Source organism: Colobus angolensis, unplaced genomic scaffold (genome assembly GCF_000951035.1).
Source record: "Colobus angolensis palliatus isolate OR3802 unplaced genomic scaffold, Cang.pa_1.0 Scaffold341, whole genome shotgun sequence".
Classification (NCBI taxonomy): Eukaryota; Metazoa; Chordata; class Mammalia; order Primates; family Cercopithecidae; genus Colobus; species Colobus angolensis.
The window spans coordinates 3,134,863-3,206,951 of NW_012116722.1; the positions used below are offsets into that span (position 1 = coordinate 3,134,863).

At 40.8% G+C, this 72,089-nt stretch overlaps 2 protein-coding genes across 3 annotated transcripts in view; both read right to left on the reverse strand.

Moving 5' to 3' along the window:
• AMACR (alpha-methylacyl-CoA racemase) overlaps positions 1 to 13,121 on the reverse strand; it is a 23,856-nt gene extending 10,735 nt beyond the window's left edge. Inside the window, 4 exon segments of the mRNA XM_011952579.1 lie at positions 3,404 to 3,590; positions 9,685 to 9,845; positions 10,852 to 10,995; positions 12,733 to 13,121. Coding sequence (XP_011807969.1) covers positions 3,404 to 3,590; positions 9,685 to 9,845; positions 10,852 to 10,995; positions 12,733 to 12,979 — 739 coding nt within the window. The 5' untranslated portion in view covers positions 12,980 to 13,121.
• Positions 13,122 to 25,664: 12,543 nt separating this feature from the next.
• Positions 25,665 to 49,611, reverse strand: C1QTNF3 (C1q and tumor necrosis factor related protein 3). 2 transcript variants are annotated; one of them, XM_011952577.1, is made up of 6 exons: positions 48,608 to 49,611; positions 41,412 to 41,523; positions 39,035 to 39,189; positions 34,823 to 34,952; positions 30,137 to 30,236; positions 25,665 to 26,959 (listed from the first exon to the last, which is right to left on the reverse strand). In XM_011952577.1, exons 1-6 carry the CDS (start codon positions 49,241 to 49,243, stop codon positions 26,800 to 26,802), a joined length of 1,293 nt encoding a protein of 430 aa, XP_011807967.1. In that variant the 5' UTR covers positions 49,244 to 49,611; the 3' UTR covers positions 25,665 to 26,799. The 2 variants fall into 2 exon arrangements, with proteins under 2 accessions (XP_011807967.1, XP_011807968.1); XM_011952578.1 differs by having other exon boundaries at positions 48,827 to 48,992.
• Positions 49,612 to 72,089: the final 22,478 nt, after the last annotated feature.

Sequence of the window (72,089 nt, forward strand, 5' to 3'; positions counted from 1 at the left end):
TTATTTTACTTCCTAAGGTCCGCAAAGGTTGTAGGTGAAGGTGATGCTGGCAATGTGGATATGCCAAAGAGAAGCCTAAAGCGCTTCCCTTAGGTGAAAAGGTGAAAGCTCTCAGCTTAAGGGAAGAATAAAACTCGTAAGCTGAGGTTGCTAAAATTGACGGTTAAGAATGAATCTTATATTCATGAGATTATGAAGAAGGGGAGAAGGAAAAATAAATTCATGCTAGTTTTGCTGTCACAACTCAAACTGAAAAGTTACAGCTATAGTACATGGTAAGTGCTTAATAAAGATGGAAAATGCATTAACTTCGTGGGTGGAAGACATAAATAGAAACAACTTCCAATTGACAGCAATCAGATTCAGTACTATCTGCAGTTTCAGGCATCCACTGGGGGTCTTGCAATGCATCCCCCAAAGATAAGAGAGGACTACCCTATGTTTCAAAATAACAGGATACATCAAGGAAGGGAGTTAACTTCCAGAGTGGCAGAATAAGAACCTTCAAAAATCTGTGTTAAAGCAATGAGAACACTAACAACAATTGTCAGAATTAACTTTTTCATAATTCTGGAAATTAAAAGCTTGCAGCAATCCAAGGCGCATTTACTCAAGAAAAACAGCTGAATCTCAGTAAGACCAGTGAGCTTTGTGGTGTTAGAACTTGTGCCAGTTTCATCCCTCTCCCTGTGGTAGCCTTGAAAAGTAACTTCCCCTCAACTCTGGTCAGTTCTGAAAACCAGCAGGAGAATAGATCCGAGAGGAGGAAAAGAAGTTTGGAGCTTCCCCCAAAACCCCATCCCCAGAGAAGTGTCATTATTTAGCCTGTCGGGCAGGTCCCTGAAAGGCTCCATTCTCAGGGCTTGTCTTTCTGTGATCTAACTTAGAGCTCACTTTGCTCTAGCCCTAAAATGCTGATTAAAAAAAAAAAAAAAGGCAATATTTTATCGCAGCTGTCTTAGGTGGTGTTACTTATTGCAGCTAATGAGATGCTGACCAAAAAACTTAAAAGAAAAAAACTGGGGAATGGTATATCCATAGGGGGCTTTGAGAAGCTCCAACATGTTCCTGAGAATTTTTTTTACACCTCCTGAGAAGGCCACACACACGCACACGTGCAGGACAGTGCGAATGCCCGGGAGAGATCTGAAAAGGCCCTCCTCTCTCACCTGTGGCTGACCTTGAGGCTCTTCACAAGCAAGAAGTTAAGGCACGTAGCGCTTCATAAAAAGATGGGAGATTTATTGGTTCAAGGCATTTAAGGGCCACAGTGGCTCATGCCTGAAATCCCAGTACTTTGGGAGGCTGAGGCAGGAGGATTGCTTGAGATCAGGAGTTCAAGATCAGCCTGAGCAAAATAGCAAGATTCTGTTTCTACAAATAATAAAACATTAGCCAGGTGTGGTCACGTGTGCCTGTAGTCCCAGCTACTTGGGAGACTGAAGCAGGAGGATCGCTTGCACCCCGGAGTTCAAGGCTGCAGTTGGCTATGATCACACCACTGCACTCCAGCCTGGGCAACAAAGCGAGATCCTGTCCCCTAGATTAAAACAAACAAGCAAACAAAAAAGGCATTTAAGGACATTTCTGTCCAATCATTAGCTGAAGCTAACTCAGTTGACTTCGGTGGCTACACATGCCAAAGAATACAGATTTAATTTAAGAAAATCATTAAACAAACAGCAACAATAACAAGTCCAGGACTGGGGTCCTGAGGAGTCCTGGGAGGTTGTCATATTGAATTATTTAAAATGTCCAGTACTGTTTTAAAATTTTACACATTTATTTTCATTAAAACTTATTTAAGTCACTTTGGACCCAGCATGTCTTTAGGTTTTACCCATTCATTCAACTGCTCTGCTGTGAGACAGCCAAGTTCAATGGCAGTTTCCTTTAAGGTCGATCCATTTCGGGGTGTTGGCTTAGCAGTCTCTGCTGCTTTGTCATACTCTATATGAGGGTTGAGAGCTGTCACCAACATTAGCGACTTGTTCATTAGCTTCTTGATCCTTTCTGTATTGGTCTGGATTCCTTCTATGCAAATTTCTGTGAAGGAAACTGAAGCATCCCCCAGCAGCCTGAGTGTAACACTAAGTTTTTAATCATCATTGGCTTGAAAACATCCAACTCAATATGGCCATTGCTACCTCCAACGGTTACAGCCACACAATACCCCATGACTTGAGCTGCAAGGATGGTCATCGCTTCACACTGAGTAGGGTTTACCTTGCCTGGCACGATACTGCTTCCTGTTGCATTTTCAGCAAGGTCAGTTCTCCCAGACCTGGCCAAGGACCAGAACTCAGAAAATGAGTATCATTTGCTATCTTCGTCAGACTGCAGGTGGTAGTGTTCATGGCTCCACAGAGCTCCGCCAGAGCATCATGAGCAGCCAGAGCTTCCAATTTATTTGGAGCAGTGACAAAAGGCAAGCTTTTTAATTTCTGGACAGAGAGGTACCCTTTTTGATCTAGATAAACCATTCTGTTCTTCTATAGTTTTTCCAACTATATTCGAATAGGTGAAGTTAGCATGTTTAATCATAAAATGCTTTCAGTTGCTTGCAAACACAAGTATTCCATCAGATGAGAAGACATCAAAAATTTGAAATATTAAAAAAAATCATTCCAGCTATATGCAAATAACTTTTAATATATGCATCTGAAAAGCTACCAAACATAACAATGAAACCCGAAACTTGTAGTAGAAAGGTAAATGCACTGTGATCAGCTTTCACATCACTTCAGAGTATATTCTGAAACTTCTTAGATTCTACATTATTTATAGAGTGAATTTTAAATTCAAACATTTCTCAGGAACAAAATGACTCCCATCCAATTATTTAATTAGAGAAGAAGAGATCCCAAATTTTCTTGCTAATTTATGGCAACTTGCCAAGAAGGCAATAATCTGCAAGACAGGTAATCTGCAAAGGCATAGTGATATAGTAACATATTCTAACAGAATCTCATTTGCCAAAATCTTTCCATGCTCTGGTGACTTCTGACATTGAAGTGCCATAAGGCACATCTGCCAAGGAATAGCAGCTGGTAGAACATTGAATGGAAAGCGACCAATGTGGGCAGATCATTTCTAGGGAAGAGTAAGATCTGGGCACACAGGGGCAAGATTATCCAACACAAGGAGTGAAATTAAAGCACTGAACATCCTACAAAAGGAGTTATTATTTTTAAAACCCTCAGCTATTTTATAGACTAGTAAGACTGCTGGTCAATTTAAAAGCCATGGAAAATGCCCCACATTATACTGACGGCTATAATTAGGTTAATTAGAAAGTGGCTATATAATAAAAGACATCATAGATTCCAAAAGTCTTTAAAATAGAACCAAAGAACATCCACAGCAAAAGGGGAGCTGAGGGAGACACATGAAGTTTATTTACCTTTGATCAGCAGCTCGTAGAACTGGGGTTCTATTGCTCCAACAGCCATGAATTCCCCATCTGCTGTCCTGTAAGTCGTATAGAAAGGTGCACCACCATCCAACATGTTCTGTCCTCGAGGTGCTTCCCACAGACTTGATTTCTGAGTTTTCCACAAAAAAGAACTTAAATAAGCTGTTCCTTCCACCTTTGAGAAAACAGAATACAAAACAAATCCAGATAACTCAAGTGTCAAAGCACGAATAATTTCTCCTATTCAAGTTAAAAAATACTTGCATAAAAATTCTTATCTTAGGGTATACAAAGATTCTATCTAATTATACAACTTCTCTGGTATTTCCAGAAAGTGAGTTAGAGCAGTTTGTATTAGAATAGCAATTGGCTGCACTATTCAGTTCTGAAAATACTGTAAGACCTAGAAGGAATGACTTTTGTTCTCCATTTCGAATAAGATTGGCAAAATGCTGGTGATTTTTAGCTAGGTGAGGGTACATGGAAGATCACTGTACTATTCTCTCTACTTTTTATAATGTTAAAAACTGCCAAGATAAAAAATTAAAAAATGAAAAGAGCTTTCAAAAATGCATCTCCTGATCTCCATACCTATAAACACACACAGATGTAAGAACCATAGCACATTTTAAAGGTAAATCTCATAATAGTAAAATTTGACTTGTTCTAGCTCGATTCCAATCCCAAGAAAACTGTATTTGAGTATTTAATATATGTTATATTTCGTAATCACTAGAAAGTTATAAAATAAACTAACAATACAGATGGCAGGTATGTGCATTTTCTGAGTCCAGGCAAACTGGTTTGGGAATGCCACCTTCCCACTGAATTCTGAAGCAATTACACGATAAAGTACAATTACCACGAGGCTCAAACTCAAAGGCTGGAGGCACTGATTTATTTGAAGAAGATCATGTTCTGATCTTTATGTCTTTTATATGCCTAATGTCTCCAGCATCCAAGGGAGAAGGCCCTCAAAACATCCTTGTCTCAAAAGTTACCAATGGAGGAGACCTCGTTCCAGCTGCTAGCAATTTCTCAGTTACTGGCTGTGAAACAACCACAAAATGTATCTTTGGATATATCCAATTTTCCCTTTTAACTTGAAACTTCATACACAACTGAATTTATGGCTATGACACTTACTATCACCAAATAGCTGAGTTCATGTAAGTGGCCTACGGCAGTGCCTTTTTTTGAGGCTGGATTACAGAGATGTTAGAGTTCCACGTGTATACACACACACACACACACACACACACACACACATATACACATATGCCTATATATGTGCACTATTTTAAATATATTTTATGTTTATGTTATTTAAGCACATATTTAAATGTATCCTATACCAAATTCTGACTCATCAGAGCCTCAACTCATTAACATTTGTTGCTAGACTTTAAAATACAGCTTTTCCTTCCAATTTTGCATAAATGTTACCTTGTATTTGAGACACTATTAAGGAAAACTTTTGTTCTGCATGGTTCTCCTCCCCTCTTAATCTGTGCTTACTCATACAAAACCAACAAGTTAGCACCTTCAATAAGCAAGTGCCTGCTTTCCGCTCAAGCTTTGTTTCTCTCAGAGCCTAATGCCAAATCAGTTGGGCAATAACAGATGAACTGGAAGCCAGCTAGCTTGTCACACAGTGCAAGCGAGAGTTTTCACAGAGAGTTCTGCATATTGTTTATCTGACTTTCATGTTCAGGCCAAAGAATGTGAGAAGTTTGTAGACACTGTAGTGAGTTGACCTTGAAAGAAAACATTTTTGTTCTGCTTCATCATAAATGAAATGCTATCTGAAATTTTAAGCAAGTTTTTAAAAATATGTTTTTTTTTTTTTAAATGGAGTGTCGCTCTTTTGCCCAGGTTGAAGTGCAGTGGCACAATCTCAGCTCACTGCAATCTCCGCCTCCAGGGTTCAAGTGATTCTCCTGCCTCAGACTCCCGGTCAAAACGAAATATAGTAATAAACTAAATACGGAAAGTGATGAGACAATCACCCATAAACTCTAACTTCTAGTGTTTGTGTTCAGAACAGCTTCACTGGTCTGACAAAATAATATATAAATATTGACTATGTAAACATAAAATGTTTTATGCTAATAAAATACCCTTTTAATCTCTTTTATACGTTGAATGTCCTAATGAGATTGCTGAAAAATAGACATGTTAACAGTTACAGGTCCAGTTGGGCCCACTCAGGACAAAAACAAGCTCTGGTCCAATCCTTAGCATCAGAGTGGGGTACAGGCCAAGAAATACAGCAGGAACCCTCCTCGTCTCATCCTAAGGCCTGGCAGTGGCTACCCTGGCACACGGCTTCTCTTGCCCCATTACTCATACACCATGCATGTCACAGTCGAGAGCCCCCTGACACGGAGAAACCGCAGCCTCCATTTGCCACCAACCTTTGATACTGTTAAAAGAAAAACTTTAGACAAATTAATTTAAGAGTTTGAGCAAAGTATGACTCACGAATTGGGCAGTCTGTGGAACCAGACTAGGTTCAGAGTGACTAGTGTAGTCCTGTGGCCAGAGAGGACTTATGGACAGAAAACGGAAAGCAATGTACAGAAAACAGAAGAGAGGTACAGAAACAGCCAGACTGGTTACAACTGGGCCTTTGCCTTGTTTGAACACGGTTTGAACAGCTGGCCGCCTGGGATTGGTTGAAGTACGGCAGCTGTGATTGGCTGAGACTTGCTGCTTATTACAAAAGTAGGTTACAGTCTGTTTACACATCCAGTTAGGTCACAGCTCACTATGTAAGAGAAACCTTTAGGTGGAACTTAAAATACGTAAGGGGGCAGCTTTACGCTACAGTTAATTTAACAACAGTGTGCTCATCATGTGAGCCCAGATTGAGTATAAAATACAGCAAAACACACTCCATATTCCAGAGTTATCTTAACCACGGTTTCCAAGGAAGCAGCACTACAATAAGGCAGACTGCAGCTCTTCACAGGCAGGCCCAGGTCTGGAATTGTGCTGCTAAACAATGTGAAAACTTTCGGCCCATTAGAAGGCATCTGCCTCCCCCTAATCAGCTTCTACAATTGCCTGTACCACAAGGGTTCCTAGTGATGAAGTAATGACTATGATTTACTGATTCTTTTAGCCTTAAGTAATTAGCAAATACTTACTATCCCCTAATGGAAATATGAGCCCAGAAGAAAGATGACAACATTTTCACATACCCTAAAACCTTACTAACTTCTTTATATTATTTATTTATTTTGAGACAGGGTCTTGCTCTGTTACCCAGGCTGGAGTGCAGTGATGTAATCTTGGCTCACTGCAACCTCTGCCTCCTGGGTTCAAGCAATTCTCATGCCTCAGCCTTCCAGGTAGTGTGTTGGGATCCGCGTGTTTCCTAAACAAAGGAATGAACACACAAGACAACACAGGACAAGACATACATGGCGGCCGCGCCGAACGGCACACTCTGCTTTATTTTATACAGCCGTTTGTGGAATGTTACCAAGTCATGGGGCATGTGTTGCTTCTCTGACCTTTCCTTGACTCCCAAGATCAGTAAACATTGACCAGTTCCCAGAGCCCACTGTTTACAGCTGGCTCCTTTGTCCTTTCTGTTTGCAGAGAAGGACCGTCCTGCTTTGTCTGCAAGAGCAGGGCTTATCGGGAACGTCTCGTTTGCGAGCACGCAGTCCTCTACATAGTGGGACTACAGACACGTACCACCAAGCCCAGCTAATTTTTTGCATTTTAATAGAGATGGGGTTTCACCATGTTGGCCAGGCTGGTCTGGAACTCCTGACCTCAGGTGATCCACCCACCTCGGCCTCCCAAAGTGCTGGGATTACAGGCGTGAGCCACCATGCCCAGCCAAACTTACTATCTTCTAATCATTATATAATTCTGATTAGCTACATTCTGCTGAAAGCAGCAATAACTTTTTATTTATATTTGATGATAATCAATTGCACCGCTTCAGTAAATTATTCAAATTATTACTAGAGAAGTATCTAGCCTCAAATTCTCCTTAACACTCCCCAGGTCCCATTTCTGCTCTTAGTTCATTCCTTTTGGACCCCAGGGACCATGACCAAGGGGCAGCAGGGGAAGTTGTTGAAAGCAGTGGCTTTAGGGTCCAACTGCCTCGGGCAGTGCTTTGGACCCTTTCCCGTCATCTGCTTTAGAGGAAGGCAGTTAACCTCTCCAAGCCTTCAAGTTTTCAATGCCAATGACAGTAGCATGTCCCCCTCAGGAAGTTGTGTGGATCACAGAAGCCCTGTGGAAGGTACCGGTCTTGAGTTTGGCGAGTACGGTATAAAGCCGGTGCTGCTATCTCATGCAGCAACTATGCCATGACCATGCCAAGAGCTGGCCCACAAAAGATAAACCACACTCCCCTGCCGCGGGTACACACTTCAGAGAGGGCACACCGGAAAGTGTGAGATGTGCCCTGATGACAGTGTCCCAGAGGTACACATTCAGTACAGGGCGGGTCATGATTCACCATGAAGAGAAGGAAGCGCAGGCTGAAGCTCTGGAGATGAGGAGTTTCTGGTAGAAAACGGATTCTGTGAAGATCATCAAGGACCCAATCCAGCTGACACTCTCAGTCTCTAAACTCTTGAGGTATCCACCAACATTTGACCCTCTGACCATTCCTTTCTTTGGTTTCCATGACAATACTCCATTCTGCTTCTCTCCTTAGCTGTCCTCAGCCCTTGCTTCTCTTCTCTGCCTATGCATTCCTTAAATGCCAGTGTTCTATCCTCTTTCCTAGTGGATCACATAGTCCCATATGGCTCCCAAATGACTCTGAAATCTGTTTCCAGTCCCTAACCTCAAGTATCCCACCTGGATATCTCAAAGGCACTTCAAAATTGAAATGACCAAAACTGAGTTCCTTTTCTTCTAGTAAAAATAATCACAATGACAAACTTTAACAGAGGGCCCACTGTACACCAAGCACTGTTCCCACACTGAACAATGGATGAACTCATTGAATTCTCATAGCATCTAACAATGCTATGAGGAGGATGTCATTATTATCTCCATTTTACAAAGGAAACTACAGCACAGAGAGGTTAAATAACTTGCCCAAGATCACAGAGCTAGTAAATGGCAGAGCTAGGATGGAGGTAGTCAGCTGCCACTCTATGCTCTGATCACAGTGTCCAGCAGTCCTCCTTCAGGACACTAGCAGGTCATCCAAGCCAGAAACCTGGGAGCCAGCCTTAACTTCTCCCTCTTCACTCCCTGTCAGTCCACTATCAATTCCCAGCAATTTTACATCTCAAATGTCCCTTCAATGCAAACCAAGTCTACTATTAACTGCTTTAGTACTTGCCCTGATCTCTTCAGCAATTGGTCTCTCTACCTCCAGTCTTGTCTCCTCAAATCTATTCTCCATCCTACCTCCAAATGTCTGTGAAAATGCAAACATGCAGTGGTGGTGCTGGAGTGCGCTCTCTTACCCACTAGCTGTGAGATCTTGAGCAAATGGCTACGCTTCCGTTCCCTTCTCTTTAAAACAACAATGTATTACAAATGCAGTTTTGAGAATAAGAAGAAATCACACAGGGAATGTGCTCAGCAGAACATGAGGCAAGCACTCAGTGGATGACAGTGAACAAACAGAAGCGTTATGATATCAGAGCATCCCCTATAAAACGCAGCAGGAAGGTTTAGATAGGGAGGTCCATTTCACCTCAGCATCCCTAAGAATTTTCTCTATCTGCCGAGGGAGACTTCTTGAACTTTGTTTGAATGATGACTGCTTGAAAATGATATACTAAGCACAAGAGATACTTGGGGAAAATCGCTGAAATATTTAGGTTGATAGGGAGGTCCATTTCACCTCAGCATCCCTAAGAATTTTCTCTATCTGCCGAGGGAGACTTCTTGAACTTTGTTTGAATGATGACTGCTTGAAAATGATATACTAAGCACAAGAGATACTTGGGGAAAATCGCTGAAATATTTAGGTTGGCAAATATTTGGCAAAACCTGCAAGTACTTTTGCACCAACCTAAAACAACATAGGAATCAGATGAGTCACAGAAAGTTTACAGAACTGACTCCAAGAATAGATGATCAAAATATGACATTCTAACAGATATATAAAGGACATGAGGCTATTTTAAAAAGAAAAGGGTATCTTGGTAACCTGGATTGAAATTTCAAATGTCATTTATCTCTTGTCTTCTTAAAAAAAAAAAAAAGATTTTAAGCAGCCATATCTTAAACTTAGGGACAAGTGGCAGGCATCTACCCCAATTAATACTTACCATATTTGCATCAATGACCTGACCCTTGCCAGAGCGTGTGCGTTCAAAAAGAGCCATCATGATGCCAAACACACACATAAGACCACCACCAGCAAAATCAGCCAGGAGATTCAGCGGGGCATACGGATTCTCACCATTTCTGCCAATTTTTGAGAGAACACCTACATCATTAAAAACAAATTTAATGTCTCTTTTAAATTTAATATCTTCTTAAAATAAATATGTGAGCATCTTAGAGGAATAATCAATCTCTCCAGTAGATAATCTAAGTGAAAGCTAGTATACATCACTTTTCCAAGAGCTTAGTCAGTAAACTTATAAACAGGCTTTCCCTCAAGACGGGATCCTTGTTTTGCTGTTTTCCTTTCTAAAACCTCTTCCAACCAAAATTTTCAAATATTGCTAAGTTTTTACTCACTCACTTTTGGAAAAGAAAATGATTATTTATTTTGTGGTTTTAAACCAGTAAATGCACTTTCATTCTTATTAGAAAGAAATGCAAGAAAGTACTTGTACACAAGAAAAGAAAGGAATTTAATTTTTAAATAGATGTGAAAAGCCAATTCTATTACCCATTTCTTTCCTCAATTTTTAAATGTGGACTCACAGAAAGTCTGAAACGTCCTGTAGTCAACAACACACAGTTCTTAGAATTCTGGAATCAGGCCTATCTCACATGTTTTCATAGGCAAAAACGCTAATAAAGTGATATTAGGACCTGAAAACCATGGGCTTTTTCTAGCACTCATAGAAGTCTGAAACAATGACTCAGGCAATGATTCTCAAAATGGTGGGTAGAGATTTTGGGGTGGGGCGAAGTAGCTGTCAGAATCAAACTATGTCAACATTTTCAAACTACAGAGCAACCATCCCTAGTACCCAGTAAGCCTCTTAATTCCTAGCCGGGGCTTGTCTGAGAATTGACTCAACAAATGTAGTAAATAAATGATGGTAGCAGGCATGTATTATCCTTCGAACGTGTTAAGGGGTGGAGTGAGGGAAGGTTGAGAATGATTGTTTCAAGCCCCAAACCAATCCATTTTAAACACCCATGCTCTCCTGATTCTGATAAATATTTAAATCTTCACCTTTAAGAATTATTGTTAATCAACATACCTGTAGATCTTGATGGAATAAAAGTATAGACTAAATTTTTTTTCAACATACCTGACAAAGCCAAATAGTTGATATCATGGCCAGCTAACCGGGAGAAGCTTCCTGACTGGCCAAATCCAGTCAGCCTGGCATAAATAAGCCTTGGATTATCCCGCTGCAGAATCTCTGGGCCAAGTTGGAGTTTCTCCATGACACCTTAAGAGAAAAGTAACAATCTTCTTAAGAGAGTATGAATTGAGGATGGAGATAATCCTTCTCTGAGACAAACATAAAATAGCACTATTGCAAGTAATATTAATAACATTTGCTCTGGGCTAATGGCATGTTTACAGCAGTTAAGGCCCCAAAGAGTGAAGCCACCATTTCTGGAATGTGTGGCTTCTTTCCAGGATGTAATTTCTCCTGGTACATCCCTGTTTCCCTCTAGGTTTATCCAAGCCTATTTATTCAATCCTCAGAGCAGGATCCCATGCCTTTAGTAAATCCCTTTTCTTTCTATACCGCATCAGTGTTTACCACATCCCACCTCAGCTGCACTTGCTTGTACATCCATACACTTATCTTCCCTATCAGCTCACCAGCTCCTCCTGCAGAATTCACACCTGATCTGTTTCCACAGGCGCTAAAGTTCCTAGCATTAGTACCTTCACGAAAAAGTTTAGCACCTATCTGTAGAAAGAGAGGTTAGTGACAATAGGACCTGAGAGTTTTTAAGCTATCAAGTATAATATTTATAGCACAAACCCCAGGTAACCTGCACCTGAAGTTTCCTGGAATTAAAAGTAATCAAAATTACATAATAAACTCACTGTCTTTACCCTCCTAAGGCTAAAATAAATCACAGAAAACCTCTAGTCATCTACCTAGATAAACACCAGTCACAATCCCTCACCCAGAGGCTATATCCATATTCCCAGCCAACCTTCCTCCTAATAACAAGACCTTGGACAAGCCTCCTTCATCTTAAATGGAGCATTCTTAAATTATTACATAATCTTAATTATTAAATAATCTTAATTATTAAATCATTATTGCTACAAGCCTCAAATATGGCTCTGAGGGTTAAATGAGTTAACGCATTTAAATAAGCCTGGTGTCCCGTATGTCAACGCAGTTGCTGCAGGGATGGAGAGAAATAGTCCGAGTGGGCTAAAGAACAAAATGACTGTATCGATAATCATTGAAATTGGATGTGGTGAAAGGAAGACTGGAGTCCATGATGAAGTACAAGTTTCGGATTCAGGCATTCACTGAAATAAATAATACAGAAGGTAGAGATGCTGTTTTAGAAGGAAGGAAAGGCTCAGTTTGAGATTTGTAGAAGCTGCCTGGCGGACAGCCTTGACGGCGATGCCCAGGACCTGTGTATGCCAGCGTCTGCGGTTCTGAAAGGGGAAGTCTACAAAAAGGTGAAAATGATGGGCATGGGTAACGGGGCTCCAGGGAGCAGATGCTGCGACTTAGAACACCAGCGTTTCAGGCAGGGAGCGTAAGCCTGGGTCCGTGGAAGGCTTGAGGGTACAGTACTCCAAAACTGTAGCCGAATAACCGCCTATATGCAGTTTTCCAGGACGGGAATCCTATGGCTTTCATTAGATTCTTCCAGGGTTCAAGACCCTCAATTAATTAAGAAAGGCAAATACAGAACGTTTCTTAGAAAAAAAAAAAAGAGGAACTTGGGAAGGAGTCAGAGACGCCAAAGGAGAAATCGGGCAACAGCACTATCTCAGAACCCAAGTTTTGGACAATCAAGTTTGGGATGAATGATCACTAACAATACCCTAGGAGGCAAAAACATCTAGCAGGCTGAGGCGGACAAGGGTTCCTGCGGCAACAGGGCAAAGGTGTGGCGGGTGCAGCCTGGATCGAATGGCCAGACCCTCTCCCCTCCGCGAGAACTTCCAGAGAGCAGCCCGCGGGGCCCGGGCTCACCGCTGCGGAAGGGCTCCAGCAGCACGTCCGACTGCGCGCACAGACGCCGCAGCACGGCTGCTCCCCGCGGCTGCTTCAGGTCCAGCACCAGCGAGCGCTTGCCTCGGCCCAAGCGGCTCATGTCGTAGTGGGAGCCCGGCCGCTCGACGCGCACCACCCGCGCCCCGAAGTCCGCCAGGACCATAGCACAGAACGGGCCCGGGGCCAGGCCAGCCAACTCCACGACCGAGATGCCCCGCAGTGCCATGGCACTCCCCAGTGCGCCCTGAATGAGACTGAGCAGCCCTTTGCCCCAGGCCAGCAGCCTACAGGAAGCTGTCCCCAGGCCGGGCGCTCCGCCCCTAGCCCCGGCGCCGCGCCCCAAATGCGCCACCCCTGCCCCTCTTTTGTGCGCCTGTGTGAGCCCGCGGAGTCTGCGCACTGGCGCGCTTCCCGCCCAGTCTCCCGGTACTGCCAGTGGCAAATTCGTTAGGTTGCTTTCCTTTTTCTGCAACCTAAATTGCTGAGTGCTAAATTGCGGGGACTGACCTACGGAGCTCCTGCCTGTTACCGTCCTCTCTGGACGCTTTTATTGCCACCGTGGCGATACCCAGCAGTTGTACCATTTGAGCCCCAAGTCCTGCCGTGCTCTAGGGAAATAAAATAACAGAAACACATAAGAACAAGGCAAAAGCGTTTTCTTCCCTAGGCTGCAGATTGTCTTTTTCACCGCCCCTGCTTAGCTAGCTAGCCAGCTGGCAATTTAATCCAGAAACGGCTTGCGATCCCTCGTAGATACACTCGTTTTGAGTTACAAACTCTGGATTACGTGTCTTTTTTAAAAAGTTTAGACTACACTAGGAAAATTATTCTAGTATCAGAAGAACATCAGGGGTGTGGTGCTCATCAGAGCTAAATGAGAACGCTTTAAAAATGTTAGTTTGTCTTCTGCCATTTCTACAGAAAGCTGCAATTGCAGGTTTTCAACCTAATACGTGATATTTAAGAAAAAAAAAAGCAATTGCAAATAGCCCCACTGCTTTTACAAATCATTTTCTCTCTTCTAGATACAGCCTGTCAGGTGGCCTAACATAATTTTTGACATCTCTAGGAATTTGAATAGAACCAGAAATAGGTGCCAGAAACATGCCTGCACTAATCTTGAGTGTGGGTTTATGTATTTCTCAAGCAAATGATTAAATCAAAAGCAAAACTTGGCACGATTGTAATCAAGATCTTTTAGGCAAGAAAGTCATGATGAGTTTCAGAATTATTTTAGGACTCTGTGGCTTTCTCTTCATAGAAATAGAAGAAAAAATCCTGAAATTTTTATAAAACCACAAAAGATCCTCAATAGCCAAAGCAACACTGAACAAAAAGAACAGAGCAGGAAGCAATACACTATCGGAATTCAAATTATGCTACCAAGGTGTAGTAACCAAAACAGCATACTATTGGCATAAAACAGATGCAAAGACCAATGGAACAGAATAAAGAACCCCAGCATGTATTTACAGCCAGCTGATTATCAGCAAAAACACCAAGAACATACGTTAAGGAAAGGACATTCTATTCAATAAGTAGTGCTGGAAAAACTGGAAATCCGTATGCAGAAGAATGAAACCAGACCCCTATCCTGCACCACATACAAAAATCAACTCAGAATGGATTAAAAGACTTAGATGCACAACCCAAAACTGTAAAACTACTATAAGAAAACAGATAAAATACTTCAGGACATTGACCTAGGCACAGATTTCATGACTAAGATTTCAAAAGCATAGGCAACAAAAACAGAAAATAGACAAATAGGACTACGTTAAACCAAAAAGTTTCTGCACAACAGAGGAAACAACAGAATAAAGAAGCAACTTACTGAATAGGAGAAAATATTTTGCAAATTATTCATCCAACAAGTGACTAATATGCAGGATATACAAAAAACTCGAACAACTCAACAGCAAAAAATCAAATAATCTCATTAAAAAGTGGGCAAAGGATCTGAACAGACATTTCTCAAAAGACATACAAATGGCCAACAGGTATATGGAAAAATGCTCAACATCACTAATCATCAGAGAAATGCACATCAAAACCACAATGAGGTATCATCTTACTTCAGTTAGACTGGCTATTATCGAAAAGACAAAAAATAACAAATGCTGGCAAAGATGCAGAGAAGAAGAACTTACATACACTGTTGGTGGGAATGTAAATTAGTTTAGCTATTATGGAAAACAATGTGGAGGTTTGTGAGGAAACTAAAAATAGAACTACTATCTGATCCAGCAATCCCACTACTGGATATATATCCAAAAGTATCAGGGGAACCTGCCCCCAATATTTCAACATAGGTTCTTTCTGTTTTCCCTAAGTGTCGGCCAGTCTGAAAAATAAAGGGAAAGAGTACAAAGAGAGGAATTTTACAACTGGGCTACCGGAGGTGACATCACATATCGGTAGGTCCGTGATGTCCACCTGAGCCGCAAAACCAGCAAGTTTTTATTAAGGATTTCAAAAGGGGTGAGGGGTGTAAGAACAGGGAGTAGGTCACAAAGATCACATGCTTCAAAGGGCAAAAAAGAAGAACAAAGATCACATGTTTCTGAGGCCAATAAAGATCACAAGGCAAAGGGCAAAAGCAAAGATCACAAGGCAAAACGCAAAATCAAAAACTCCTGATAAGGGTCTATGTTCGGCTGTGCATGTATTGTCTTGATAAACATCTTAACAGAAAACAGGATTCGAGAGCAGAGAACCAGTCTGATAAAAATTTACCAGGCTGGAATTTCCTAATCCTAGTAAGCCTGAGGGTACTGCAGGAGACCAGGGCCTATCAGTCCTTAACTGCATAAGACGAACACTCTCAGAATGGCCATTTATAGACCTCCCCCGAGGAATGCATTCCTTTCCCAGGGTCTTAATTATTAATATTGCTTGCTAGGAAAAGAATTCAGCGATATCTTCCATACTTGTATGTCCGTTTATAGGCTGTCTGCAAGAAGAAAAATATGGCTCTCTTCTGCTCAACCCCGTGGGCAGTCAGACCTTATCGTTGTCTTCCCTTGTTCCCTGAAAATCACTGTTATTCTGTTCTTTTTCAAGGTGCACTGATTTCATATTGTTCAAACAGACGTTTTACAATCAATTTGTACAGTAGTGGTCCTGAGGTGACATACATTCTCAGCTTACGAAGATAACAGGATTAAGAGATTAAAGTAAAGACAGCATAAGAAATTATGAGTATTATTTGGGAACTGATAAATGTCCATGAAATCTTCACAATTTACATTCAGAGACTGCAGTAAAGACAGACGTAAGAAATTATAAAAGTATTAATTTTGGGAACAAATAAATGTCCACGAAATCTTCACAATTTATGTTCCTCTGCTGCGCTCCAGCCAGTCCCTCCATTCAGGGTCCCTGGCTTCCCGCAACACAAAAGAAATGAAATTAATATGTCAAAGGAACACCTGTACCCACATGTTTATTGCGGCACTATTCACAATAACCAAAATATGGAATCAACTTGAGTGTCCATTACTGGATGAAGGGACAAAGAAAATGTGTACATATACACAATAAAATACTGTTTGGTCATAAAAAAAAGGATGAAATCCTGTCATCTGCAGCAACATGGATGGAACTCGAGGTCATTATGTCAAGTGAAATAAATTAGACACAGAAAGAAAAGTATCACACGTTCTCACTCAGATGTGGGAGCTAAAAATTTGGTCTCATAAAGAGTAGAATGATAGGGGGCAGAAATGAAGAGAGATTGGGTATGAACATGTAGTTAGATAGAAGGAATAAATAATAGCTAAATAATAATATTTGATAGCACAGTTGAGTGACTATAGTTAACAACAGTATATCATATATTTCAAAATAGTGGCCAGATGCAGTGGCTCACACCTGTGATTCCAGCACTTTGTGGGGTTGATGCAGCAGGATCACTTGAGGCCAGAAGTTCAAAACCATCCTGGGCAACATAGTGAGACCCCATCTCTACAAAAACTTGAAAAATTGGTGAAACCCCGTCTCTACTGAAAATACAAAAATTGGCCGAGCATGGTGGCTTGCATCTGTAATCCCAACTACCAGGGAGGCTGAGACAGGAGAATCACTTGAACCAGGAAGATGGAGGTTGCAGTGAGCTGAGATCGCACCACTGCACTCCAGCCTGGGAGACAGAGCAAGACTCTGTCTTGGAAAAAAAAAAAAAAAAACTTGAAAAATTATCTGGATGTGGTGTACACCTATAAAGCTACATACCCATGAGGTTGAGGTCTGAGGATCACTTGGGCCCATGAGTTTGAGGCTTCAGTGAGCTATAATCACACCACTGCATTCTAGCTTGGGAGACAGAGTGAGATCCTATTCCAAAACAAAAAACAAAAAACAAAACAAAACAAAAAAACAAAAACAAACAAACAAAAAGCTAGAAGAGAAGATTTGAAATGTTTCCAACACAAAACAATCATAAATATTCTGGGTGATGAATATCCTAAAAACCCCGATTTGATCATTACACATTGTATGCATGTATCAAAATATCACCTGTACTCCATAAATATGTACGAATATTATATATTAATAATAAATCAATAAAAGTTTATATGTTGAAGCCCTAACTGTCAGTACCTCAGAATGTGACTGTATTTGGAGACAGGGCCAAAATGAAATCATATGGGCAAGCCCTTATCCAATATGACTAATATTCAATCCTGGTATCCGTAGAAGAGGAGATTAGGACCAAAAAAACACAGATCTAGGGGAACCATGTGAGGACACAGTGAGATCAAGTGAGGACACTTGCTGTCTTCAAGCCAAGGAGAGAGGCTTCAGAAGAAACTAAACCTGCCAACATCTTGATCTTGCACTTTTATCCTCCAGAACTGTGATAAATTAAACTATTGTTTAAGCCAACCAGTCTGCGGTATTTCGTCATGGCAGCCTTAGTAAACAAATACACCCTCTGCCCCACAATTACAGATGAAGTCTCTAACCGGGGTCTCAGGTCACCCAATAGACTTCATTTTATAACTCAGATAATTGCTGTAGCTATGGAACCATGCTTCCTAGATTATGGGTTTATTTACAATAAATAATCCTTTGGCCAGGGATATCTTGTAAGTGCATTCAGTCTTTCAATTCTCTTCCTCCTAGACAGTATCATGCATCTATTTACACAAAATCCAGTTAATATGGATATTCACTTGCCTTTTTCTTTCTCCTACAGGGCATCCCTGTAGTAAAGGGGTAAATGCATCATAATGCAAGCTGCTTTTAACGCCTTCCATAGCTAAAGTCTTTAACTTCCACCTGTAGCTAGATTTCTTTGCCTTCCCACCATCGCATTCAAGAGATAAACACGGCCGGGTGCGGTGGCTCATGCCTGAAATCCCAGTAATGTGGATGGCCAAGGTGAGTGGATCACTTAATGTCAGGAGTTTGAGACCAGCCTGGCCAACACGGTGGAACCCCATCTCTACTAAAAATACAAAAATTAGCTGGGCATGGTGGCCCCTGTAATCTACTCCAGAGGCTGAGGCAGGAGAATTGCTTGAAACCGGGAGGTGGAAGTTGCAGTGAGCTGAGATCATGCCACTGTACTCCAGCCTGGGTGACAGAGTGAGACTCAGTTTTCAAAAAAAAAAAAAAAAAAAGATAGAGACAAACACTCCCATGATTTTGATGTCCTAGAGTCCATTATATCTATCTGCAGACATAACTGTACTATTTATATACTGTATTTTTTGTCAAAATATTATTTTGTTTTTTGTTTGATAAAGTATAGCATATTGCATTTATTTTTCTGAACTACCTTACCACTCAATTTTATGTTAACTGGCTTCCCATTTCTACTACTTCCTCTTAGATCTGTCAGGATTCTTGGCATAAATACAAAAAAAAGTTCACTGGAAGGCTACCAAGTAGCTTATATAATTGCTGGGAAAGCTAGAATTCAGGCAATTGGCAGGGCACAGAATAGTCTGGGCTGCTAGAGTCACATTCAAGGTTGCAGCATGAATGTCTGGTTAGGATAGACAGTCTGCACGGAGACTCCAGTCACCCCTGCCCTGCTGAACTCCTGCCTGCTGTGCAGGATCGACACCAGCCTAAATCTGACCCAAAAGGGCAGAGGGACTAACTTGAAGGGCCTCCCGCTGACAATTAAGATGGAGCCGTTAAGCTGGAATAATGACTGTGATGGATTAAAATACATCAAATATTATGAACATTCATGAGTTCACAATAATGGTTTTTAAAGCCTTCATTAATCCCTGTTGGAGGTTGTTAGGGCACCAACTTTTTACTGTAAAAGTTGAATATTTGTCTTGCCCTCCATATGAATGGTATTTCAGGATAACCAAATAGCTAATGAAAGACTATCTGTCTTTAAAACTTTCACTATTTTGCAACCCCAAATGAAATAGCAGATTTAAGCTATAATCCTAAGTGGCTGCTGAAAACCTTAGGCAAAAAGCTAAAGGGGGAAATGTCTTAGTCTCTTCAGCTACTGTAACAAATCCCCATAGACTGGGTGACTTAAACAGACATTGATTTCTAACAGCTCTGGAGGCTGGAAAGTTCAAAATCGAAGTGCTGGCAGTGTCAGTTCTTGGTGAGGGCACTCTTTGTGGCTTCTCATTATGTTCTCACAGGGTGGAGAGTGGAGGGAGAGAATGAGAGAGGCAAGCCCTCTCTCATGTCCCATGAGGACACTAATCCCCTCATGAGAACCCCACCCTCCTGACTCATCACCTCCTGTATTAGTCTATTCTCACACTGCTATGAAGAAATATCTGAGACTGGGTAATTTATAAAGGAAAGAGGTTTGACTCACAGTTCAGCATGGCTGGGGAGGCCTCAAGAAACTATCATGGCCCAAGGTGAAAGGGAATCAAGGCATCTTCTTCACAAGGCAGCAGGAAGGAAAAAAGCTAGCAGATCTTGTCAGAACTCTCTCACTATCATGAGAACAGCATGGGGAAAACTGCCCCTGTGATCCAATTACTTCCCACTGGGTCCCTCTCACAACACGTGCAGATTACAGGAACTACGATTCAAGATGAGATTTGGGTGGGGACACAGCCAAACCACATCACCTCCCGAAGGTCCCGGCACCAAATACCATCACACTGGGGATTAGGATTTCAATATGTGAATTTTGGGGGAATACAAAGATTCAGTCCATACCAGGGAACTTTATAATGTATAAATCTGGCTTTGACATCCTGAATCCACTGATCAACCTTACAGGAAGTACTATGTACCTCACTGTATGATGCAATGGACAGAACCACCTATGAAGTTTTTCTGAAAAAAACTGAGGCCTAAATTTAAACAAGCATCTTATTTATCTACTTACAGGAAATATAGAGGATAGAGGATAAACCAAAGAATATAATTGGCAAAATCCACAATGTTAGAAAGTCAATGATAAAAAAGCAAGAAATTATTGCACATTTAAAAAGACTTAGATACATCAATCGAATATAATATACAAATATTGTTTGAAATCCTGTTTTAACCAAACATACAATAGGAAGATATTTGTAAGACAATTGGGATATTGTTAAACACTGACTGGATACTTGATAATATTAAGATTTTTTTTCCTTTTGAGATTATCGTTTTTCTTTTTGTGGTTATCATATTTTTTCTTTTTTTTTTAAATGGAGTCAGCCAGTCTCAAATTCCTAGACTCAAGCAATCCACCTGCCTTAGCCTCCCAAAGTGCTGGGATGACAGGCATGAGTCACCTCGCCCTGCCCATGTTTTCTTTTTATGGTTGTTTTTTTAAACTAATCTCTCTGAGATACATGCTGAAGTGTTATAGGCCTTGAAAGCTAATGAAGGAACTTATAATTTCTGACTAACTGGGTTTAAGAATTGCTATGAATCTTTGGTCTTTGTCACTCTCATTCCCTTCTTTTGTGAATAGAAACTTTTATACCTGTTATATGTATTTTCCTGTCCTACTATTTTATTAGATGTGGGGGGCCAATAACTTTTCTTTTTGGTTTCACAGGTTAGCAGATCAAAAGGAACTGTACTCAAGGAGCTGGACTGAAGAATTACTTCCAAAAAGCCTCGTCCGTATCTGGACATGATGCAGAGGATGAAATTCTAGACTTTGAGATGATGCTATGATGATGATATGAGATCTCTGAGGACCTTGCAAGAAAATGACTATATTTTGCACATGGTAAGTATTTGGGTCATTAGGGGCTGGAGGTCAATCTAAGGTTGACTCTAAGATGGCCCAGTTGATCCTCTCCTCCTGGAATTCATGCCCTTGTGAAATTCCCTCCCTTTGACTTTGGGCTGGCCTGGTGACTTGCTTCCAGCCAATAGAATACCACAAGGTGATGGAATGTCACTTCCATGATTAAGTTCTAAGCTGTTGTGGCTTTTATCTTGCTAGCAGACTTTCTGCATTGTATTCTCAGTTTCCAGCTTTGATGAAGTTAGCAGTTCATTGGACAAGCCCATATCATAATGAGCTGAGAGTGGCTTCCAGACAACAGCTAGCAAAGAACTGAGGCCCTCAGCCCAACACCCTCAACAAATGGAGTTTTGCCAGCAATCTTAGTGAACATGGAAGCAGAGCCTTCTCTAACTGAGCTTTCAGATGACCCAGCCCTGGTCTGTGACGGTAGCCCTGTGAGAGTTTCTGAAGCAAAGAGTCTGGCTGAGCCATGGCTGGACTCTTGACCCACACAAACCATAAAATAATGAATGTGTGCTATTTTAAGCTGTTAGTTTGTGGTCATTATGTATCAGTAAATAATTAAAACATGCAGTAACTAATTATCTTTTAACAGTTCTTTGAGGTACATGCTAGTAGACAACCCAATTTTACAAATGGGGAAACTCAGGCACAGACATTGAGTAACTTGCCCAAAGTAACTCATTTATGCCAAGAGGGGAGAAACTTCTTTCTTATTCCACCATATTGCTATGAGACTAAAGAGTCAAGATGAGTGACAGTGGGTGTGTTTTGTGGGGTTGCTGCAGGGGAGATAAGGGTAGAGAGTAGTTTTAAGGCATTCTGCAAAGCATGGTGTTGCTATGTCCATTCCACTGGATTAGCACTTACCATCCAAACAAGGGTTGTGCCTCCTTACCTTGCACTGTCCAATAAACATTTGGAGAAGACATGGTGCGGGGGTGGTGGGGAGAGGGTGGGATGTATGGTCAGCATTAGCTAGCTGTGAAAGTTGCAGACACCAGGATGAAATCACTTTCATCAGACTCAGACAAAATAGAGCTGGTAAAGCCCAAAAAAGAGGATGCTCATGCTTATATGTCTGGCATAAGAACTGTTCCCAAGAACTTTCTAAAAACCCTTTGGTTTATCACTAGACATTCTCCTGGACTGCAATAATTCAGATAAGATGTTCTCAAGAACACTTGCCCACTAACAGCGTCTCCATCAATAAACTGCTAACAACTCTGGCTTTCAACTTCTAGAACCAACGAACTCTGTTTCTAAGCACCTTATGTAAATCTTTTTTTGCTAACAAAAGTTCCCCTTGCCCTTCCCTCACCAAAGGACTCGTGGTTTGCCATTCCATGCATTCAGATTATAATACTTATTTCTATTACCAAGTAAACCCAACATATTTAATTTTTTTCTAGTGTCTTTTTTTGTAAGGTTGACATAATCAATGCTTGTTTTTAAAAGAAAAAAAAAATGTGAGCACCTCAAAGCCTCCCATTTTCAGTAGATTGATTTTCCTAAAACTTTGCCCTGGTTACCTCAAAACATTGATCACAGTTTAGCAGTGATTCTTTAGCTGCTAATTTAAGTACAGATCACACCTTGGCATTGAAAGCCTATGGCATTTCTTCTGTCTCCCTTTCTAGCTGTACCTGCTTTAATGTATTGCTGATGTACGCTGCATCAGCAATTCATTCCAGGCTGACTGCACACTATGCTGTTGCATACAAAGAGCTTGCAGTTTCCTTGCCTCTTTTTTACCAAACTATTTTTCATTGCATAGAACACTTTGTCACCCATCCTCATGAATCACAACCTTACCTATCTGCAGCATTTCTGGCATTCTCAAATATTGCTAGTAGGAGTGCAGATTTCTTGGAGGACAATTTGACAATATTTATTGGCAATGTTGAACCTTACCTGAGCCCTGTGTTCTTGGAAAGGCACTTTAAAAATCCTCCTTCCCTTTTGTTCTGGGAAATGGCTTGCTGCAAGGAATCATGCTTGCTCTTATGACTTAAAACTTTCTTGTTTACCTAGGACATGACCAGCCACAGACCCTCTAAATTCCCACTTTATTGTCTTATAAATATTAGCTAAAGTGTTTGTTGAACTGTTCAATCTGGGCAAAATGCAAACTAACTTAACTTGACCAAAGTTTAGTAAGGCTTTTCCCCTTTGCCCAGGCACCTAAACTTTGGCCCACTTTGGGCAATGGAACATGGAACCATGTTAAAGTCAACAGCCCCTCCTCCAGGGAACTGGCTGAACTCAGGAAAAATTGTTCCCTGGTCAATGTCCCATCATACCTGTCACTCGTCCCATCTCCTGCACCCAGTTCTTGTTTACTTCTCTCCATAAAAGAAAGCCTATTTGGGCCGGGCGCGGTGGCTCAAGCCTGTAATCCCAGCACTTTGGGAGGCCGAGACGGGTGGATCACGAGGTCAGGAGATCGGGACCATCCTGGCTAACACCGTGAAACCCCGTCTCTACTAAAAAAAAAAATACAAAAAAACTAGCCGGGCGAGGTGGCGGGCGCCTGTAGTCCCAGCTACTCGGGAGGCTGAGGCAGGAGAATGGCGTAAAACCCGGGAGGCGGAGCTTGCAGTGAGCTGAGATCCGGCCTGGGCGATAGAGCGAGACTCCGTCTCAAAAAAAAAAAAAAAAAAGAAAGCCTATTTGTGTCTGACCTCTGCTCATAGATCTCAAAGCCTTCTCCCTATTGTCGTAGTCACCTTCCCCTTATGGCAATAATCCTATTGAATAAAGTCCCTCCTTACATAAGTTTAAGCTGTTTTTTTTTTTAAATTTGACATTACTAACAGCTTTTAAAAATATCTAGGCTTTTTGATCAAATAATCCCACTTGTAGAAAATTAAAGGAAATAATGATAAAGCACACATAGTTTATTTTTTTAAAAAAGCGAATGCTCATGACATATTATTTGTAATAGAAAAAAATACTAGAAAAGCAAAAATATTTTCCAAACAGGAAAGTTAAATAAATTATGTAGCCATTAAAAATATGTTTTCAAATTGTCCCTAGTAGCATTTGAGAGTGTTCTTGATGTGTTAGCCCAAACCATTAGAGCAAGATACAAAAATATATAAAAAGCTCATTTCAAATTGTTTGTCTTATTACTATGTTGAAAAAATAAAGGCCATAAATACATGCAGAAAAAGACTGAAATAAACATTTTAAAATATTAATATTATTTAATATTTGATGGGGTGATTGATTTTATTCTAAATATTTTGAGGAATTTTACAAATTTTCTGTAGTATTTCTTGTAATCAAAATATTATATATATATATATATATTTAAATATAACACTTCAAACATACCAAAGCAAGAAATTGTCTCTGGCCATCAAATATTATCTTTTCCACAAATTTTTCTTATCAAAATATTATATATATATATATTTAAACATAACACTTCAAACATCCAAAGCAAGAAATTGTCTCTGGCCATCAAATATTATCTTTTCTACAAGCTTTTCTTATCAAAATATTATATATATGTGTGTGTATGTGTGTGTATATATATATAAACATAACACTTCAAACATATCAAAGCAAGAAATTGTCTCTGGCCATCAAATATTATCTTTTCTACAAGCTTTTCTTATGCTCTCAGCTAATTACTGTTTCTCTCTCTCCTGTGGATTCCTAGCCCTTTGCCTTCTATGGATGTAAAAACATTCTACTTTATGTTATGTTATCCATGTACTTATTCCCTTTAGCCTATTGTCCTCTACTAGGTTGAAAACTTAGGGGAGGTAAGAATTGTATTTTAAATGCCATAGGAGTGCCTGGAATAGCACAGTATCTTGCATAAAGTAAATGTTTATTAATTCCAGCCACATCGTTTAGAGTTTACATTTGCATATTCCATCCTCTGAATTCTTTTTTTTACATTTTAATTTTGACTTCAGCTTTTATTCATGATACACTCAATAAAATTCCTTCAGTATAATCTCTTTGTTGTCCAAGGGTCAAATATAATGTTTTCTACCCTGGAAAATTATCAAAGCTGATCATTATGTGAGACAGTTCTGCACCGTATTGCATCCCTGAAGCAAGCAGAAACTCATGTGCTTTGTTTGCAGAGTTGCTTTAAGATTTAGAATTTGCCACCAGGCGCGGTGGTTCACGCCTGTAATTCCAGCACTTTGGAAGACAGAGGCAGGCAGATCACCTGAGGTCAGGAGTTGCAGACCAGCCTGGTCAACATGGTGAAACCCCATCTCTCCATTAAAAATATAAAAAATTAGCTGGTCCTAGTGGTGGGTGCCTGTAGTCCCAGCTACTCAGGAGACTGAGGTAGGAGAGTCACTTGAACCCAGGAGGCGGAGGCTGCAGTGAGCTGAAATCGTGCCACTGCACTCCAGTCTGGGCAGCAGAGTGAAACTGTCTCCAAAAAAGAAAAAAAAAAAAAAAAAAATTTAGAATTTGCAGACACCTACCTACTGTTTCCTTTTTAGCATCTCAGTTTTGGGACACTTGTGAAATTAATCTTCCAAGTATAATTCTGGTCATAGATAAATTGTGAAGGCATTGGAAATTATCTGCACCTTTTCCCATCTCTGTTGTAAATCAATTTCCCACACACCTGGAACTTGTTGCCTGCAGTCAAACCTTGTGTGTCACTAAGGTGAAAACTTAGAATTTAAGCATGAACATTACAAAGACTTCAGGTATGTGATAAAAAAACCTCTTTCCTCAGAGAAATTCTGAGTTTATTAGTGAGTCCTCAAAACATCAATGTCTTAGAGCGTTGAAATTATAACAATGGAATAACCGAAAAGCGAAGTTTTCTGGAGTCAGGTGACCCTGCTGTGTGCCCAAGTCACCTATTCATGTGGCTGTTCACATCACCTGCATGAAAATATTTTCACTTTGTGTTAACCATAGTGATTTACAATTGTATGGCTATTAAACTTTATTAAAAACAAGTTTAGAAAGTATCTTTAACAAAGGTGTGTTTATTTCCATATATTGCTCATTACATTTTTCTTGCCATAGTTTTATCTAAAGCCAAGTCAAAATTTTTCTCTAAGGTATTTATTAGCAGTGTGTGTTCTTCAGATATAAAATCCCTCTGATCAACATGCAACATTTGAATATCTATTGGTACTGTACCTCTATGAAATATTTATGACATTTGTTAATAGAAAACCTCAACCTCCTGACCCCACATTCGAAGTTGGGGGTGATGTGGGGGAACATAGACAAAATTACAAAAACATTACTGGTCAAGCACATTGAAGCTAAAATCTATTGACTTTAAAATAGTATTGTATGTGAATTCAGAGTTTTAACATATTTGTGAATCAAAAGGAAAGGAACAAAGGCTTAGCTGAACACAGAGGGCACTAAATTAGCTAATAAGGCAGCTAGTGTCCCTGTTCTTGCCCCAGCCCTGTCATATCACTGCATCTTATTCTCTCAAATGTTATAAAGAATGATGAACTTAAAACTTCAGGGGTTCCTGAAAATTGGTATTAAATTAAAATTAGAGCAGCCAAAATTCTTTGCAAATGACTTCTCTGATAGAAAAAAAAATATTTCCAACCTGCTTCAGAGGAGAATCCTCTTTTAGGTGCCAAGGAAAGAGTGATAAAGATGCTGAGTGTATTAGTCAAGGTCATCTGAGAAGACTACTTTGTGGTTGATTCTTCTGAGCCCCTGAGTTGTCCAACATTATTGGTGTACCTGTAGCATGAATAGCATTGCAACCAATAACTTTTTGAATACAGCATGTAAAACCCTAACTTTAATGTTTATCAGATCATAACAATATCAGCTCAGCTACAAGTCTTCCCCAAAGTGGAGCTATTCTAGTCATATATTTACTTAGTTTCAAAGAGCAGGAATCCTGCAAAGGTGGAGAAGCGTTGGTGGTCCCCATGGAGAGCGCCATTGCCCATTCGCAGCCAAACCTCATCCCCTTTGGCCAGCTTCAGCACAGCATGGTTGCTGGATGTATCTGATTTGCCCTTCGTTTCATAGCTGGAAAGAAAAAGAGGATCAAAGTACTTAGTCTTTGCCATGAACAACCAGCCCTTCACCAAAGTCTGTGCTCCCCTTTTCCCCTTCCCACAGGTATAATCCTGTGGCTAAGTTCTCTAAACAGCCTGTGAGCAGAAATGACCTAAGGCTGGCTAGTAACACTCCCACAAAACCCCTCCCTGCTCCTTCTTATGACTGTCTGGAATGTTCATGACAATGACCAGAATGGTCTTAGAAGCCATATGTTGAGTACTGGGTTCTTGGAGACTGTGTGGAAAACAGCTCTCTCTCTTCCCTGCTCCAACCCAGAACAACCCTGGACTGTTTCATGAGAAGGAAAGAAAGTTATAATATGTTTGAGCTATTCCACTGGGTTTTTGTTCCAGCAATTTAGCTTCCCCTAACTAGCTAGAATTTGGTACAAAAGGAGACTGCTCCATAATGCAAACACAAATAGGCTCGCACTGGCTCATGGTCAGGCAAGGAGCAATGGGGAAACAAATATCATGGTCTGGGAAAGCAGAAGATCCATGTTACACTGTGCAAAAACATTTGGGCAAACATGTTAACTTGGAAGATAGATCTAATGCCTGTAGGCTAAGAAAGGGAAGTAATTGGAAAAAGCCAAAATACTCTGCTGCTTTTAGAAAGATGTTGCTACAAAAGATGAGCTTAGGCAAAAACTAACTTGTTTGAAGAAGAAGAAGAAAATAGTGTCTATATGGTTGGGGCCTAACAAGGTTAAAAAAGCCAGGTGTTTTTATACCTGGAAGAGCAGTGATAAAGTTGATGTTTTCTCCTTAAGACTGCTCATTCAGCAGCCATGAAAAAGAAAGAGTTCATGTCCTTTGTAGGGACATGCATGAAGCTGGAAGTCATCATTCTCAGCAAACTAACACACACAGGAACAGAAAACCAAACACTACATATTCTCACTCATAAGTGGGAGTTGAATAATGAGAACACATGGACACAGGGAGAGGAACATCACACACCAGGGCCTGTGGCAGGTTGGGGGAAAGGGGAGGGAGAGCAAAGTGGAGGGAGAGCATTAGGAGAAATACCTAATGCATGCAGGGTTTAAAACCTAGATGATGAGTTCATAGGTGCAGCAAACCACTATGGCACATGTACACCTATGTAACAAATCTGCACATTATGCACACGTATCCCGGAACTTAAAGTAAAATTAAAAAGAAGAAAAATAAAAGACTACTCATTCAGTCAGATAGACACAGCTGTGGCACAATCTGATGAATTAAAAATATTGCCTCTCTACCCAAATCTATTGCTTTAGAAGGCCTCAGGGTAGTTCCATTAAATTGAGAGAAAGGCACGAAGACACCGAATAGCAGGCTGAAAACTGTCAAGAAAAGTACATGGAGTGTGGTTTAGTAACATATGTAACTGACTTGACTTAATCTATTTAACAAATGAAGTAAAAGCCAGCTAAGTAAATAGAGTAAATAGAATAAAAAATAGAGTAAAAGCCTGCTAAGTAAGTTTCTGAGGAAATGGGTTTACCAGAGACCCAAAACTGGACTCAGGAGACTTGGGATGTTTGACTCAGCCTTCAAATTCGCACCAGCAGGAAGTGGGCTATGAGAGAGCCCTGAGGAGGGCCTGCTCACCTTTCAGATGTGCTACAGAGAAAAGCAGACAGAGAAGACCCTCCTAGAGGACAGAATCAGGAGCCAAAGAGAAAAACAGCCAACAAACCAATTTGATGAAAAGAACTGCTCATTGACTAACTCAGGGCTTTGAGCTGAATGCGTTATTTGTGCTTTACAGGCTGTCTCCCATAGGGTCAGAGAGATGGGGAGACATGTATTCTAAGTGTAGGAAGAAGAGTTCAGCAGATATTTGGAAGCCAGAGGGCAGAGAAGGCTAGCTGTTTACCAGAATCCCCTTTCCTTTCTTCCATTGGCGCTACAATTCCATGTCACCCTTGCATTCATTGGGTGGAAAACAATGTGACTAAACTCTCTGAACAGAATTCCTGATCCATAAACATTTCCACAAGCTTGCAACGGGAAGCTTTTTTCCTTCTGGCTCTGGCAATGACAATGACCAGAGAGAATTTCAAAGTCAGTTTTTGTTGTTGTTGTTTGTTTGTTTTTGTTGTTGTTGTTGTTTTTGAGATGGAGTCTTGCTCTGTTGCCCAGGCTGGAGTGCAGTGGTGCCATCTCAGCTCACTGCAAGCTCCACCTCCTGGGTTCACGCCATTCTCCTGCCTCAGCCTCCTGAGTAGCTGGGACTACAGGCGCCCACCACCACGCTCGGCTAATTTTTTGTATTTTTTTTTTTTTTAGTAGGGACAGGGTTTCACCGTGTTAGCCATGATGGTCTCGATCACCTGACCTTGTGATCTGCCCATCTTGGCCCCTCAAAGTGCTGGGATTACAGGCGTGAGCCACAGCACCAGGCTCAAAGTCAGTTTTATAGATAGCAGCGCTGCTTTCATCAGCCTGGCTTCCTCACAAAACAGGAAGAATAAACCCATTCCCAACCCGCACCCCTCCTACAACCCCTTATTTTTTCCCAACCTGAAACTCTTCCCTGGACTGGTCAAGAAAAATCAACTTCTAGCATGTTAGAGCTACTGGATCTCTTAGTTGCAACAATTTCACCTACCCTGACTCATCTTTCTATCTTTTGGCATTTCAAATACATCTTCCCACTCAGGTTAGGCTCCAGAAGTAAACACAGCAATTATCACACATCATCAAAAATAACAGGGAAATGCTAACAGCCACAAAATATTTCATAGATAACTCATGGCCCATTTAATTGTAAGAAAGGTATTGGCTCTCTGCCTCTCTGCCACATTCCAAGCTAACATCAGAGGGTGTGGGAGAATGGGAAAGCAGAAAAAGGGGCAGAGAGAGAGGAGAAAAATAATGATTTATAAAAATAATCCAAATGATTGGTTATGGGGAGTGCTGTTAGTAATAAATGCAAGGCCCCTTATCAACCTGCTGATGCTCAAGTTCATCAGATTTATTTCTTCCCAAACAATAATGATGATAATGTGGCCACATTGGTGCATGAGGGCTCGTATTGAGGACAGGGGTCATGTCAGGCTCTATTGACTCCTATACACTTCCCTGTCATTAGGTGTTCCTTGAACAAACAATGGCAGCATGGATGAGGCCCGTGATAGAAAAGACCACTCACCTGTACATGCTGAAGACTGTATTGCCATTGTGCATAAGGTACACATACACTTCCTCAACATCTTCATGCTTCATCATGCTGAAGGTGAAGAAATACACACCTGAAAAAAGCAGGTATTTATCCATGTTGATATTAACATATTATACATTGAGGACCTGGAGATACCTGGAGATTTGACAAATGCCTTCTCATGTCTTTTATTGATACTCTTTGTAGTATGGTGTTTCTCCTTGGCCTTAATCTGCAGGAATGTCCCTTTATCTATTCCCCTTCCAAGTGCTTTCAAGTGTTTTGAGACTTTCTCAATGTATACACTGTGTATCCTGAATAAGACTTGAAAGTCTTTAAGGGAAGGAGCCTACCTCATTTTAGCTGTATCTCACCACCCTGTGCCCTGACAAAGTGCTCAGGGCAAAGTAGGTGTTGTTCCTAGGCGTAGGTTAGCTATCATCCGCATCTACCACAGAACTCATGTTACCAAGGTACAGAGAGGTTTGTGGTTGAACAACGATGCTCCGTGGCTTAAGAAAATGAGCAACTATAACAATACAACAGATGATTATACTCACTAAAGGGGTTAGCCAAAGATAAGGAAATCCTGGAGCACAGAATAAATGTTTATGAGTTATAAAGAAATGGTTCTGGTAATTTCTTATGCTATTCCTTTTATGTTGGTGAAATTATATACAATAATCAGAAAGACCCAACTTAGACTCAGCGACAGGACCTTGTCACTAAAAGTCTGTATCCTCTTCATTTGAAAAAGACCAACATATATTTTTGAAGATTTGAGTTATTTAATAAGAGCCTAGGGCTCCTAATTGAAAGCAATATAATATGACCTAATATACTGTAAATGCGAGCACACAGGATACTTTTACTGAATGATTAAGAAGAATCCAATACCACACAGACAAAACAAAAGGAAAATTTTTCAAACTCTAAATGATCTGGGATTTTGGTGTGCATTTTGGAAAGGTGAATGAACATAAGTCATCAAGCTCTTACTGATTTCCATGTTACATTTTAAACAAATGGCCTTTCAAGACAGTAACCCAGAAATAGCTTTAATAAAAGATAGTTCTATCTCTTTCTCAAAGGTGCAATCAAGTAAGATGAAAGTTGTAAGGGTGCCGTGTCAATTCACCTGATTCTAAGTCAAATTAAATGAAGAAGTATGATGATGCTTTTTCTAGTGCCGGGAATGCATACTCAATGTTCTGGGAACAAAGGAAATGGCCTAAAAGTTTATCATGCCTATTCATATGCCTAGAGATTGGCCCGCAGATGAAAAGTAAAGGCAGATAAAAATTAAAAGCCTCAAGAAAAATAGTTTATATGTGTTTAGTTTTTCACATTTTACAAAATTTCATATTAGACACATACACATACATAATTTTCAATACCTCAAGGAGATAAAGCTGAAATCAAAATGACAGGAAAATATATTAGTTTTTCTTACAAAATCATGATGACTGCTAAAAATAGATTGCAAAAACATGTTAGAAAGAGTAGACTAAAACACCAGATGGTGAATAAATGAAATGCCTGGAGTTGGAAATACCGAAGTTAGTATGTATTATACCCACATGTGGCTTTCCTGCAAGGGAAGCTACTGAAACCAGAGGAGACACACTTGTACTACAGTTTGGAGGTCTTTGTGTTGCTGTAATTTCAAAAACCAGCCTTCTCTGTCTCTTCACTCCCAAAGCTGGAAAGGATAAAATGGTCTTTTTGTAATCTATTGCAAAAATGGAGACTGAAACAGAAAACTGTGAGAGTCAAATGACAGTGGTATCGCTAGAAGCTGAACGTCTGGCAAGAGAGCTCTAAAAAACTAAATTCTTACTTAGACTTCAATTATAAAGCCACTTAATTCCATGGAAACATGGACTAGGTATTTCTAAGCACTAATATAATCTGTGGCACAGACAGCATTTAACAGAATAGTTATAAGAAAATTACGACATAAACCTTCAGAGCAGAAAATCACGTAAGAACATTTAAAGATGATTTTCATGACATTAAGGTGTGATGAAAGATTGCTTCTATCATATCATATCTCAGTTCACTTCTGACTTAAGTTGAGAAGAGAAATAAATCAAGGTGCAATTAAAAGCATTTGTGAACATCTGACAGGGCCACTGCCTCCATCAGAAGTTTCTTCCTTTTAATTCTGGATATCATATAGAGAAATGAAAAGAACTGAAAAACAAAAACCAAATAAGCATCCACATTCTGCAACACCAAGAGACTGGAAGAAAATCAATGAACTTCAAAAATACCTGTAAGTCCTGCCAAATGCCCCTGAGGGTGGACAGAGTCACCTGGAGATAACACAAGGTTGGGCTGGGCTCTGAGGAGGCCAGGTGACAGCAGGTGTCACACAGTGCCAGGAGAAATGCACTCTCTGATAGTGAGGGCCATGTGGAAGTGCAATGCTGAAAACAAGCTCCTGTGAACAGGGCTGAGCGGAAGCAAAGGCTGTGTTTGGGGTGATGGTTGCTAGATACGGTGTAGGATGTGGAAAGAGGATCTGCAGTGGCCAATCTCAAAATTTGCCACCAAAAAATAAATACATAAATAAAATAAAATAAATTTTAAAAAAAAGAAAGAGAAAGAAAGAAAGAAAGAAAGAAAGAGAAAGAAAGAAAGAAAGAAAGAAAGAAAGAAAGAAAGAAAGAAAGAAAGAAAGAAAGAAAGAAAGAAAGAAAGAAAAAAAAAAAAGGACTCCTGAAGGCGAGGGAAGCAGGAAGTATAAGACTGGCTTCAGAAGCTTTCATGGACCCAGTGCAGTGCAGTCTGGAGAGGCAGTGGAAGTGTGACCAAGGAAAACACACATCAGGGCCGTACTTAAAAGAATCAGTTAGTCCCCTGGCAGCAGGGGAGGGAGGCTTTGAGTTATCCAGTCTAAAAACTGCCCTGGTCCTTTCTTCACCATGAAACTAGAGCATATAGCTGGTCTAGGAAAATCCAACTCATTCAATCATCAGTTAGTTTTTTAAAGTAGAAAAGAAAAGCAAAAATGACCCTAATGTATTAACAATACTCTCCAAGAAAAAATGTTGTCAGGTAGTAGATGAAAAATGTAGCCATGAATTTATACTAATAAAGCAAATACCTCTATGAAAGAACATTATAGAACAAAAGGTGCGAACCCATGGTAGAAATGGCCAGACAATAAAAGGAATTAAAAGCTGGGGGCATCAGAAAAACCTGGTGAGACCTGAATAAAGTCCATAATTTAGTCATAGTATCATACCTAGATTAATTTCTTTATTTTAGTAATTGCACTTTGGTTATTTAAAACGTTAATACTAGGGGAAGATGGTTAAAGAAAATATGAGAACTTTGTATAATATTTTTATAACTCTCCTATAAGTCTAAAATTAATTCAAAGTAGAAAGTTTGCAAAATGGGATTTTCTATTTATCGACTGTCCAGAAACTTGAAAGCACATTTTGTTGATAAGGCTATCAAGAAATAAGTGCTTTCATATCTTAACAATTTAAGTATATTGGTACAACCCTTACAGGGAGCAATTTGGCAAAATTGATAAAAATTATGGATATGTTTATACTGATAACATTCCTAAAACTTTAGCCTACAGATACACCTGTAAGTGATCAATTACAAAGTAGTATATTCTTGCCGGCATGGTGGCTCATACCTGTAATTCCAGCACTTTGGGAAGCTGAGGCAGGCGGATCACTTCAGGTCAGGAATTTCAGACCAGCCTGGCCAACATGGTAAAACACGGTAGTCTCTACTAAAACTACAAAAATTAACCAGGTGTGGTGGCCTGGGTCTGTAGTTCTAGCTACTCAGGAGGCTGAGTGGGGAGGATCGCTTAAGCTTGGGAGGCAGAGGTGGCAGAGGTTACACTGGGCCGAGATGGCACCACTGTACTCCAGGCTGGGCGACAGAGTGAGACCCTGCCTAGAAAAGAAAAAAAAACAACCACCACCACCACCAAAAAAAACCAAACTGGAAACAACCTAAATGTCCAGCAATAAGGGAATCATTAAATATACTTTGGTGCATCCAGCTACAAGAAAGAAGATGAAGTAATGATGTGAAAAGATTTCTAAAATATATTGTTAGTTTTTTTAAAAAGCAAAACACAATCAGAATGTAGACTGTCTTAGCTTTTATATAGAAATGTGAGAAGATATATTTGTATTCATTTGCATAAGCAAACTCTTTTAACTTTTTAAATAAGTAAATGTATTACCTGCTCAACTTCTTTTAATTAAAAAAATAGGATCAGGCACTCCTTGAGGTGGTGGCAAGGGGAGGAAACAATTATGACACATTTAAACTGAGCATTATGTTTTAAGGACTTTTAGAGCCTGAGGTAACTATGTCCTCTTAAGAATTATTTAGCTCAGTCTAGATCAGAGTTAATAATATTAATGATTATGGCCATATTTTAAAAACTATTTTTGTGTTTTCAGATTCTAATTCACTTACTTTGAAATCCAATAGAAATCTATATGAGCTGTTTGGTTTAACTTGAATCAGAAAAAAATAACTACCTTAATGTCTTCCTTTATTTCCTACTCCCTTCGTCCTTCTTTTCCGCCCTCCCTTTCTCCATCCCTCCCTCTCTTCTTTCCTTCCTTCCTTAATTGTCTTTATTATTACATTGATTAACTCAATCTTCATCCAATGTTTCCATCTCACCTGATACTGGGGCCCCAAATCTACCAGTCATGACATCAAAGAAGTTTCCAATGTTGGTCTCAACACTGCTGAAGATAATCCCACTGTTCTGATTGCTGAAGTGTGTTGCCAGAGAAGCCATGAATGCAATCTAAGGAAAGAATTATTGGTCAATAAATAGGCAATTTATCTTAAACAAGTCAAGTTTTTATGCAGATTAGTTTGTTGAACATTATACATAATAGCAAGATGGGGAATAAACATCAGTCTGTGGAGAAAGAAAGAAATAAATTACGGTAATTCCTAACATTTGAATGCTATGCAGCCATTAGACTGACAATGTCTATCAACAGTTCTGAACATAGGTTTCAAAGATTATTTGTCTTTCAAGTGATTTTTGAAATATTAAAATTCTGTTATCAAATAATATCAGAAAAATTTAGATGAAATTTTCCACTTATAGCCGTGAAATGCACATTAGCAAATTCAAGGATGTGAGAAACCCTATAGCCAAACATTTGAATTTTGGTAACCCTGCATTACTTTTTCCCCAAAAGATACCTATTAATTTATTGTTTTTCTTTATATAGATAAGTTCTCACTATGTTGCCACGGCTGGTCTCAAACTCCTAGGCTCAAGAGATCCACATTCCCCGGCCTCCCAAAGTGCTAGGATTACAAGTGGGAGCCATGGTGCCCAGCCTATTAATTTCTAATGAAATTAATTCTTTGAATACACTTTGAGAATTCTTGATGGTGATCTAAATGTGCATTCATGAAATAAAGTAATAATATGTATATATATGTTCCCATCATATTTAAAAGTAACATGTATATAAGTATGCATAAATCTGAAAAGTTATGTAACTGTATGTTAATAGTAATCATTTCTGGGCATGTTTTATTATTTTCGGCCCATAAGTTTTCTAATTTTTTTAACAATGAAAAGATATTACATGAATAACCTTTAAAAGGTAAAATGGAGTGTTTGCAGTTATCTAAAATATAGAAAAATGGTTTACTAAAATTAGCAATCTTTTTGAATATTAGAACAGCAAAAATTTTTTGGCATGATTTTGGATGAAAAAATGTCATATTGGAACTGCAAAGTTTAGAGATAGGAGAATCTGAGAAGTCATTTAATGGTCAACACCCATTTCTGGGAATGGTTACAAATACTTTATGTGTAATCTTTTAAGGGACTTTGAAAGCCTCTGCTCAATCGGTAAAAGATCAGCGAAGAGAATTAACTTGAGAAACCAGCTCATATTGGCAACCAAGATGCTCTATGAGTTTGGGAATAAAGCTGTCTACTTGGGCCCAAAGATATGAGATTAAGGCCCATCTCTCTTAATTCTGTCACTTGGCAAGTCATTGAGTAATTGAGCCTCAAATTTCTATATCCCTTAAGTGGAGAGTGGGGCACTACTCTTCCTCCTCCTGGCACCGCTACTACTATTGTTACCATCTCTATGCTACTAATGTCCAAAGACAGGGTTGAAGCTCAAAATACAAAATGTTAACAATAATTTAAAAAGCCTTGAGACAATTACACCTGTCAAGAAAAGCTTTTGTCACTATTCACAATAGCAAAGACATGGAATCAATTTAAATTCCCATTGATGATAGACTGGATAAAGAAAATGTGGTACATATACACCATGGAATACTATGCAGCCATGAAAAACAATGAGATCATGTCCCTTGCAGGAGCATGGATGGAGTGGGAGGCCACTATCCTTAGCAAACTAATGCAGGAAGAGGAAATCAAACACCGCATATTCTCATGTATATGTGCGAGCTAAATGATAAGAATACGTGGACATATAGAGGGGAACAACACACACTGGGGCCTGTGGGAAGATGGAAGGTGGGAGGACGGAGAGGATCAGGAAAATAACCAATGGGTACTAGGCTTAATACCTGGTGATAAAATAATCTGTACAATAAATCCCCACGACACAAGTTTACCTATGTAAAAAACCTGCACATGGACCCCTGAATTTAAAATAAAAGTTTTTTTTAAAAAAGAAAAGCTTTTGCTTAAAATCACCATTGAAGAATGAGTTGTGAAAGTCAAAGTCAATCCTTCATCCAAATGAATCATTCAAACTGAGTGTAAGTTAGATTAATAAATTCTTTAACTTGCTGGGACCTTCAAAGAATGTGAAGTTCCCTCCTTCACAATCTGCCTAAGACCCAAATGATTGTACTGTGATTTTAGGGTAAAACAGCTGATGGGGCAAATTTAATAATTGCCCAGAATGTTCTCTATCAAACTGGCTACTCTAGGGCCCCTTCTCCATGGTTTACCATTCACAGGTTCCGGGTTAGAGTGTCTAGCTTTGAGATGTTTATCTTCTGTCTTATTAAATACCTTAACCTGGCTGAGTGGCAAACTTTTTTGTTTGTAAATTTATACTGGCACATGGATTCCAGGTTGCTGAAATTATTAAACAGCATTTGGCTAGGCACAGTGGCTCACACCTGTAATCCCAGCACTTTGGGAGGCTGAGGCAGGCGGATCACTGGAGGCCAGGAGTTCGAGATCAGCCTGGCCAACATAGCGAAATGCTGTCTCTACTAAAAATACAAAAAAATTAGCCGGGCATGGTGTTGCGCACCTGTAATCCCAGCTACTCCAGAGGCTGAGGCAAGAGAATCGCTTGAACCCTGGTGGAGGCTGCAGTGCGCCAAGATCACACCACTGCCCTCCAGCCTGTGCACACACACACAAAACAAAACAAAAACAGTATTCATTTAAAAGTTGCAAAACCCACAGAAAGCAGTGAGAGTAACACACTAACTATTTAAGTTATTTTAAACTTGAAAAACCAAGGCCCAGAAAAATGATGGAACTTATACAGGGTCAAACAACCACCATACACGCACAAATAAAAGACAGTTTCCCCCAACTGATCTTTCAGGCAAGAATTGCTTTATAGTGTAGTTCTTCAAAAATCTCTCATGTTGCAGGATTTTATCTCAGTTACTTTATTTTTATCCACAAGTTACTTTTTTTGGGAAGACACTAGCCAGAAAGAAACTTAATTTTTTAATTTTTTAAAAATGCTAGTTTTCAATGCTGATAGCAGTACCCTGGAGGGGATCCATTTCAAAATATTAGCCCTCCTTCACCTTCCAGAAATAACCCAACATTAGTAATTTTTCTTGTGACCTAACCTCACGTTTACAAGTTTAAGATGTTGTTGGCAATAAGAACTTTAATGGTCATTTAAAAAAGAGATAAAGAATAGATGGGTACATGAGCTTGGGATAAAATGTACACTTTTAACCTCATAAATTGATTTTTTAAACTTTATGCTGAAATGAATGTAATCTGGTCTGGAACACTGAGTGGATGACTCGAAACTGAAATCTTCCATTGATAAAGAAGATTCTGACAAGAAAAACTCAAGTAAAATTTATATCGCAAGGTCAAGCATGGTGGCTCAAGCCTGTAATCCCAGAACTTTTTTGGGAGGCGGCGGCAGGCAGATCACTTCAGGCCAGGAATTTGAGACCAGCCTGGCCAACATGCAAAAACCTGTCTCTATTAGAAATACAAAAATTAGCCAGGTGTGGTGACACATGCCTGTAATTCCAGCTACTAGGGAGGCTGAGGCAGGGAATTGCTCAAAGCCACGAGGCAGAGGTTGCAGTGTGCCGAGATAGTGCCACTGCACTCCAGCCTGGGCAACAGAGAAAGACTCTGTTTCAATAAATAAATAAATACAAATTATACCACAAAATCTGAGTTGAGAGAAAACAATATATATCAATATTTATGTATGCATTAGTATATGTAAATATAACAACATTAATAAATAAAATATTGTAACCAGACATTTCACCATTCCATTTATATATTTAAATGTTTATATATTTGAGTTGGCCCAAACCCTTATTACATCTTATTACATTCTTAAAAAACATCTCATTTCAGAAAATAGGAGATTCATTTATATTCAGGGTTCCCTTGGATTTGGTCCTATGTAGGTCTTAGATTTTACTCTTCATAAATGTCTCTCCTCCCTAAGAATAATATCAAAGTCCTCCTTTTGGACAGCATGGGCCTTACGCAAACATCCTGTGATGTAGAAGAACAAACTGAGACTCAGATTTACTCAGGATTGGGGAAGACTTGAGGAAGCACTCGAACATCCTGATTCCTGGCCCCTTGTGGTCAGGGAGGTTGGAAAGTCACCAGGAGATGTACTGAGGATGGTTTACCTGAAGTTCTGGTGGAATCCCTGGGTAGCCCTTCTCTCCTTTGGGGCCATGCTGCCCCCGCTCCCCTCGAGGCCCCAGGTCACCTTTGTCGCCCTTCTCACCTTTGGCTCCTTCATGGCCGGTGGCTCCATTGTTGCCATTGTTTCCATGGTTTCCTTAAACAACCAGATATCATCACATGAGAAAACCCAGTCGCTCATACTTACCATCCATTTCTAGACAAACTGTCCAAACTCAATTATGAAAGGGGCCCATTCGAAACAATCCCAACTATAACCAAGGGATATTATCATCTAAATAGGGCACCAGGCTCTGAAAGAAGCCTTAGATACCCTAAAGCTCCAAAGCCTGTTCATCCTTTGAAGCAAGGCTTAGAGGAAAAATTGTGTAGAATTCTAATTATGACATTATCATTTAAAATAGCCAAGGCTGGAAACCACCTATATAATCACCAATATTAGGAGGGCATGATGTATTCTAGAAACTATGTTACATAGTCATAAAAAAGAAGGCTGAAGAAAAACATTTAATGATATAGTGATAGTCATGATATTTTTAGATTTTAAAGTTATAAGTGGCCAGGTACCGTGGCTCACACCTGTAACCTCAACACTCTGGGAAGCCATGGTGGGAGGATCACCTGAGCCCTAGAGTTTGAGACAAGCTTGAGCTATATGGCGAGATCCCATCTTTACAAAAATAGAAATTAAAAAATTAGCCAGGTGTAGTGGTGCGCACCTGTAGTCCCAGGTCTTTGGGAGGCTGAGGCAGGATGACCTCTTGAGCGTAAGAGGCCAAGGCTACAGGGAGCCTGGATCATGCCACTTCACTCCAACCTGGACAAAAGAGCCAGACCTTGTTTCAGGAAAAAAAAAAAAAGTGATGAGTAAATAGAGATAACATGATACTCTCTTTGTTTGGAAAAAGATGTATTTATGTATTATATCCATAGGGAAAAAAAGACAAGAATAAGTTACAGAAAAATATTCACAGAGATTCTTTCTAAATGTGGAACATGAGTAATTTTCATGTCATTCTGTATATTTTTCTGTCTCTTTGAAGTTTTCTACAAAAAACACATATCACTTTTACAACTGAGGAAAAGGTGAACTCATTCATTAAACAAATTACAGTAATGATTTTGAAAGCAAGAGTTGGAAAATAATTTTAACTTTTCCTTTTGCCACCAAGAGACAATTTCTACACCTCTTCTTTATTTTTAATATTTGCTAAAGTTCAGGGTTTTTGCTGTTTATTTTGCATGCTACCCTTGGTCGGTTATCATACCAGGCTTACAACCCTTCCAAATGCTCAATACTAAATTGAGCTAATTAACATATGCATGAATTTTGACTGTGTTTACAAATTAATGTGTTCAGTGACAAAGCCATTTCCTGGTTAGAAAACATGTAACCAAGGCCAGCCTTATGTGTAACCTCAGAAGAGTTAAGACCTGAGAAGATTTTACAAGGGTCAAAATAGTCCCTAGCCTACATCATTGCACCTGCTGGCTGCTGTCCTTGATGGCCAATGACATAGATTCCAAGCCAGTAAATGTAGTTTAAAGTTTAACATAAGATTTTCTTGCTGTAAATTTGTTTTTGTGCAAGAAGCTACTCAAAAGTAGAAAAAAAATTGAACCACATTTGATCAATATTAACATCAATGAGAGTAAGTCACAGAAGAGCCAGTGGACTTTGGCCAGACCCTGAGATGAGGTCCTACCCTAGGGATTAACCTGAGGATGAAGACAATAAAACCCAAGATAGGCTTGAGAGCCCCAAATTGAGGGGATCTGGGCTACCCTTTCCTGGACTAACCCAGGTACCAGCAGGCCCGTGGCACTCCCCTGTGCCTGGCAGCACTGGTATAGTACAGATGGCTGAACTGTTGGCCAAGTGGGGTCTGACGTAGCTCCAGAGCATTCCCCATGCCACTGCATGGTGCTGGAGCCTAAAAATGTTTCCATGAGGCCAAGAGTGGTATGAGAGTCAACTGAGAGATGACTGAACATGGAGAGACCCTGAGACTGGAGGAAGAAGCACTTAGCTGGACCTAGAGTCACACAGAAGGATGCACAGCTCAGTGACTGGCGTTGAGATGGCTGTAGCCCAGACCAGTAAGCTTTTGGCTCTACTCTGCCCTTCATAAAGCACGCTGTGGCAGATATACTGGAAAGAAGACTATGACCTGATCATTTCAGACTCAATGCTGGTGAGGATCCTCCCAGCCTATGAACATGGTACTCCAGGGTGCCATGAGTCTAGTGGATCCTTTGGATCACACCGAAGTGATCCCAAATTATTTAGGTTTGCCCTTTGCTCCTACTTTAGCTCAGGCTGCAATTAGATTGACAGCGTGTCTTGCTCATCCTTACCTGGAATGCCAGGAGGGCCTGGTGGCCCAGGGGGACCTTGGTAGCCTCGAAAGCTGTAGTCTCCATGACAACACTTACTGCAGTCTGGGGGTAGTCCTCCGGTTTGTGGAGACTAAAAAGACAGAAAGAGAAGCTTCAGAACAAAAGGTACTTGTGAGCAATTAGGATTTCTAAATTTTCACTGACCTTGACCCTTAGGCAAGCTTAACTCCAATCAATCACAGCAAGATCAGAAGAGATGGGATGCGGTGGAGATATCAACGGCAAAGGGTCAGGGAATAGTTAAGGTCAGTTGATGATCAAAGGAAAAGGCAACAAGAAAGTCAATAGAGGAAGATGCTCTTTGAAAAGCTGTGTGGGTGGAAGTGGGAAGTTGGGTCCTATTTCTGGAAAGTGCCTTCCTGCTGCTACTGTAACAGCAAAGGAAGAAACTCCTTCAGAAGTGGACTTGAAAGCCTTTTCTCTTTTCCAACTGCCATAGCCCCAGATGTAGCTAAATTGAGTAGATGGTCCTCAAATTACAAGAATTATCCACTTCAAACACTGTTTTTAAATGCTTACTATATCCATGATAGTAAGTTAAGAGCTAGATTAAGATTTCCTGGAAATTCTGAATAGTAACACTAGTTTTTCAAACAGCCATAGCACACTTAAATTGTCTTAGAAAACGAAGGAAATAAAGTATTCTTTAGTCCAATACATTTATTTATTTGTTTAACTGACAACTAGAAATTATATGTATATTTATCATGTATAACATGTTGTTGTAAACTAAGTACACAGTGTAAAATACTAAATTGAACTAATTAACATATACATTGTCTCATACACTGTTTTTGTAGAGAGAGCACTTAAAATCTACTCTCAACAATTTTCAAGAATATAACACATTGCTATTAACTATAAGTCCAATACATGTTTATTAATTATCTACATCTTGAAACAACTTTAACTTTATCAGTAAATCAACTATTTAACATGATTTCTATTTCACACATTCCACTTTAAAATGTGAAATGATTAGGCCAGGCATGGTGGCTCACACCTGTAATCCCAGCACTTTTGGAGGCCGAGGCAGGTGGATCACCTGAGGTTAGGAGTTGGAGACTAGCCTGGCCAACATGGTGAAACCCCACCTCTACTAAAAATGCAAAAATTAGCCAGGCATGGTGGTGCATGCCTGTAATCCCAGCTACTTGAGAGGCTGAGGCAGGAGAATCACTTGAACCCAGGAGGCAGAGGTTGCAGTGAGCTGGGACAGCACCATTGTACTCCAACCCGGATGACAAGAGCAAGACTCAGTCCCAAAAAAAAAAAAAAAAACTGTGAAATGATTATCCCACTCTTTGAACCAATATTTTATAAGCATTTAATGGGTACTAAATATGCTCAAGTATGATGCCAAGTGAAATGCTTATTTACACAAAGATAAATTTCTAAAATATATGCTGTCTAAGAGCTAAAGACTTAGTGGAAGTTGATTGGCAGAAAAGTTAAAGTTGCTTATGAAATTTGAACTCTCATCTAAATTGGCAACTTGCCTTTTAATTATGTCATACAAAATACTTGTGGAAATGTTCCTAGACATCAATTATAATTCAATGGTCTTTTGGAAACAGCATGTTGTTGCTAAGAGATTCATGAAAAAAATGAAGTAAAGGAGGGAAAAAGGAGGACAGGGAAGAAGAGAAAGGAAAAGGAGACACAGAGGGAGGAAAAAAGAATTTAAAATTCAAGTTGCATTTATCACTAAAAATTTAAGCAGAAAACTGGGTCAAAACTTCACACAGTTAAACATTTAGACCTTACTTTCTTTTCTTTCTAAAAATGGGTTTGGATTTTGTTCTCACTCTCTCACCACTTTTTCCTAAAATTTTCCACAAAGCTATTCAGGGAAAACACCGAACAGTATCTGTAGCACAAGCATTCTCCTGCAACAGCTCAGAACCCAAGTCTTGCTGATCAAGAGCTGTAACTTAGAGCTAACTCCTAGTCTTGTCTTCAGTCTATCAGGCTGAAACCTGGACAAGAACTAGAGTGTATGAAAACCTTCTGTCAAATTGGTAGGGGAAGAAAAAAATCAACTAAAGCCATTGGTTTGAGGTGAGGGATTTCATTAGTGATTTTATCTGAGGGATTTCAGGACCCTTGGAAAGTCAAAGACACCAGGCACGCCCCACTTTCTAATCCAAAACTGTAATCTGAGAAGGAAGGATTCCATATTTCCTGTTATGGTTTTGCTAATGTGAAATTTAGCCTTTTAAACCTCAGAAAATCCAGGGCTCTGCCAATGATGAATTTTAAGGATGGAAAAGGGAGGAGAAGGAGGGAAAATCCTCAAGTGGAACCATTGATGTAGGAATGGAATGGAAATACTGAAATGCTTAGGAATGTTGAAACACCCACTGGACTGAAACTAGAATTTCCATCATGGTGCTGCGTGACCTTAGAGAAGTCACTGTTCTCCAGATATCTTTTTTGTTTTTTTTGTTTTTGGCTATTAAATTGGAGGATTGGATGAGGTAGTGTTGGTGCACAGAAAATGACTCTTCAAAATACATGCTTCAACGTGTTGAGTGGTTTGGAAACGAAAGGCTTCAGAAATAAGCCATGAAGATAAGGTGAGCACAGGGAGGACGGAAGGCTCTGCAGAGGAGGACAAAAGCTTGCTTGATCTTGATTTTCAGTACGAATGCAGATCATAAGAGAGGGGCCTCATGATCCTTCTGACCTTTAGCGTTTTAATAAAGAGGTGTTGGAAGAGCTATCACAGGGAAAACTGGCTTGTGGCAAATCTCTTATTAAAAAAAAAAGAAGAGAAAAGAAAGAAAGAAGCCTCAGATCCAAGGTCTCTCTCTGACCTTTCCCTGCCTCCCAGTCTCTGATCCTCTTTCCAGAAGTGCCGGGAGGGACTCTGTCTGGAATTTCTTTATTTGACTAAGGAAGTGTCTTTCCAAAAGAAATGCAATTGTCTTAAGACCCCCTCCTTAGGAATCTCATCAAATAGCCAGGAAAGATCAACCACTGGAGAAGCGAAGATACTGGGAGTCATCACAAGGCTCAGACAGGCTTTTTTTCTATTTCCTGAGGGCAGCTGGAGCCATAATCTGGGAAGCTTTAAGACAACCTCTGTTCACAGTAAATTTCTCTCCCTTCCCTTCTTGACACTGTTACAGTAGGTAGCTACTCAGACATGAGCAGGGTAGGGGAGGGCTCTACCTGACCAGGAATGTCAGGTGATCATCAGGTGATAATCAAGTGGCTTTTAACTCTCTCTAAAATAATAACTGGTTGCAGCCAGTGCCAGGGAAAGGCAGTCTTCGTAAAGATAGAAAAAACCTGAAACTGGTTATCAGCAGCTTCCCAATAAGATCTCAGGAGTTGGGCAAGTGGGCTCAAGCATGTGCATCAAGAGGCAAAATGGCAGAGTTTAAGTGGCAAATGACTTCCTAGGAGCATTTGGCTGGTAAGGGAAGAATACCTCAAGTGAGCATGCTTACAACTCCAGTAAACACACTGTGCATGCTCACCTCCCAAGTAAGTGCTGGCAGGCCACTGCACATGTGGACAACCCACTCCAAGGGAAGAATCAAGGCAGAAGTAATGCAAGACCCCATGAGTATGCCAACGTAAAACCCCCAAGTCAAAAGGTCAAACCGTGCACTTGTCTCTCAAGTTGCCCATTTGGCCCTCTTCCAAGTATACCTGCCTTCCTGTTGTTCCTGCTCTAAAGCTTTTTAATAAACTTTCATTCCTGCTCTAAAACTTGCCTTGGTCTCTCCTTCTGCCCTATGACCCTCAATGGAATTGAGGAGCCAAGAATTCAGGTTGCTGCAGACCCACATGGATTCACTGCTGGTAACAACACCTCCCCCAGGTCTCAGAGGAAATTTGTAATTTACTTCTACATTCCCCAACTCCCCGCTACCCTACATGGAAGGGTGTGTAAGCATACATACTGCATTGGGCTATTGGGAAATCATCCCCATGTGATTCCCGTGTGCTATGCACACTAAGTAAATCTGTATGTGTTTTTCTCCTATTGATCTGCCTTTGGACAGTTCATTTTCAGCGAATCTTCAGAGGATGAAACAGGAGATTTCCCACTTTTTCCCTACAATCGTCTTGCATTTTTTTCCAGCTCTACAATGCAAAGATACTAAAGTATTTTCCAAAGCTTCAAATAATAATTTAGAAACATTTTGTTTTTAAAGTCTAGTATCTAGGCATAAGAATTCAGCTGCAGGAGATGAGGTTGCTCAATGCTAAAGTCAACTAGGATTGGAAGTGCAAGATCAGGCTATTTGAGGGCGCTTTAATTGCACAGAGCTGCCACCAGAACTGTGAGAGACTTCTGGTTGCTGCTACTAATCGGGCACCTCGTGAGAACCCTTCAGCAACATTGCATTACAGGTTCCTTCCTCTGGCCTTGTCTTTCAAAGTTCAGTCGAATGGAACAATGCTTGTGAGTCTTTCGCTGGAGCTTTTAGAACAAGTTGGATAGGATGTGTTAATTCAGAAGTTTTCTCCTAGGTAAGGGAAAATTACATGTAGGTAGTTACTATTTATGATCTCCTTAAGTTTATCATCCCCTTTCCCAAAAGCAGGTCAAATTTGTATGCAGAAGGCATGTAAATCTGCAGCATGGGAGAAAGAGTTTCTCTCTAAGACATGCTCCATCAATTTGTAGATGGAGGCCTAGGGGTAATGATGCAGAATTGAGCTCTACTACTAGTAAGTGACTTCTAGGAAGGAGAGTCATAGCTCCTTTTTTTAAACCTCCTGCCCCAAAAAAAGGGAAAAGAAAGAAGAGGAAGGGAATTGGGAAGAGGGAGAAATGGGTATCCAGGAGAAGGAGGGGAGATTGATAAAAGTGAATGACAAAGAGGCTGCAGAGAAGAAAATACCAGGAAAAGAGAGCCCAGGTCTGCCCACTCCAGATCTCTGGCCATTGTACTCCACCATGAACCCACAGCCAGAGCATCTTTCCAGATCATATATCTGATTACCTCACTGTCCTGCTATGAACAAACAAAACCTAGCTAGCAAAGCAAAATCTAAGCTCCTAAACCAGCTAGCAGAATCCTTCTTGGCACTAAAATCGTGTAACATCCTGTCCCCACCAATCCCCATCCCTGCATCCCTAACCCAGGAGCTTCAGCCATAGCCAACTCCTCACAGGCTTTCCAGTCTCTGTTGCAGCGCTTTTTTTTTTTTTAAAATCTGCTTTGGATAGTCATTCTTTTAATCTCATCTTTTAAGATCCAACTCAAAGACTATCAGTACTTTGACGCTTTTGCCCAATTGCCTTTTATGTACTGACTTTATTTAACATATGGCATTTAATTAAACTTAATTTAATTAATTGAAGTGTCTCTACCATAGCACTTCAGGATTGTTTGGACATGGGAGCTCAGGCAAATTTATCTTTATATATCCCTGGCCCCCCTTTTAAAGTTTGGTACAAAGTAGAAACACAAGAAATGCTTGGGAACTGAATGAATAAGAGGAAAAGTGAATTATAATCAAAGAAGAGGGACAGGGGAAGTAGGGAAAGAAGGAAGAACGTAGCACAATCCTAAATTCAATCTGTGGTCTCCACAGCCATTGGTAGAGGAGTTGTATTAAAAAATTCCAGAATATCAGTAACTCTAAATATCCTCAATATCTCCTGTTGGTGGTTTGTTTGAAAATACTTCAGGAACCTAGAAGCTAGAGTGAAGGAGAAATGTGATTTGCATTTCAGTGGCCTGCTGGCTGTCGGTTGTCAGGACATAATGACCAAAGACAACCTTTAACTTCCTTCTGCTTTCTCTGGGGGAATCACACTGCCATGGTCAGGAAGGATACCATCTGTGAAATGGAAAGTCCAGATCAAGTCTTGGACAGAAGTGAAAATATCTTCACCACAAAACAAAAACAAACAAAAACCCACACACAAATCAGTATTAATCATTACCCTTCAGCCAAAAGATTGTCAGATGCACAGACAATCTCTAAAAGTGGCTTTCAAAAGATAGGATCATATTTAGAGAGTATCATTTCTTCTATGGCTCCTTAAAGAAGCAATTTTCTCTAGATACATCCCCCACAGAATGGTTTGGACAGCTGCATTGCATGGTCAAGTTAAAAGTTCTGGGTTAGTTTCAGATCTGCAACTGATTCTGTGTATGATCTTGATCTGATCATATAACCAAACAACCAACTCAAACTTCTGAATCTATGGTAGGAAGGATTTAGATTTCAATTATGTGAAATTCTTCAGGTCCTATTTAATGCATTAAAGTAATCAAATCTTATAGTAAAAACCTATGTGTTCAAATATCATATAACTCAAAGTAACTCTTCTTGCTCCCTCCATCAGTTTTCAGCACACTACATGCCTAGAGGGTAATTCAAAATATGTCTCGTCATGTACTTAATATTTTAAATTACACTGAGTTTCACCAATTTGCAATTCACTCTACTGAAATCTTAACTCACTCTTGTACTACCAAGATTTAAAGATATTTCCTTAGAGCTGAATTTATAACCTGAGAAATAGATCAAGTCCTCTGTGATTATCAGGCATCAAATCATGCTATAAGGTTTGCATTTCAAACAGTTTATTTTTTATTTAACTCTTTAATTCTTTTTAACACAGGCTGAACAGAGAGCTTAACATTTTAGAATGCTGTAAATCAAATAAACAAGACTGCCATGAAATGTGACAGTATACTCACAAATCAAAGTAAAAAAACTTTGATTGCTTTTGACAAACTCAAAGGGCAGCTTCTCCCTGCTGGAAGGGATTAAGAAAGCCCAATTCTCTTAAGAACAACAAATGATTGTCTACAGTGACCCATCGATCTGCATGAGTCAACACTCCTTTCCGGACCAACAGAGCAAGAAAGAAATCAAGTTCCAGCATAGCAGGAAGCTGACTGGCCGGGTTCCCCTTTCCGATGGGGTGATGCTACGACCACTATCCCATCACATCATTGCCGCCTCTGCTGATTTTCTAACAGAGACCGACAGTCTCTCTTGTACCGGAGAGCGATCCAGAAAGAGATTCACAAGCAGCTTAGCGAACTTCTCAGAAGCATTCACTGATTCTAAGAATCTTAGCCAAAAAAAGAACAACAACAACAACAACAACAGCAGCAACAGAACTCATTAAGCTTTCACAGATATCCTTAGAAGAGAATTCTGAGTACCTGGCCCCAGAATGGGGTGATCTGCGCTAGGTCATCTACCTCGGGGTGCGGTAGCTCATCTGGTCTCAGGGATTTTAGGTCTGTAGAAGTGTTATTATCCACAGTCCCAGTTTTAGGATGGCTCCGCTCTCTCACTTTCTCCCTCCTGGAGCCGCTACGGCCAGTCTGCTGGTGGCTTTGCACTATTCTTGCCACCACTTTATTAGTTCTTCCGCTCACCTCCATGTATTCATCTTGACACAGGCAAAGAGGGAGGAAAAACAAAGCCAGCAATTGCCAATAGACGAGCTGCCTCCAAAGCATGATTCTCAATAGAACCTCAGAGCCTCCCTGAGAAGACAGCAGGGCTCCAGGAGCGTGGTCTCCTCGGGCAGATGCCAGGACTGGAGCTGAGAGCTGCAGCGGCGGAGTGGTTTTATACTTTGGTGTGTAATAAATAAGGCTGTAGGCATGCCAGAGTGACAGCAGCCCTCCTCCCCGGGCAGAACAGCCCCCATTCATCATTTTCCCACAGCACAGGCAAGAACGATTTGTGTGCACAGTTCCCAGTTGGCGAAATTCATAAATGTCACACCTTGGCACGTTTCTGTTGAAGTGTGAAGAAAACATACACAACCAGCTGGGAACAGAGAGCATGTGTCCAGCGGTTGGCTTTTGTGATTAGACATGGAAAGGCTGTGTATTTGCAGTCTAAAAAGCCTTTTGGAAAAACCTACCCTTGCGCTTGCCAGGAAATTCAGGCTTAACTGCATCAGTTTCGTCTGAAATGGCAGTGGGAACCCATTCAGGGCTTTCACGACAGCTCTTGCTTTCTAGTTGTACTGTTAATATTTCCCCACTTTGGCCCACTTAAGATAACTCATTTCCCCTTCCGGAAACCAGTGGCAGAAGGCAGTTAGTTGCCTACAAAACACTGAGCAGGATTCAGGTGCAGTGCCTCCGGGTTTAGCAAAGGTATTTCGCTATCCTCAGCTTTACTTCTTTTCCTCATGACTTCCCAAAAGCCAAAATTAAATCAAAGTTAACCAAGTCACTTATTGTCAGATGAAGATATAACACCCTGCTTTGTGTTAAGAGAAGGCTGTCTCTGTCTCCTCTTTCTTTTGACATATTCTTGATTAAAATAGAAATGGCGCCAGGCACAACGGCTCATGCCTATAATCCCAGCACCTTGAGAGCCCAAGACAGGAAGATCCCTTGAGCCCAGAAATGTGAGGCCAGCCTGGGCAACTTAGCGAGACCCTGTCTCTACTTAAAAAATAAATAAATAACAAATTTGAAGAAGTGGAAAGCACCAAACACATTATTTCAAACACAGCATATCCAGATCTAGAGGATTCTCATGTTCTTTGCTTTAGTTGCTATACTTTTATTAATTCAGCCAAAAAGCTAATGGACATTCCTAATTGCTTCGGGATAATAAATTAAGAGAATTTAAACAGTTTTGTCATCAAAAATTGCTTCTATTTACATATGATTTTATTTATATTACTCATTCACTGGCTTAAGAAAATGTCACTGGCCTTCTCTCGTGAAAGCTGGAGAGACCCAGGACCGTAAAGAGCATGGGTGGCAAGCATCTGATGAGAAGGGGGCGACGCGGCACTGTGGGAAACTGAGGCTTGGAGAAGCTCAGCCTGCTGATGAAGAGTCAGAGCAGGTGGGGAAAAGGGAGAGAAGAGAGAGCTGCTGACAGCTGCCCCCATCGCTCAGTCAAGGGCCTGAGAACCAACAGCCATCTCTAGAAGTGACCAGAACTGTCAAAATCTAGCCTGGCTCCTCCTGCAGCTACCAGAACAGCCGCTTCCAGAGTCCACACTTATACATGGAAAGGGTTTGGTGCTGGGGACGGAGGGAGAGAGTTACTCTGTGAACTAAAAGCTCTCCAGGCCACAGTTCAGGGGCCTTGGAAGTCATGTTCGGTCCGAGCAGTCAGTTCCCACCTAGTAGGGCATAAAACACTCAGCCATCTCCATGGTACAAGTCTACCCTTGAGCATCTAAACCTTCCTCACTGGAGGCTTCCTTGAGTTCTATCATGTCCACCGTTAAAAGGTAGATGTCCCTGGGAAGAGAAGTGCATCAAACTGTTATTCTTAGTAACTGAGGATTTTCTTCCCAGACCTGGAGCTGGAGCTGGGGAGAGGATGGTGCCTGTGTTTGGAGGGTGAGCAAGTGGATGGGCTTTTGCTGTGGGAAGGAAAGCCCAGAGCAGTGTCTCAGTGGGGGATGTTCCCTCATCAGGGAGGCCCAGAGAAAATGTCACAGGGAGACCACAAAGCAAGCAGTGGCTCTGAAATCTAGGTCACCCAATTCACAGGTTTTCCAAGAGCTGTCTCTGGCTCTCACCATCACGCATCCCCCATGACGTGGGCCATCTTGCTAAGTAACTACAAATCAGCCTCTGAATTTCCACTGCATTGAGACTTTCCATTCGTGTTTTCAATCCTGTCATCTATTCTAGTGGTTCTCAACCCTGGCTGCATATTAAACCAAGGAGCTTCTAAAAATATTAGTGCCTGGACTCCATCCCAGACCAATTGAGTCAGAATCTGTATTGGGACCTGGGCAGTTTTTAAAAGCTTCCCTCAGATGATTCTAAGGTGCATGCAGGGTTAGGAATCACTGACCCATCCTCTCCTTGATTCAAAAGGAATAAATAATAATATCCATAATTTGTTAAGCACTTACCATGTGCTAGCCAAGTACTACTTTGCTTTATTTCACTGACTTCTGTCATCAAACCTATGATCCCATCTTATAGATGAGGTAATAGAAGCTTGCAGAGGTAAAGTGACTTGTCTTGTGTTATGCAGCTGGAAAGAATTGGGCTGCATCTGTATTTCCAGAGTGAGTTCTCCTGCCTTCCTGTAGAGAAGGATCTACAGGGAAGGATTCTGCAAAGAAGGATCTCTCCTTCTCTCTGCCATTGGCCCATTATTGATCTCTCCCAAGAAGTCAATATTGGGTCAATGACAGAGAGAAGGAGATCAGTCTGAGAGCTGCCAGGGAGCCTGCCCTCAAGAATTGGGGTCAGAAAGTACTATGGGTTGGGTTATGTCTCCCCAAAAGAAATTGAAGTCCTAATCCCTAGTACCTGTAAGTATGACCTATTTAAAAATAGGGATTGTTAAAGTAAATGAAAACAGAGACAATGGCAATTGTACAACTGTAACCAATCAACTATTTTATTTGCTTTATACCTGTGTTTGTCCTGTAAAAGCCTCCCCACCCCTTGTGTTCCCTTGGTAGAGCTCCTGAACCTCTTCTGGTTTAGACTCATGCCTGAGTCATGAATTGCTGTTTGCTCAAACTCTTTAAAACTGTATTGTGCCTCAGTTTACTTTTGAATAGGTCTTTACAGGTGATCAACTTAAGATGAGGTCATTGGGGTGGGCCCTGACCCAATATGAATGTGTCCTTATTAAAAGGGAAAACTTAGACAGAGAGGCAGACATGCACACAGGAGAACACCATGTGAAACTGAAAGCGGGGATGAGGGTAATGCATTTACAACTCAAGGAATACCAAAGTTGCAGCAGACCACCAGAAAGTAGGTGAGAGGCATGGAACAGATCATTCTCTCACAACCCTTAGGAGGAACCAATACTGCTAACACCTTGATCTCAGACGTTGAGACTCCGAAACCATGACACAATAAATTTCCCCATTTAAGTCATCTCATTTGTAGCATTTTGCTATGTCAGTCTTAGCAAACAAATACAGAGAACATGTATGAAAACTTTTAAAAACAACAAAACACTCCAGACCTAGTAGGGGTCTGGAGTCTATGCATGTACGATCTTGCACATGCAGAGACGGCAGTCTAAAAAGATTTAGTAAATTGCTCAAGTTCATGGGTAGTAAGTAGAAAACTGGACCAGAGAGAAGAGTCCCTTGTATTTCAATATAGGTTTCTTTTACTTCCCTCCAGTAATTTCTCATTAAATGCATTTTAAACATTGGTTTAGTATTAAATCTTACTTGGTTATCATTTCATATATGCTCCAGAATGTTCCTTATGTCTAGTTTTCAAAAATGTGAATAACAATTGGGCATAACTTTTTACCTATGGGTTGAATATTAAAAGCATCTAGAATCTGCCCCAGGCAACCTCCATTTAGGTGATGAAGTCCCAGTTCTGCACAGTTGTCTCTGGCTGTGAAAGTTCACAAAGGACACCTGAGGACGTCAGGCTCCTGGATACACTAGGACTGTCACGGCATCCTGCCTACCCTGGGCCCAAGAGCCCAGTTAGGATGTTGGCACAGCCAGTAGTGTGAGCAGCAGAGGTATAGATGCATATGAATATATCTGTAAAAGCCAGATCTGTGACTCGGCTTTGCAAGGCAGAAGCAGCTTTGCAAGGCAGAAGCAAATATTTGTTTAGCTTTACAAAGGAGGCCGTTATAAGATGTGTAGGTACCCCGTGGCCTCCCCCATGGTGCTTTGCTGTGGCCTAAGCCAAAAGGAGATCCGTTATGATCTGGCCAAGGGACAGTCAAGAACTGTGTTGAACTGAACGTATCTTTGTATCAGTGCCAACTTAAAGAGCAGCTAAAGGAGGCAACTGTTTGCATGATTTTCGAGAGCAGTGGAAATGTGACCCACCTCTCTCCTGCCTCTTCCCAATGAAAAATACTCCCTGTACTAAGCACAGTGAATTCTGAGATTCTAAAATCAAGGCTTAGTCTCTTTGATTTAAACTAGTTAGAGATTTATTAATATACAAATAAAATTAAAATACACCTGGAGATGAGGTAGTTTAGCTGTATTGGTTGTTTATGTCTTCATGTTAAGGGCTTTTTCAGATGCTCTCCAGAGAAATTCTACTGAAGAATAAGTTTTAAAAAGAATCAGAGTGTGTTCAGAAAGGGAACATTGCCTCTAGACATTAGGTATTTCCATTTGAAGAAAAATGGGTTCACGCTTTCCACCAGTACAGGGCAAAATCAGGAATGAAGTAATATGAGAGGAAGTTGGTCAGCTGGTCAGGATGTTACAATTTTGGCGGAATTACATGTTTAGAGTCATAATTCAAGTGCAGGAAACTCATTGCCAGTGTCCCAGGAATGGATCTGTCTCCATCACAAGAATAAGGCTTTCAGAGACTCATGTACAAAAACTAGCGTCTTAATGTATTCATTTATAATGAAAAATATAACTCTCAAGTTGGCTACATGTATTACAGATGTTTGCTGAAAAACAAATTCTCTTGGTAGGCAAAGCTATGTGAGAAGACAAATACTAATCAGAGATGTGTGTGTTAAGCGTGGTGGTTGTGTGCGTGTGTGTGTGTGTGAGGGAGAGAGAGATAATTTGTTGGCTAATGTTAATGGCTGGTGTCATTGAGCATTTGTGTCCATCAGGCTACAAACAGAAAAACAGAAACCACACTAGATATTTTAACACAGAGAATTTACTATAAGAAATTACACAACACAGAGAAGTAACCATCTTGTAAGGTTGGGGGAACCAAGGGGAGAGGCTGGTGTCATCTGAATTTAGAAGCTAGAAGAAGGGACCCTGCAGGCTTCTTAATAGGGGGCACTGCCCAACTCAAACTGATACCTTTGGCAGGGTACAATGAGAAGAATTCTGGGAATATAGAAAGAAGTTTACCTAGAACCAACTGGAACCAACTACAGCTACCAGGGTTAAGGGCCACTGCTCAGATGACACAAAAACAGCGAGCCAAAAAAAAAAAAAGAACAAGTGTCTTCTACAGCCATCCAGGACCCAATATGGGTTGACAAAGGAGAAAAGTAATTTGAAGAATCTGAGTTCCAACATCCCAGGGCAGAGTTTTGAAGGGTGAGTTGGAGCTGAGAGACAACAACGTAAAACCTAATGCACCAATCTCCTAGGAATGTTCCTGCCACAAGAAACAGACATTCAAGCTCCTGGGGCAGAGCTTGAAACACATCATCCAGGTTGGTCTGAATTCTCCTTTTGTAAATTTTATTCAGATCACCTCCATTTTTCCTAATCATTTCTTTCTTCAGACAGAGGATAATATAATTCCCTATACAAAAGCTTTCTTTTTTTCTCCTAGTGTTTGCATCCAGTGTACTGGGATTAGATTTAGGGTATTCACAGACAATCTTTTGAGTCTTTCTCATTAAGATGACCTGCTAACTGTGTATTGGACACTGGTGGCTATTGCTGGTTCCAGGTCAGCTTCCTTCTATATTCCCAGAATTAGCCTCATTGTACCCTGGCAAAGGTATCAGTTTTAGTTGGGCAGTGCCCCCCCTCAGAAGCCTGAGTCTCAGCCCTGTAGGGTCCCTTCTTCCTGCTTCTAAATCCAGATAACACCAACCTCTTCCCTTGGTTCCCCCAGTCTTAGGACATGCTGACCTTCTCCAGGACTAGCCTGCCCAGCCCTATTTTGCTATTTGAGAAACCAAGGTTGACTTCTGTAGATGGAGGTCAAACAAGCTTGATCCAGATCATGAAGAAGCCTGAAGCAGAGGGAGCTCTGACACTCTGGAACCTGGTTTCCCAGCGGGACCATGCTATACTGGCCTCCTAGTCATTTGAGGAGGCAAACTGCGTTCACACAATGAAGGCAAGACGAGGGTTTTCTTGAAGATCTTGCTTGGCTACAGTGGGATCTTGAAAGAGCCAAGCAAATTCCTCAAAATGGGAGACTGATTTTCAGGAATTGCTTAATGTGATGGTGAGAGCTGGCAAGTCTGAAGGGCAGGCCAGTAGGCTTTACATTCCGAGTCGGTATTGCAGTCTTGAGTTTAAAGCCAGTCTGGAGGTAGAACTGTTTTCTCTTTAGGGTCCCTCAGTCTGTTCTTTTAAGGCCCTCAGCTGATTGGATGAGACCTGTCCACATTATGGCAGGTAATATAATTCATTCAAAGTCTATGGATTTAAATATTAATCACATCTAAAAGAATACCTTTACAGCAACATCTAGACTGGTGTTAGACCAAACAGGGAACCATAAACTAGCCAAGTTGACACACACAAAAAATTCACACTCTAAAAGTAAATAAACATCCCAGGAGAGTTGAGAACATTTGATAATCATGAAAAACAATTCAATGATACTTGAGACACTGGAAGATAACTTTTTCATTCTGAAATATTCCAGAGAAGATGGGATAAGACGTTTTGAATGAACCCGCAGAGATCACCTCATTGTCCATATCCCCAGTTCCTCTAAGCTCAGCCTTCTTTAGGGTTCCATAAACCTCTCCACCCTAGTTAGCCAGTTACTTCCATTGCTCATCAATCCTTCTCATGTGCTCCTCTCTCCTAGTCATTGTCTCTTTGCGTTAAAAGTCCTCCTATTTTATTCTCTCTTCATGAAGTTTATCTAGGCTCATTCAGATAATACCACAAAGAGTTCTCGCTGTTATGGTACATGTCCAAGCTACTCAGCGCTTGGCATCATCTCTATGGCAGACACTGTTTTTTGTTATTTTCTTTTTTCCTTTTGTGGAGGCTAAAGCAACTCCACCTTGAATGCTAATCTTCCATGTTGACTTCTGATTAACACCTGTCCTGGGAAGGCCTCTAACATTTCCAGTATATTTATTGCTCCTTGGGTAAGAGCACGTACTTACTGTAAATCCTGCCCTTTTGTTAAAACAACCTGGATGTTATCATACTTCACTTGTCTTACACATCCCATCTGAATCACACATACCCCTTCCTTATGATATGTAAGTTCCCGCTCTGGGGAGTAATGGTGCAGGGATCCATCATTTCCTTTCAGCACCACTTTAGATACAGACATGGCTTCTGTTTCTGAATTCCTATTAAATATTTCTTTCAGAGAAGCTGCGTATGTCAGCTTCTGTCTTTGACCTCTCAGCTTCCTTGGACTTTGGGGTAGGTTTGGATAGACCTGCCCAGCATGGAACACCTTGTAACAGAGTCTTGATTTTGTTCTTCTGTCCTTCAGGTAAAGTGAGTTCTAGTCACAGGAAATAAAACATGACTAGATTCATCTTTTGGCCAGTGACTATTTTAGTCATGGACTTGACATTATATGATATGAAGAGAATCTGCTGGGGAATTTTGGGAAGGACTCCTTACTCCTGAAAAGGGACATATAGAAAGGAAATGTACCTTTTCTCTCTCTTCTTCCACTGAATACAGTCATGTTTACATACAAAGTGGGACATTACAGCAAATCCTAGGATGGCAGAGCAGAAAGATGGAAATAACCTGGTCCTGGATGGCATCTGTGAGCCACCAAATTATCTAATTACCTAGTCTTCAAACCACTCAACTCTCTTCTATGTGAGATAATAAATTTTCTATTGTTTACACCTTTGAAGTGGATCAACATTGTCTTTATTGTGTTATTACTTAATACTCTACATATCTGTCTTATTTTTCCAACTAGATCAAACATCCTTGAGAGAAACAACAATACCATGATTATCTTTGTATATAGCCTGTTCTGCAACTCATACATAATGAATACTCCATAAATGCCTGTCCTTGGTTGAATAAGTAAGTAGAAAATATAAACCAAATTAATGGATTAAGTATGTACTGTACTGGTTAGTTAAACACTGCCTGAGCTCAAATAAGGCAATTGTAAGAGAGTTGAAGGATTTAGAGAGCTGGAAATCCTCCATTTATTTGGTTGTCCCAAGATACTTCCTGAAGAGGCAGGGTACTTCCTCTACATGTCCAGTCCTTCTTCTGGGAGGTCTTTCCTGATTTCTTACAACAGAAACAATGCCACGTCCTAGACATTTTTCTAGTTAAATTGGCGCCAGCTGACTGGGTTCTGGCCAATGGGTGTGAGCGAGGCAAGCTGTTCCTCAGCTGAGCCTTTGAAAACATTCAGTGAGATCATTCTACTCTTCCTCTCCTCCTTCACTTACATTTGTGGCCATGTGTTCTACGTAGTGGAGCTATGATGGCAGTCTCTGTCAGCCTGGGTCCCTGAGTGACTGGGTGGAGATGAACTCTCTGTTGACCCTTATAAAACATGTACTCATGGTGCCAGGCACCTGTAATCACAGCTACTCAGGAGGCTGAGGCAGGAGAATCACTTTAACCCGGGAGGTGAAGGTTGCAGTGAGGCAAGGTTGCACCACTGCACTCCAGCCTGGGCAACAGAGCAAGACTGCGTCTCAAAATATATATATATATTCCAAGTTATGAATAAACTTTATGGTGTTAAGCCACTGTGCTTTCAGAATTAATTTGTTACTACAGATAGTCAATGAACTCTATGTACTGTCCCACTCAATAGACATCCTTAACTAGATATGTTCTCTCCCCTGTGATCTCAGAGCACTAAAATGTCTTCTTTGCAGTATTTTCCAAATTAAAATTTATATTTATCTATTGCATTCTTTTATTAATGCTGTTCTCTTCTCATTAGACCATCTATACCATGATGAGATCCTTATTTTCTTACTACTGTACTTTTAATGCCTAACATAGTGCCAGCCATATGATAGATGGCAATAAATATCTGCTAATGAATGGACAGATAGATGGATGAATAGATGGATGCATATCGACTTTAGCTACAAATCCACCTGAGTTTGAGTTCCATCTCCTTGACTTTCTTGCTGTTACTTTGTCCTTTCTAAGTCTCAGTTTCCTCATTAGTAAAACGAGGCTCATGTTATCTATCTTACATGGTTGTTGTGAAGATTAAAAGAGATATTGATGCAACAAAGCACTTTCTTCCTAGCACAGTGCCTAGCACTCACTCACTGTCAAATGTTGGCCATTATTACAGCTCAGGGATTGGAGAAAGGGGTAGAACTAAAGAAATTATTAGAAAGAAAACATCAAGTCGGCATAAATTGTTTTGTATTTCCTGCTAGTGATTAAACAATTAAAAACAGGATTTGAATCATTAAACCTATTAAGAGGTTATAGATCACTAAAAACAATTTCTTTTTTTAAATAATTGACTGGGAAAAATTATGCCTCCATTGAATTCAGCTCCAGATACTACAGGGTGTTGGTGTTAAGTTTGGGAGGCTTCTGCATGCAATTTTGCAGACATTTCCTTAATTTCTTCGATTTTTCCAAAGATGAATTTGAAAAAATAAGGCCAGATTTCTATATAGAAACAGAGATAAACATCTTAAAGGAATAAAGCTGTATAAATTTATGAATAATCCTTATAAAATCTTGAGTCTGCCTTGAAAATTAATCACTGGATTCAGCAAATAATGGAGCTTCTCTGTCTTGCCTGCTTTCATGGTTTGCCACAGGCTGTTCCAGGACTCTGAAAGTATTAAGGAGCAAAATGTTTCCACATGAGTAATGCTGATTTCAGACACTCCACCCGAACCACAAAGGGAGCAGATCTGGGGTTGGCATCCCAAATACATTTCTTTATTCTGAGCCTTAAACTAGGCAGTAAAGAAAAAGCATTCTTGGATTCTAAACCAGGAGTCCACTGAACCATCTCCCATTGGTTCCTGTCTGCTTGTGTGACATGGGGCCCTCATCTTTCAGAGCCATTTGCCTCTGTCTGCATGCCTTCCTACAAATCCAGTCAAATGCTCATGCTCCATAACTGCATCATTGGATGGCCCCATTTAAGACAGACTTTGGCACATAATTATCCAGTTTTTATGCACCTAACCGACATGTGTATCTCTGGAAAGGACGCCTGTGTGATGAGCAATAATAGTACAACAGGATTTTAAGAAAAGCAGAGCCAGCTGCAGCCCATTTAACCCATTTCCTCACCCTGTTATATTTGATGAGTAATAGCCCAGAAAAGAGAAGTAACATGCCCAAGGCAATGCAGCTAGTTAGTGGCAGCTCCAGAACCAAAGCAAAAGTCTGCTGACTGTTAGTCCAGGGATTTTCATGCTTCATTATGGGTGATATGTTGTGTATCTAGTACAATGAGATGTTGCTCCTCAGTACTTAACATACTGAAAAGATGTGAATTAATAATTTTTGTTTGCTGGCTAGATTATCACTCTGGTTTCTAAGCTAAACTCAAATGCCACTAATCCTATTAAGACTTCCCTGATGAGGCAGAGTGACAAGTAGAGAAACAGGCTGAGTATGGAAAGACTTGGCATTGGGTCTCAGCTGTTATAATTAGTGGTGCGACCTTGAGTCCTTTGCTTCTGCACATTGCCCAGAAGCATGGCTTTCAGACTTCCCCAGAACAGGGCCCCCAGACGGGGAGTCCAAAAGGATTAAAGAGAATTGAGCTGTTTTCATCTCTTCTTCCTTGTTTGTTCCTATCCTCTGGGAAAATGGATCTTAGCCATCTGGAAAAGAGCAGACTTCTTGGATTAATCCTTCACATTGGGAAACTTTAGCTGGGAAAGGAGGGTATCTAGGAGAGGCCTGAAAGATAAGAAAAACACAGTTCTGTACCTCGGTACCCAGAGATTCAGATGCTCTATCCAGGAACCAGTAGACTTTTCTGTAAAGGGCTGTGTAATAAATATTTTAGGCTCTATGGACCATAGAATCTCTGTCTCAACTACTCAAGTCTGCCACTGTAGCTTGAAAGCTGTTATGAACAATTCAGAAATGAATGAGCAGGGCTGTGTTCCAACAAAACTTTATTTATAAAAACAAATGGCAGTCCACAGGCCATAATTTGCAGACCACTGATCTACTCTAAGCCTGATCACTCCAGGATCTTCTTGACTGAATTATGAAAGAGATCGTCGGGGGAGTCACTGTGGTTCCATAACTCAAGAAAAACTATCAACACATGGAAAATAGAATTTTTAAAAGGGCAATAAGTGGTGCTTCTAAACCAACTGTAGGAATCTGAATTTTTTTTTACCTTCCTATCTGTCTCCTTTTTGGTTTTGTCTGTATCTTCTGTATCTGTCCATATTTTTATCAGCTCCTCTATCTCCCCCTTGTCTCCCTCCTTTTCCTTTTGGATTATCATCATCACTACTCTCTGCCATATGTAGACCAAAAAACATGTGTATCAATTAGGGATTTGAATGTTAGCAACATAAATGATCACATGATGTCTTAGGCAGAAAAGTTTTGCATCAAAAAGTTACAAGATGCTCACAGACTTGACTGGCATCTAGAGGACCAGGCTTGGAAAAATGCAGGAAAAACTGTATAGAGGGTCCCACATGGGAAACTAATCAGTGATTTTTCAGCAGGAACAGTTTGGCTATAATGTCACTGTTGGTGGAGTCAGACCTTGTATCCTCCTGGACATCCATAAACCACCATAACTAATTCTTAACTGACCCTTTGTTCTTTGTCTGTTATTCCAAATTCCTGGGTGGGAGTTATCCAATTATCTGATTAGCTGATTCTAAACTACATGCCCATGCTATAGGTACCATATGGTAGAAAGAAGGGGAAAACTCCAAACTTAAGTTCTACACTGGACAGCAGGACGTTGAATCCCACTACAGTCACACAAAAGGAGGGATTCTCACCGTATGAAAAGTATATAGATATTGCACAACCAACACATTGACAACAGTCAGTCAGCACAGATGAGGCATTCAAAGCCAAAGGTGACCTCTGAGTGAAACGTCCAATTAACATCTGAGGACTGACATACAAGGGGTTGATTCTAAATTCACTACAGTATTATTACTGTATTCTGCCTATGGGTTCAGACATGGGAGGGAGATATAAATTGTCAACCTAATCAAATTTATATTCCCTGGCTGTAGAAGGATTTTCAATTCATAACAGGAAGTGTAAGGCTACAGATTAATCACTGACATGGATTCATACCCTGATAGGTGCTGGGTGACACACATCTGCTTTCTAAGTCCGTGGGGAATTTAACAATAAATCCAAACTCCAGGGACAGTCTCAACGCCCTGGCAGTTATGCCCATGAAAATCTAATATTTTCCAATATGCAGTGGGAAATCTGCACACATCTGTCTTCAGCTCTGAAACACAGAGCAGCTGGGAGACAGCTGCTCAGCCTCAGGGAAATAGGGTCAATTGTCCTGTGACACTCACCCCATCAAAATCTGGACCCTCTCTTGAAATGGCTGCAGTTCCTGGTATCAACCTACTTTAAGATGCATCACTTACCCTAGTCATTGTCACTGGAATTTCAGAAACCTCCCTTCTCCAATTTAGAAATGGCATCCATCAGTTTTATTCTGAAATGCATGATTCTACACTTGCTCCAGAAAAACGTCATTACTTTCGCAGAAAATGTCCTCTGTTTTGATTGAAAATTATGCAAGGTTTGATGAGTTCCAAGTCATTATTTTACAGTTCCACAATAGACAACACATCAGGAAGGGAAAGAAGAGGGAGTGAGGGAACACAGAGTCAATGTGTGCAATCCTGTATGTTCATCATGGTATAGCACTTTTGTCTTTTCTCTTACTCATGCTTGTGCATAGTTTAGTTCACCTTTTATTTTTGACATCATTTTGTCTCTAATGCTTTTACTTATTAACTTTTACCATGATAGATATATATATATGTGCGTATGTGTGTATAGAATATATATATATGTCTCTGTGTGTGTGTGTGCTCGTGTGTGTAGATATATATATATATATATAGAGAGAGAGAGAGAGAGAGAGAGAAAGAGACAGGGTGTCAGCCTGTTGCCTAGGCTGGAATGCAGTGGTATGATCACGGCTCCCTGCAGCCTTGACCTCCCGGGCTCAAGTGATCCTCCCACCTCAGCTTCCCGAGTAGCTGAGACTACAGGCACATGCTACCATGCCTGGCTAATTTTTTCTTTTGGTAAAGGTGAAATCTCACTATGTTGCCCAGGCTAGTCTCAAACTCCTGGGCTCAAGTGATCCTCCCACCTTGGCCTCCAAAAGTGCTGGGATTATAGATGTGAGCCTCGCACCTGGCCATCACTTTTACATTCTAATGAACCAGTCCAGGTAGTTGAAACATTTTCTTGAACTGGAAATACAACGCAGACAGAAAAAGTAACAAGAAAAAAATGTAATTTTAACAAGCACAAATAGTAACCTACTAATGCCATCAGCAGAACCACGTCCTTACTGGAATGTGAGCAGAGGTCAGCTGACCAATACAAACCTTGGGTTCCCTTAAAAAGTAGAACACTTACAATAATGTTCAGGAATCTGTGAGATAATACTTAATCTTTCATTTCAAAAATTTCCAACTATACATCCATCAACGTATTTTCCTCTGAAACGAGATTAAACCACCTGCTAACCACTTGATTGACATGCGACGAACAGCAATCCAAAGACCACACTTTGAAAAGGACTCAGCCTTCGTGTCAAGTGTCAAGTGATAAGTAGAACAGATGGTGTGGGGATGTTTGGAACCCTAGAATCACTGGCTTTTTAGTTGAAAGGAACTATAAGAATAATCTAGAACAATGCTGAAAATTGTGGGCTGTGTGACTCAGAGTCACTTAGGATGAACGTGTGAAACTGAGTCAAGCAGAGGAGAAAGGTGACTATGAGATAGTAATGATAAGAATTTTAAATGTCACTGGCTTTGTTACTCAAGAAATAGATTGAGGACAGACAATGCATTGGGACATTCATCATCCCACATGTCATGAAGACCAAGTGTCTGGCTATCTCTAAGACATTTCTTCCCAAAGAAATTATTTTTCCAGTTTTTTTCTCTACAATTCTCATTCCTATAACCAGTTCTCCACAAATATGGACCCTTCACCAGTTCTAGAATATATAATATAATTTCTAATTATCTTAGCAAAAACCCTTTATTAGAGGACTCTCTTTGGTGACTAGGGTAAGTTTCTCTGAATCAAGGAAATCTGGTTTTACGGCAGTGAAGAAGTCTGGAAGCCGGGAGCTTATGGTCCAAGTTGGACAACTTTATTAAAGGGTAATAAGGAATCCTGGCCTGTGAAGTAGGCCAGGAGGTGCCAAAGTTTTTAGATCCCACAGTTCCTCCAGCAGATCCAGGTAAACATATTTCTTACCATTGTAAACATGCCAGTATTCGTGCCATGTTTACCATGCCATTAACCAGTAAAAGGGACTTTGGTTATTTTACGGGGCAAAAGACCCACCTCCCTGCCTTGGCTTCCCTCACTCCAGTCCTGGACCATCCTTGACAAGAAAGAAGAATTTTGTACTGTTCTGTGAGAGGACTCCATCTGCACAAGCACATGTCTACCACACTTGCGGACACTGCTGTTACAGTATGAGGAACAGCAGCAAATGAGTCTTCTGGGATGTTTCAATAAGATTTATTTTTCCATCCTATTTATTTCCTCTCTGTGGATATCATGTGAGGCTTTTCAGATCCAATTCCCTACCCCACCCCCTTACCTTTGCTCATTTTCTTTGAAGTACTCTGAAGACCACATGCTCTTGAATTCTGGTTCTGTCGCCATCACTTGAAAGTTGCTGATTTAGGGTGAAGAGCGGAGGAGCAGAGCAAAGGTGTGGGAGAGAGAGAAAGGGAAGAGGAGCAAGGAGCAAGATGGAGACTTGTTTCATCAATTTTCTGTCATACTTCCTGCCAAGGACAATATGTTTAACCACGCTTTGCTTTCCTGGCTCATTGGGCAGCCACTCAGTATACAGACACCCAGGGGTCCCAGAGAAATGTCATTCTCCTCAAAATGTAATAGCCTTCAGCCCAGACAAAAGCCTGAGTCAGACAAATGATAGGCTGGTAAGGGACTTGGCTGGCTCTCAGAGCAGACTGGAGCAAGGAGGAGGCAGAAATGTTACCTGGCAGGCAAGCTCTGAGTTTTTTCCCTTTCTCTAGGAGTGGGTCTAGGTCACAGGCCTAGTCAATGTGTTAGGTTGCACAAAGTAGACTTTCAAATGCCACTGTTGGCATCACAAATACCCTGACATGCTGTTTGTCATTCTGCATAATGCACAGCCAACTGCCCTGTCTATTTCTATGGGTAATTCTGAGAAGACACCCTTTATAGCACATGCAGGAGTCCTCCCCAACTCTCTTTGAGATGGAAGATGGGCACAATTCACTCTCTTTCCCTGTCTGGTCACAGCCATTTGTTCTATCCATAATAGCATTATCATATTGCTTTCATTGAATATCACAGGTTTGGACTGCACAGGTCCATTTATAGGTGAATCTTTTCCAAAAATACAGCTGTCTCTCCACATCCCCAAGTTCCCCATCGACAATTAACATGGGTTGAAAATACAGTATTCAAGGGATGCTAAACCCACAAATATGCTGGATCAACTTTTTGTGTATGTGGGTTCTGCAGGGTAGACTGTGGGATTTGAGGATACACTGATTTTCATGTCCTTAGGAGTCCTGTAACCAATCCCTCAAGAATATGGAGGTCCGACCATATTTACTCCTCTGAGTTCAAAAGTTCTTTTAGGTCAGAAACTTAGGCTAGGTATTTTGTTTTCCTAGAATCTAGTGCTGTGCCCAGCACAAAACCAGCTTTCAATGAATATACTTTTAATGACTGCAAAAAGGGATTAGTAATTATCTTCAGCAAGACGGTCACAAAGATGCCCAATTATAGCTCTTCCAAGTCTTCACAATGAATCAAAGAGTTAGGTGTTGAAAATAGAAGTTGACCAAAACATAGCCCCTCCACTCCAGGGACTCAAGGTCAAGAGGAAGAAGTCAAGATGAGAAACAGAGAATTACAGCCACATGAAAAGTTATGGTGAAGGTTTGAACTGCATGCAGGAGAGCAGATGCAAAGCTGAAGATGCCAAACAGGTTTCCTCCCCCTTAACAATTGTGTTTGTATACTAAGGCTGCTGTAACAGAATATGATAGACTGGGAAGCTTAGACAGCGGACATTTATTTTCTCACAGTTTTGGAGGCTGGGAGCCCAGGATCAAGGTGTACAGAGTGTGTGTCTCCTTGGCTTGCAGATGACCATCATCTTGCTGAGTCTCTACGTGGTTGTCCATGTGTGCACATATCTGGTGTCTCTCCGTGTCTCTAAATGTCTTCTTCTTATAAGGATACCAGTCAGATTGGATTATGGCCCACCCTAACAGCCTCATTTTAACTTAATTAACTTACCTCTAAGTTCCTTCAGGCTACTATAACAAACTGCCAAATACGAGATGGGTTAAACAACAAGTATTTATTTCTCACAGTTTTGGAGGCTGGATAGTCCAAGACAAAGGCACTATCAGATTCAGTATCTGTTGAAGGCCTGCTTCCTGGTCTATAGACAGCTGTCTTCTCTGTGTCTTCACATGGTGATAGGGGCTGGGGAGTTCTCTGAGGTCTCTTTTATAGGGGCAATACTAATCCCGTTCATGAGGGCTTTGCCCTCGTGACCTAATCACCTCCTAAGGGACCTCTTGCTAACACCATCAGCTTGGGGATTTAGAGCTCAACTTATGAATTTGGGGAAATACAAACATTCAGTCCATAACACCTTTTAAAGACTTTATCTCCAAATACAGTCATATGCTGAGGTACTGGGGGTTAGGGCTTCAACATATAAATTGGGGTGGAGGGTTGGGACACAGTTCAGCCCATAACAATAGCAATGATCCATAAAGATCCTGGATGCACCTCAGGCCTTAGCATCCCTGGCTCTACCATGTGCTGAGTCTGCCACAACCACTACTGCTTGGGCCCAGGTACTGTTGTCTCCCCAAGAATAGGCAGGCCTCTGAGGGTCATTGTCAAATGATGGGAAGTGGCCACCTTGCTCAGGACCTGTCTGCAGATTTACTCATGCCATTAAATTATAGCCTTCTAAAGACACAATCAGTGCATAGAATGTTACTACAGTGTTATACCAGCTTTCTCAAAGAGACCTTTTGTACAAATACTTCCTAATTTAAATGACATCACTGCCCAACTCTGTAAGGCTGGCCTTGAGCAAAATAATAGACCAAACAAAGTAGTCATGTATTGCTTAACGATGGGAATGCATTCTGAGAAATGCTTCATGAGGTGATTTTGTTGTTGTGCAAACACCTTAGAGTGTGCTCACACAAACCTAGATGGTATAGCCTACTGCGCACCTAGGCTGTATACCATAGTCTATTGCTTCCAGGCTGCAAACCTGTAGCAGGTTACCGTAGTGAAGATCATAGGCAATTGTAACACAATGGTATTTATGTATCTAAACGTGTCTAAACACAGAAAAGGCAGAGTAAAAATTTGCTATTAAAAATTAAAAATGGTACACCTGTGTATTAGTCTGTTTTCATGCTGTTAATAAAGACATACCCAAGAGTGGGGGCAATTTACAAAAGAAAGAGGTTTAATTGGACTCACAGTTCCACTTGGCTGGGGAGGCCTCACAATCATGGCAGAAGGCAAGGAGAAGAAAGTCACATCTTACGTGGATGGCAGCAAACAGAGGGCTTAGGCAGAGAAACTTCCACTTTTAAAACTATCAGATCGCTTGAGACTCATTCACTATCACAAGAATGGCATGCAAAAAATCTGCCCCCATGATTCAATTACTTCCCACTGGGTCCCTTCCACAACATGTGGGAATCCAAGATGAGATTTGGGTGGGAACATAGCCAAGCCATATCATTCCATCGCAGCCCCTCCCAAATCTTATGTCTTCACATTTCAAAACCAATCATGCCTTGCCAACAGTCCCCCAAAGTCTTAACTTTTCAGCATTAACTCAAGAATCCACAGTCCAAAGTCTCATCCAAGACAAGGCAAGTCCCTTCTGCCTATGAGCCTGTGAAATCAAAAGCAAGTTAGTTACTTCCTAGACACAATGGGATTACAGACATTGGGTAAATATAGCCATTCCAAATGGGAGAAATTGGCCAAAACAACAAGGCTACAGGCCCCATGAAAGTCCAAAATCTAGTGGGGCAGTCAAATCTTAAAGCTCCAAAACAATCTCTTTTGATTCCATGTCTCATATCCAGGTCATGCTGATGCAAGAGATGTGTTCCCATGGCATTGGGCAGCTTGGTCCCTGTGACTTTGCAGGGTACAGCCTCCTTCACAGCTGCTTTCATGGGCTGGCACTGAATATCTGTGGCTTTTCCAGGTGCACGGTGCAAGCTGTCAGTGGATCTACCATTCTGAGGTCTGGAGAACAGTGACCTTTGTCTTGTAGCTTTACTAAGCAGTGTACCAGTAGAGAGTCTGTGTGAGTACTCTGACCCCACATTTCCCTTCCACACTGTCCAAGCATAGGTTCTCCATAAGGGCCCCACCCCTGCAGCAAACTTCTGCCTTGACATTCGGATATTTCCATGTATCTTCTGAAATCTAGGTGGAGGTTCCCAAACCCCAATTCTTGACTTTAGTGCATCCTCAGGCTCAGCACCATATGGAAGCTGCAAGGTTTGAGGCTTGTCCCCCCTGAAACCATGGCCCCAGCTCTATGTTAGCACCTTTCAGCCATGGCTGGAGCACCTGAGACACAGAGCTCTAAGTCCCCTGGCTGCACATAGCACAAGGACCCTGGGCCCAGCCCATGAAGCCACTTTTTCCTCCTAGGCCTCTGGGCCTGTGATGGGAGGGGCTTCTGTGAAGACCTCTGACGTGCTCCGGAAACGTTTTCCCCATGGTCTTGGGGATTAACATTTGGTTCCTCACTACTTATGAAAATTTCTGCAGCTGGCTTGGATATCTCCTCAGAAAATGGAATCCTGTTTATCCTGTGTGCCTTTTTCCTATGAGAAGGAGAGCGAGGAGAAAAAGATGGGCTTGCTGGCTTTGTAAGTACTTTAAGGCTTGGTTGAGTGCAAACAGCTCACATGTTTGAGCAGACCAATTATTAGGCAATTCTCTTAACTCTGCTTCCACAAGACTCTCTCTCTCTTCCCCCTCTCTCTCTTTCTCTCTCTTCTCTCTCTCACTTCTCTCTCTCTCCCTTTTCTCTCTTTCTCTCTCCTCTCTGTCTCTGTCTCTCTCCTCTCCGTCCCTTTCTCTCTCCTTGACTTACTCAATTCACTTTCATCCTGATCTATTATGTGTTGTAGACCCAGTTCTAGTTGTTAAAGTACTGGGTCATCAGTCTAAGGACCTGGCCAGGGAGCTGAGGCTTGGAGATTGTACTGTGGGGAGCCAGGGGGAAGTTGGGTAGAAACTGGGGGAGGAGAGCATCTTACACAATGGGAGAGCAAATTTTTCTAGCCATTTACAAACTTGGGGCCCTGGCAAGGGTGGTGGGGAATAGGCCCCACATAACTGCCCATGTCGAGAGCTGTATACCTAAATTGGGAGGGACACCAGTGACAAGACCCCCAGGGTTCATAACCTAGATGCCTAAGGATGCAGCATAGAACTTCCTTAGATCCCTTTGGAGATACAACTTGCTAGAGGAAATGAAAGTCTGAACCATTGGTACCTAGGAGGCAGGGATCAGAGGAAGTAGATTCAGAGGTAAGGAGAATTTTGGGGCTACACTTTCAAGAAAGTCATGGTCAGGACCCAGGAGGTATGGGTCAGAAGGACAGGTAGGGGCACACACATGGGTGACTGTTGAGTAGAGACTTCTGACTGTGCCATGATCTCAAACGGCTAATGCCAGGAGTTCAGGATGACAGCTTTCTGCCTCTAGTCAGCCCTCAGCTTCCCCAGGAAAATGGAAAGTGGAAGCTAGTTCCAGGCAGACCAACACTCCCAACCCAGAAGGGTTGGGAGTTGTTAGAAAGCCCTTCCCCAGACAGCCTCACACCTGAGTCTTAAGTCCAGTGGCCACACTAATCATTTTTAACAAGCCAACAGGTGTCCATTATTTTCCTCCAATTCTAAGGAAGGATAGGACAGAATAGCAAGTGAAAGAGATCCAATATCATTCACCGCTTTGAAAAATCCCAGTATGGGCAACCAGATGTTACAGGATGGTCTTTGTTCTTAGGGCTCCCGAGATGTGGTGGGCAGCTCCCAAGATAGGGGCAGGCCACTCCCAAGATGGCAGCAAGCCTTTTGTTCTCTGTCCTGGGGTTCTTGGTCTCACAGATTCCAAGGAATGAAACATTGAGTCAAGCAGTGAGTGTTATATCTCTATTAGAAGCCATGGGTCATGGAAGAGAACCATGGAACCCAGCAACTAGTGTCCAGCTCAATTAGGATGACCCTGGACACTTAGCCCCGCAGGAACAAAGGCGAGCCTTTAGCTTGACCAGGAGCAACAATGGGTGCCTCACTGGATCAGGAGTGCAGCGGACACTCTGCTGGATCCAGAGGGATGGAAGTCAATGGTGGGTCTGGGATGGTGGTGAACAGCAATGAAAGCTCAGCTCAAACTATAACAAACACAGACCAGAAAAGTGTGCAGTTGCAAGATTTAGTAGAGTAAAAACAGAGCTCCCATACAATGGGAGGGGACCCGAAGGGGGTTGCCTAGTCTTTTCTCTTAAGGCCTTCAACTGATTAGATGAGACCCATCTGCATTGTGGTATGTAAAATCATTTATTCCAAGTCTACTGATTTAAACGTTAATCACATCAAGGATTTAAATGTAAGACTCTAAATTGTGAAAAACCTAGGATATACTCTTCTTGAATTGGTCTTGGCAAAGAATTTTTGGCTAAGTCTCCAAAAGCAATTGCAACAAAAATAAAAATTGACAAGTAGGGCCTAATTAAAGAACTTATGCACAGCAAAAGAAACTATCAACAGAGTAAACAGACAACCTATGGACTGGGAAAAAGTATTCACAAACCGCACCCAATGAAGGACTAATATCTAGAATCCATAAGGAATTTAAGCAAATCAACCAGCAAAAAACAGATCACCCCATTTTAAAATGAACAAAGGACATGAACAGACACTAAAGATATACAAGCAGCCAACAAACATGAAAAAATGCTTATTACAAATCGTAAGAAAAATGCAAAGCAAAACCACAATAACATACCATCTCACACCAGTCAGAATGGCTACTAAAAAGTCAAAAAACAGGCTGTGCATGGTGGCTCATACCTGTAATCCCAGCACTTTGGGAGGCCAAGGTGTGCAGATGACCTGAGGTCAAGAGTTTGAAACCAGCCTTGACCAACATGGTGAACCCCTGTCTCTACTAAAAATACAAAAATTAGCTGGGCATCATGGCATCAGCCTGTAATCCCAGCTACTAGGGAGACTGATGCAGGAGAATCACTTGAAACTGGGAGGCAGAGGTTGCAGTTACCTGAGATCGTGCCATTGCACCCCAACCTGGGCAACAAGAGGGAAACTCCATCTCAAAAAAAAAAAGTCAAAAAATGACAGATGCTGGTGAGGCTGCAGAGAAAAAGGAACACTTATTCACTGTTGGTGGGAATGCAAATAGTTCAAACACTGTGGAAAGCAGTTTGGAGATTTCTCAGAGAACTTAAAACAGAGCTACCATTTGACCTAGCAATCCCATTACTGAGTATGGAAAACAGATCATTACACCAAAAAGACACTTGGACTTATATGTTCATTGTTGTGCTATTCACAATGGCAAAGACATGGAATCAACCTAGGTACCCATCAGTGATGGACTGAATAAAGAAAATGTGATACATATACACCATGGAATACTATTCAGCCATAATAAAGAATGAAATCATATCCTTTGCAGCAATGTGAATGGAACTGGAGGCCGTAATTCTAAGCAAATTAATGCAAGAACAGAATACCAAATACTACATGTTCTCATTCAAAAGTAGGAGCTAAACATGGAGCACGCATGGACATAAACATGGGAACAATAGACAGTACAGACTAGTAGATGGGGAGGGAGGGGTCCATGGGTTGAAAAACTACCTATTGGGTACTATGCTCACTACCTGGGTGCAATACACTCATATAACAAACTTGCATATATACCTCCTGTAATAAAAGATGAAATTTTTTAAAAATAATAATTAAATAAATGTTAATCACATCTAAAAAATACCTTCACAGCAACATCAGACTAGTGTTTGTCTAAACATCTGGGCACCATAGCCTAGCTAAATTGACACATAAAATTAACAATCACACCTACTTAAATGCCTCCAGAAGTTTCCCCTTCTAAACACATGTTCCATGACCTGTTGATCTGCTTGCATTTCAGCCTCAGCATGAAATGCTTCCACCTCATCTTCCACTCCAGTAAGGCTGACCCACCAGCAACTTTCCTTTTTAGAGGTTTCATTTATTCAACCGATTTAATGAACAAATACTTGCCGAGCACCTCCAAGGTACAAGGCACTCTCTGGGCACTGGAGACAACAAAGTTGACAAAGGCATACACTCCTTTTCTCAGAGCACTTACATCTCTCAGTATTGCTGCACTTATCACATCCACAGAAATGGCTGCATCTACATGTTTCCCTCACCAGGCAAATCCTATGCATCTGTCTGTATCCTCCACTGCACCAATAAGCACACATGTATATCTACAGTGTACAAATTTTTCAAGGTCACAAAGCTAATCTGCAAAATCTCAATTTCTTAATTCATTCTAGTCCTAAACTAAATTTGTATTTTGAGTTGTTATTACCCTTGGAACTGGGAACAATAATAGATGACATTTTTGACAATTAAGTAATAATTCAATCATTTCAAAAATGAAATTTTTCAATTTCAGGAGGCTATCTTTTCCCATTCTTTTTCCCAGTGTGACAACTAAGTTCTTGGGAGAAAGTTTATACCTGAAGGTTATA

Bases quoted from the DNA above. Each gene is read 5' to 3' on its own strand.
- C1QTNF3 (XM_011952577.1), bottom strand. From the start codon at position 49,243: ATGCTCTCTGTTCCCAGCTGGTTGTGTATGTTTTCTTCACACTTCAAC. The intron at 39,190-41,411 runs GTAAGGATGAGC...TGGTTGTTTAAG, and splicing joins AGGCCCTCCTGGCATTCCAG to GAAACCATGGAAACAATGGC. The intron at 30,237-34,822 runs GTGAGATGGAAA...TGCTTTTTTCAG, and splicing joins ATTTGGGGCCCCAGTATCAG to GTGTGTATTTCTTCACCTTC.